Here is a 70,443-nt window from a genome sequence, read left to right as displayed (position 1 = left end):
CTGCAGGAGTTGCTTGTACATTTTTGAGATTAGTCCTTTGTCTGTTCCTTCGTTTGCTATTATTTTCTCACATTCTGAAGGCTGTCTTTTCACCTTGCTTATAGTTTCCTTTGTGTGCAAAAGCTTTTAAGTTTAGTTAGGTCCCATTTGTTTATTTTTGCTTTTATTTCCAATATCCTGTTAGGTGGGTCATAGAGGATCCTGCTGTGATTTATGTCAGAGAGTGTTTTGCCTATGTTCTTCTCTAGGACTTTTATAGTATCTGGTCTTACATTTAGATCTTTAATCCATTTTGAGTTTATTTTTGCGTATGGTGTTAGAAAGTGTTCTAGTTTCATTCTTTTACAAGTGGTTGACCAGTTTTCCCAGCACCACTTGTTAAAGAGTTTGTCTTTTTTCCATTGTATAGTCTTGCCTCCATTGTCGAAGGTAAGGTGTCCAGAGTTATGTGGATTTATCTCTGGGCTTTCTATTCTGTTCCATTGATCTATATTTCTGTCTTTGTCCCAGTACCATACTGTCCTGATGACTGTGTCTGAAGTCAAGCAGGTTGATTCTTCCAGTTCCATTCTTCTTTCTCATGATTGCTCTGACTACTTGAGGTTTTTTGTATTTCCATAGAAATTGTGAAATTATTTGTTCTAGTTCTGTGAAGAATACCGTTGGTAGCTTGAAAGGGATTGCATTGAATCTATAGATTGCTTTGGCTAGTATACTCATTTTCCCAATATTGATTCTGCCAATCCATGAACACGGTATATTTCTCCATCTATTTGTGTCCTCTTTGACTTCTTTCATCAGTGTTTTATAATTTTCTATGTATAGGTCTTTTGTTTCTTTAGGTAGATATACTCCTAAGCATTTTATTCTTTTTGTTGCAATAGTAAATGATATTGTTTCCTTAATTTCTCTTTCTGTTTTCTCATTTTTAGTGTATAGGAATGCAAGGGATTTCTCTGTGTTAATTTTATATCCTGCATCTTTACTATATTCATTGATTAGCCCTAGTAATTTTATGGTAGAGTCTTCAGGGTTTTCTATGTAGAGGATCATGTCATCTGCAAACAGTGAGAGTTTCACTTCTTCTTTTCCTATCTGGATTCCTTTTATTTCTTTTTCTGCTCTGATTGCTGTGGCCAAAACTTCCAAAACTATGTTGCATAGTAGTGGTGACAGTGGGCACCCTTGTCTTGTTTCTGATTTTAGGGAAAATGTTTTCAATTTTTCACCATTGAGGATAATGTTTGCCGTGGGTTTGTCATATATAGCTTTTATTATGTTGAGGTATGTTCCTTGTAGTCCTGCTTTCTGGAGAGTTTTTATCATTAATGGATGTTGAATTTTGTCAAAATCTTTTTCTGCATCTATTGAGATAATCATATGGTTTTTATCTTTCAATTTGTTAATGTGGTGTATTACATTGATTGATTTGCAGATATTAAAGAATCCTTGAACTCCTGGGATAAAGCCCACTTGGTCATGATGTATGATCTTTTTAATATGTTGTTGGATTCTGTTTGCTAGAATTTTGTTAAGGATTTTTGCATCTATGTTCATCAGTGATATTGGCCTGTAGTTTCCTTTTTTTGTGGCATCTTTGTATGGTCTTGGAATGAGGGTGATGGTGGCCTCAGAGAATGTGTTGGTAAGTTTACCTTCTTCTGCAATTTTCTGGAAGAGTTTGAGTAAGCTAGGTGTTATCTCTTCTCTAAATTTTTGGTCGAATTCAGCTGTGAAGCCGTCTGGTCCTGGGCTTTTGTTTGCTGGAAGATTTCTGATTACAGTTTCGATTTCCTTGCTTGTGATGGGTCTGTTAAGATCTTCTATTTCTTCCTGGTTCAGTTTTGGAAAGTTATACTTTTCTAAGAATTTGTCCATTTCATCCAAGTTGTCCATTTTATTGTCATAGAGCTGCTGGTAGTAGTCTCTTATGATCCTTTGTATTTCAGTGTTGTCTGTTATGATCTCTCCATTTTCATTTCTAATTTTATTGATTTGGTTCTTGTTCCTTTGTTTCTTTATGAGTCTTGCTAACGGTTTGTCAATTTTGTTTATCTTTTCAAAAAACCAGCTTTTAGCTTTGTTGATTTTTGCTATGGTCTCTTTTGTTTCCTTTGCATTTATTTCTGCCCTAATTTTTAAGATTTCTTTCCTTCTACTAACCCTGGGGTTCTTCATTTCTTCCTTCTCTAGTTGCTTTAGGTGTAGACTTAGGTTATTTATTTGACTTTTTTCTTGTTTCTTGAGGTAAGCCTGTAATGCTATGAACCTTCCCCTTAGCACTGCTTTTACAGTGTCCCATAGGTTTTGGGTTGTTGTGTTTTCACTTTCATTCGTTTCTATGCATATTTTGATTTATTTTTTTATTTCTTCTATGATTTGTTGGTTATTCAGAAGTGTGTTATTTAGCCTCCATATGTTGGAATTTTTCATAGTTTTTTTTCCTGTAATTGAGATCTAATCTTACTGCATTGTGGTCAGAAAAGATGACTGGAATGATTTCAATTTTTTGAATTTACCAAGGCTAGATTTATGGCCCAGGATGTGATCTATTCTGGAGAAGGTTCCGTGTGCACTTGAGAAAAAGGCAAAATGGATTGTTTGGGGGTGAAATGTCCTATAAACATCAATTAGGTCTAGCTGGCCCATTGTGTCATTTAAAGTTTATATTTCCTTGTTAATTTTCTGTTTAATTGATCTATCCATACGTGTGAGTAGGGTATTAAAGTCTCCCACTATTATTGTGTTATTGTTATTTTCCCCTTTCATACTCTTTATCATTTGCCTTACATATTGCGGTGCTCCTATGTTGGGTGCATATATATTTATAATTGTTATATATTCTTCTTGGATTGATCCTTTGATCATTATGTAGTGTCCTTCTTTGTCTCTTTTCACAGCATTTATTTTAAAGTCTATTTTATCTTATATGAGTATTACAACTCCTGCTTTCTTTTGGTCTCCGTTTGCGTGAAATATTTTTTTTCCATCCCTTCACTTTCAGTCTGTATGTGTCCCTTGTTTTGAGGTAGGTGTCTTGTAAACAGCATATATAGGGGTCTTGCTTTTGTATCCATTCAGCCAGTCTTTGCCTTTTCATTGGGACATTCAACCCATTTACATTTAAAGTAATTATTGATAGGTATGATCCCATTGCCATTTACTTTGTTGTTTTCGGTTCACGTTTATACAACCTTTCTGTGTTTCCTGTCTAGAGAAGATCCTTTAGCATTTGTTGAAGAGCTGGTTTGGTGGTGCTGAATTCTCTCAGCTATTGTTTATCTGTAAAGCTTTTGAATTCTCCTTATATCTGAATGGGATCCTTGCTGGGTACAGTAATCTAGGTTGTAGGTTATTCTCTTTCATTGCTTTAAGTATTTCCTGCCATTCCCTTCTGGCCTGAAGAGTTTCTATTGATAGATCGGCTGTTATCCTTATGGGAATCCCTTTGTATGTTATTTGTTGTTTCTCCCTTGCTGCTTTTAATATTTGTTTTTTGTGTTTGATCTTTATTAACTTGATTAATATGTGTCTTGGTGTGTTTTGCCTTGGGTTCATCCTGTTTGGGACTCTCTGAGTTTCTTGGACCTGTGTGACTATTTCCTTCCTCATTTTAGGGAAGTTTTCAGCTATTATCTCCTCGAGTATTTTCTCATGGCCTTTGTTTTTGTCTTCTTCTTCTGGGACCCCTATGATTCAAATGTTGGGGCGTTTCACATTGTTCCAGAGGTCCCTGAGGTTGTCCCCATTTCTTTTGATTCTTTTTTCCTCTCTGCTTCATTTATTTCCACCATTTTATCTTCTACCTCACTTATCCTATCTTCTGTCTCCGTTATTCTACTGTTGGCTCCCTCCAGAGCATTTTTGATCTCATTTGTTGCAATATTCCTTTTTAATTGACTCTTTTTTATTTCTTCTAAGTCCTTCTTAAACCTTCCTTGCATCTTCCCAATCCTTGTCTCCAGGCTATTTGTCTGTAACTCCATTTTGTTTTCAAGATTTTGGATCATTTTTATTATCATTATTCTAAATTCTTTTTCAGGTAGATTCCCTATGTCCTCCTCTTTTGTTTGGCTTGGTGGGCATTTTTCATGTTCCTTTACCTGCTGGGTATTTCTCTGCCTTTTCATCTTGTTTAGACTGCTGTGTTTGGAGTGGGCTTTCTGTATTCTGGTGGTCTGTGGTTCCTTTATATTGTGGAGGTTTCTCCCAGTGGGTGGGTTTGGACGATTGGCTTTTCAAGGTTTCCTGGTTAGGGAAGCTTGCATCAGTGTTCTGGTGCATGGAACTGGATTTCTTCTCTCTGGAGTGCAATGGAGTGTCCAGTAGTGAGTTTTGAGATGGGTCTATGTGTTAGGTGTGACCTTGGACAGCCTGTATGTTGACGCTCAGGGCTATGTTCCTGTGTTGCTGGAGAATTTGCATGGTATGTCTTGCTCTGGAACGTATTGGCTCTTGGGTGGTGGTTGGTTTCAGTGTAGGTATGGAGGCTTTTGGATGATCTCTTAGTACTTAATGTTCCCTGTAGTCAGGAGTTCTCTTGCGTTTTCAGGTTTTGGGCTTAAGTCTCCTTCCTCTGGATTTCAGTCTTATTTTTCCAGTAGCCTCAAGACTTCTCCAACTATACAGCACTGATAATAAAACTTCTAGGTTAATGGTGAAAAGATTCTCCACCGTGAGGGACACCCAGAGAGGTTCACAGAGTTACATGAAGAAGAGGAGAGGGAGGAAGGAGATAGAGATGAACACGAGGAGAAAAAGGGGGACTCAAGAGGAGAGAGACAGATCTACGCAGGACTCTGTTCCCTAAGTGTTCTCCATAGCCCAGACACCCACAGAGATTCACAGAATTGGATTGAGAAGAGAAGGGAGAGGGAGGAAATAGAGGTTATCTGGGGGAGGAAAAGGAGAGTCAAAAGGGGGACAGAGTAATCATCACACTCCTGAGTAAAAATGGGTACTGAATATTGGATTCTTAAATGTCCAAAATTAATATCAAATACTGAAAAACAAAGATTGAAAATCTAGAGTAGAGGTTAGACTCTTAAAAATACAATATTAAAAGCAAAACAATGAACATTGGGGTGCATGTGTCTCTTTCAGATCTGGTTTCCTCAGCGTGTATGCCCAGGAGTGGGATTGCTGGGTCATATAACAGTTCTATTTCCAGTTTTTTTCAGGAATATCCACACTGTCCTCCATAGTGGCTGTACTAGAGTGCATTCCCACCAACAGTGTAAGAGTGTTCCCTTTTCTCCACACTTTCTCCAGCATATATTGCTTGTAGACTTTTAGATAGCAGCCATTCCTCTCTTAGAGAATATTCTTTTTTCAAAAACAAAACAAAAAAAAATTAGAAATATATATGAAGTTCGCTTTAAAAATAGGGTCTTTTTTTTTTTTTTTTTTGCAAGGTTATAGTGAAATGAAAATGAAAATTAAGGAGTAATAGAGGAGTAATAGGGAATTTTAAAAGAAAATAAAAGAAAAAATTAAAGGAAAAAAGAAAAAAATTTTTCTTTAAATTTTAAATCTTAAAATTTTAAAACTTTAAATCTTTTTCTTTAAATTAAAATAAAAAAAGTAAAAATATATCTAGGAATTTCTCTGGACCTGTTGCGGGCAGTGTGGGTTCGGTTCAGTTTCAGATAGCTCCTTGTTCCAGCTTACACTTCTCGATATCTATAGGCCCCTTCCAGTGTAGTCAGTGTTAACTACAGGGATTTTAATCTGTTGCCCCTGTCACTTCTGAAGCGGTTCCCTTTGTTTATTTGGCTTCTGTTTGCAGGTCTCTTCAGTGTCTCATTTCCGCCCTGACGCAAGCAGGCGGAGGTGGTCTCTTGTTTATGTTCGCTTGTTCAGTCGTGCTGTGGGGAGGGAGGGGCACTGCAGACAAATGTCACTGGCGTGTTTGGGGAGCACTCGCAGTGTTCTGGCCACACTGGGTTTGCCCCCACTTGCAACATGCGTGCTTTCCCTGTCTACACTGCCCAGGATCCAGGCTGCTCTATAGGGGGCGGGCCCTGCGTGGCCTGCGGTTCCAGTTTTCCGGGGCTCCACAAAAGCGCAGACTCGGTTGGGCCTGCGTTTTGTGCCTTCCCCACCCGAGCACCTCAGACAGCCAGGAGCTTGACGGGCGCACTCTCCCCGGGTGTGGTGCGCCTTCTCCCCTCCACAGTCCCAGCGTCAGTTTCCGCGCGCTGGTTGGGTGCATCTTGTGTCTGTTCTGGGGAGCTGGTCTCTAGCTGCGACCCTCCCAGTGGATGTCAACCATCCAGGATCTCAGGAAGTCTTTGGTTAGAAACTGGGAGCCTGTTTGCAGTTTCGTAGGGGGTGCCCTCTCTGGGGCCAAGTTTGCCCCTTTCCCCTCCCCCCTGCCTCCTGCCTCCTGTGGGGGATGGGCCAGTCTGGAGCTGGCTAGCTCTTCTCTGGAATTGCTCAGTCCTTCCTTTGTTCTGTGAACGGGCCAGCAGTGTCTTCAGTTAGAGCTTTTTGCCAGTTAATTTTCTCTCTCTCTCTTGCTATCCCAAAGTTTAAGTTGCTATCTCACAGTTTAAGTTGCTATCTCACGTTAGCTCCCTCTGATTGCCCTCAGGGCATTCGGGCCCAGTCCTTACCCTAAGCAACGCCACCTGCTCCTCTCCGTTCCGCCCCCACTTGCTGGTGGCGGATGCGGGCATCTGGGGTACTATTCTGCTGGGAGTTCCTTTTAGGCATGTAATCTGTGGGTTTTATTTATTTTTCCTCCCAGTTAGGTTGCCCTCCGAGATTCAAAAACTTCCCCCAGACCCGCCAGTGAGAGGGTTTCCTGGTGTTTGGAAACTTCCTCTATTATGACTCCCTGCCCAGGATGGGTCTCCGTCCCTAACTATTTTGTCTCTCTTTTTGTCTTTTATATTTTGTCCTACCTCCTTTTGAAGACAATGGACTGCTTTTCTGGGCATCTGATGTCCTCTGCTAGTGATCAGAAGTTTTGTGCAGTTTGCTCAGTGTTCAAATGTTCTTTCAATGAATTTGTAGGGGAGAAAGTGGTCTTCCGTCCCATTCCTCCACCATCTTAGCTCCTCCCTTGTATTCCCATCTCTTGAAGAATTTTCCAGTTTGTTCTGATTCACACAGTCAAAGGCTTTAGTGTAGTCAATGAAGCAGGAGTATATGTTTTCTGGAATTCTCTTGCTTTTTCTATGATCTAATGAATGTTGTCAATTTGATATCTGGTTCCTCTGCCTTTTCTAAACCCAGGTTGAACATCTGGAATTTCTCTGTTCACATACTGTTGAAGCCTAGCTTGAACATTACCTTGCTAGTGTGTGAGATGAGTGTAATTGTGTTGTAGTTGGAACATTCTTTGACATTGCCTTTCTTTCTGATTGGAATGAAAACTGACCTTTTCCAGTCCTGTGGCCACTGGTGAACTTTCCAAATTTGCTGGCATATTGAGTGCAGGACTTTGACAGCATCATCTTTAAGGATTTGAAATAGCTCAGCTGGAATTCCATCACCTCCACTAGCTTTGTTTTTTAGTGATGTTTCCTCGACTTCACACTTGAAGTGTGAAGGCCCACTTGACTTCACACTCCAAGATGTCTGGCTGTAGGTGAGTGACCACACCATCGTGGTCATCTGGGTCATTAAGACCTTTTTTGGGTAGTTCTTCTGTGTGTTCTAGGCCAAAGGACTGGAGCCCCGCCCAAATCCCCTTCCTTCTCGGGTCTCCAGTCACATCTCAGGAGTCCACGCCCTGAGCTGAGCCCACTGGAATGGGTGCCGCCCTCCCTCTGCTCTGTTCAGGGGCCCAGGTGGCAGGAAGAAGCCCTCAGACACACCTGCCCCACATCCAGGCTCTGCCCCTGCTTCACCTGCTGCCGCGGCCATGACCTCACCTCTCTGAGCTTCCATTTCCTTCTTCAGTCAGTTAGTGACAACCATCCTTTTCTCAGACATTCATCCTGAGGACGGGGAGTTAGGCAGAGTCTTAAACCCCTGCTTACCCAGAAGTCTTCCTCTGCCCAAGTGTGAACAAGATCCAGTTGTTCTCAGCTCTACAGATTCAGCCACCAGCTGTGCATCTCTACAATAAACCACACACACCCTCTGGGCCCAGATATACACCAGAAAGGAAAAGGGTAAGTGAAAGCCTTCATGTCTGAGTTACTCAGGCCTGACCACCCACCGGGCCCCACCCTGGGCTCTTGCCCCCTCCCTGTTGACCCTTTAGAGAAACAAGCTCAGCTCTGACATTCCAGGGCCTTCTTGGCTCAGCACATCCTACCTGGGATCTGTGAAGGAAGACCTGCCGCCAACAGACTGTGAGGCCCTTGGCAAATCACTCTCCCACTGCATGGGCTTCTTCCCAGCCCCTCCTTCTCTCCCCCTTTCCCACTTGATACCCGCCTGCCTTGCTGATGTTGCTCTGGCCAATGGGGTAAAGGCTGCTGTCCAGGTCTTTGATCTAGAAGAGTAGAGCTGGATGCTTATCCCATACCACACCCCACTCCCCACACCAGCACCCACCACTGGGCTCTGGAGCAAGGCCAAGGCTGGGTGAGGAGCCTGAGTCATGGTCAGTCCTGCTGCCCTGTGAGCAGGCTGTTCCAGATACGGGGGAAGCAGGAGCTGGGGGTCTAGTGGAGAAGCGTTGGGAAGTGGACAAGTTGGGGTCAGCAAAGGGGAAGTCATGAGTTAGACTTGCAGACAAACACAGAACCTCAGCCCTGAAGGATTCTCACATCTGGGTGTCTCTGTCCATGAGTACTTCTACCAAAGGTCGCAGTGGACATCGGGGTTCGGGCAGCTTTACCTTAGGTAAATAGAGAAAAAGCTTTTTTTATTTTTTGTGGTTAACAGGTAATGTAAAGTCAAGAGTGGGTTTAGCAGCCTTAGGAGACAGAGGAGCTAAGCAACAGAGGCTGATCAGGGTGCAACCACAGGCAGGAGAGCTGGCTAGGACTACACGTGGTTTGGAAGCAGGGCTGTGACAGAACAAGTCTCTTATCACCGATTGTCATTGACAGGGAGACGGGGCCCAGGCCAGCTCATCACTCGTCGTGTGTAAACTCTTGGTAGATATTCTGTGCGAGCGACGCAACTTGCTGAAAAGAAGCAGTTTTAGTGTAAATACTGTCCTCTGCAGACTTAGCACAACACTGCTCAGTTAGGTTTAAGCCCCAGGAACAAATCAACAGGAGATTGTGTGCAGCTGGTGTGAATGCGCCTCTGTGAATTGCAAGGTACATTTGAGACATGGGAGCAGCAGCTTAAAACCACCCAGTGCCGGGGCCTGCAGAGAATCTAGAAACCAAACTAGTCCCAACCCTGCTGGGAGGGACTCAGGTCCTGGGTGGTGGGCATGTGCATGCAGCACAACCCCTGCCCGTCTCTCCCCACGTGGGACAGGACAGCAGGTGATGACAGACAGCCGCGTGACCTGGGCTTCAAGAAGGCACGTACACTGCCCTGAATCCAGGAGGGTTGTGCTACAGACACACCACATGCTTGCTTCACTTCCTCCTGGGACAGGACACCCTGTGTCCTCTCGAGGAGTCAGCTCAACCTGGATGCAGAAAAGAGGCTGGAAGCACACAGAGGCCCCATCCAGGACAATCCTTCCCAGGCAGGGGCCGGGGCCACATTCCTGGACCCTGGGCCCAGCTTCCTCCTGTTCTCCATGGGGGTGATACCACCTGCTCTCAGAGGAGCAGTGAGGATCCGATGAGGACCCAGGTGATGGTGCTGACACAGCGATGGCCCAGCCCAGGTTCCACAGGGTGAATTTCCCTGCAGGAAAGAGGAATAGGGAGTGAGATCCCAGTGAAGACTGGTCTCAGGGAAGCAATGTTCCTGGAGGTCAGGGCCCACTGCACCTCCCTGTTGCCTGTACCTATATAACATACATGCAGAACACAGAGTAAGGGGCTCAACAGAGCAGGAGAAGCACTGTCATTGCCCTGGGGCCCTTCACCCCTGACATCACTGCAAGATGCAGCAGGTGGAGGTGATGCGTGTTTCTCCCCAGCTGGGGAAGTGAGCGGTGCCCTTGCTGTCGTGTGTGGGATGCTTGGACCCAGAACAGGGTGAGGAGAGTCATTTCTGTTGGTCTGAGAAGAGGGCACATGTGCATCTAGGAAGCACTCAATCTGGAGCCTCTTGACCTGAGACTTTACCCCCAGGGTTCAGGGTCCCTGTTACCCATTCATCTTCCTCATCCTCAGCCTGACCTACTGGTCCAAAAATATAGTCCCCGGACCGCAGCTATTCTGTGTCCTGAGAATTTGACACTGGGATTCCTGGTGCCAGGACCTAAGCTCCCTGCTGGCAGGGGCCTCAGGGAACAGACTGTGAGCTCCTGCAGGGGGACCTGTCCTGTTTCCTGTCCTTCCTGAACTGCGCCAGTTTGTGTGTTTCTTTCCTTTCTCTGACCTGCCCCGCTTCCCCCAGCTCCTCTTCTGTGTCACTTAGTCAGACTCAGTCTCCTGCTCAGAATCACAGGGCTCTCACCTGATCCAGGGGTCACCGTGGAATTGCATCAACCACACACTGAGCTAAGTGGGGTCCACCTCTAAGGGTTCAGGGAGACATGGGGGTGGACACCGAATGGTTCTGTACCCAGCGCCTGAATCCCTGCCCAGAAGTCTGTGCAGGATGGGCATTCTCCAGGAACTGACGAAGAACTGATGAAGGAATGAACTCCTATTTCTGAAGGTCAGGCAGGCGACGGCCATGACTGCTGACGGTTTGGTCCCTGAGTTGATCCTTCTCCAGATCCCCTGGAGAAGGAACTGGCAACCCACTCCAGTATTCTTGACTGGAAAATCCCATGGATGGGAGAGGCCAGCAGGCTACAATCCATAGGGTCGCAAAGAATCAGACATGACTGAGTGACTTATCTTTGCTTTTTTTTCTCTCACATCTTCAGGAAGGAATGGAAGGGCCAGTTGAAGTCTCAGGGAACACTGGCTGAGAGGGAATCAGAGTCAGAGGCGCTGAGGAAAGTCTTCAAGGGAGGTTTGGACAAAAGTGTGGAGAAGGCTCTGCATCACGTGGGGAGGGATGTAGGAGACGTCCTGGGATCTTTTCCAGGTCCCAGGTCTCTGGCTTCCTGCCCTGGGCTCCAGGTGTGGGAGCCTGTTTGTTGCTCACATCCTCCACATGGAAACACAGAGAGTCGGTGCCCCATGAAACAGGCCCGGGGGGTGAGAGCAACACCCAGATGCTCCCCTCTCCTCCCTGGAGAGGAGGAGCCTGAGGCATCCCATGAAGAATCCTCAGAAGGTTCAGGCAGGTGCAATCCCAGATGGGTGACCAGTCAGAACATGGCCTTGGAAGGACTTTCCCTACATACCTGCTCCCACCCCCAGCCCCTCAGTCCTGCTCCTGGGGATCGAGTGAGCCCGGCCTTTAGCTCTGCCCTCAGGGGACCCCAGGCTCCTGAATGCTGCTTTAGTCTGAAATTAGGCTTTGGCATCTGTGCTCAGAGTCACAGATAACCGTGGGGAGGTGAAAGCAGTTGCCGCTAAGGTCGATATTCTTATGGGTCATTCTAGGCTGTGTTGGACATGGGTGGGGCAGGGCAGTGCCCCAAGGTAAACACAGGAAGACTGTTCTGGAAGCTCCTGCAGGAGTCCTTGTGTGAGACAGCCTGGGTGAGGTGTGTTCTGTCTCTCTCTGGCCCTCTGTTTATGACTGACCTTCTCTCACAGCTGCACACAAACCCTCTGCTCTCAGTCACCCTTGGGTGTCCACCCTGGTCCCCGGGTCTGGAGGAGGAGTATTCCCATGCTCTGCTGAAGTCAGATGACACGGGCTCCCCTGAGGATCTCACGGGGCCTGCAGGGCTCCAGGGTCTGAGGGAAATGATTGGATGGGAGGCCAGTGGGCATGCAGGAGGAGCCATGTAAGACGCACTCCCTGAGAACCTTGGAGACAGGCTCACGGGGAAGGAAGTCAGGCATCCAGAGCCCAGGTGAACCCATCAGTCAACGCAAGGAAGCCTCAGTGAATCAGCTCATATTTACTGAACCAGATTCTAGACAACACAAGGTGAAGAGAAGCAGAGCAACCTGAAATATCTTCTCCAGCCTCACCCGCAGCTGAAGAAGAAAGCGAGGGTCAGAGAGTCGTGTCTGTTGGCCCCAGGCTGTTTCATTTCCTCACACATCGCAAAGTTCCTTGGCCTGTTTCTGCCTCCTTGTTTCATCCTTCTTTCTTTCTTTCTTTCTTTTAATCAACCTCTGTTCCTACTCCACACTTGGACTTTCATGGAGACGTCCCCGGTCTCTCAGTCACTCTGGACCCAAAGAGCACCTGGTGACGTGTCACCTGTTCCCCCCACGGTGCTGTCACCAGTTCCCCCCACGGTGCTGTCACCTGTTCCCCCCACGGTGCTGTCACCAGTGCTGTCATCAGCGCCAGCACCATCCTTGTCATCAGAGTCACTGCCTGAGGATCCACACGGACAATGCTCCATGCAGACACACAGATGGCCACAGGGACATGAAAACATACTCAACACCACTAATCATTAGAGAAACGCAAGTCACACTACAGTAAGTTATCCCCCCTACAGCATCAGAGGGGCTGTCATCTACATCTACAATGCTCTGAGGCTGTGGAGAAAAGGGGACCCTCCTCCACTGTTGGTGGGAATGTAAATTGGTGCAGCCGCCATAGAAGACTACATGGAGTTTTCTTAACCAACTAAAAATAGAGCTACCATATGATTTAGCAATCCCACTTCTGGGCATATATCTAGAAAATATTAAAGCTCTAATTTGAAAAGATACATGTCCCCTGATGTTCATAGCAGTACTATTCATAACGGCCAAGACATTATATTAACCTAAATGTCTGTTGACAGATTAATGAATAAAGCAAATGTGGTACATGTATATATACCATGGAATACTACTCAGCCATAAAGAAGAAGGAAATAATATTATCTGCAACAATATGTGTGGATCTAGAGATTACTATACTGAGTGAAGTAAGTCAGACAAAGACAAATATGTGATATTAACTTATATGTAGAATCCATAAAATAATATAAATGAGCATATTTACAGAATAGAAAAAGACTCATACACATAGAAAATGAACATTTACCAAAGTTTGGGGGGGATAGATAAATTAGGAGATGGGGTTAACAGATACACACCAGATAAACAAAGGCCTGCTACTGTAGTAGCATAGGAACAGTATTCAATATCTTGTAATGAACTATAATAGAAACGGATAAAAAAGAATATAGATATACACATGCTGAGATGTTCTGTCGTGTCTGACTCTCTGCAACCCCATGGACTGTAGCATGCCAGGCTCCACTGTCTATGGATTTCCCAGACAAGAATGTTGGAGTGGGGTGTTATTTCCTCCTCCAGGGAATCTTCCCTAGCCAGGAATCAAACCTGTGTCTCTTGCTTAGCAGACACATTCTTTTTTTTTTTTTTTTTATAAAGAACAAGACTGTTTTATTAAAAGCTTTATTCAACTTGAATATGATCATTTGTGCCAATTTTGTTAACAACCCTCATCTGAGAAGTGCTTTGCTCTCTCCCACATTGGTCTTCATGTGCCTAGGAGGCAAGAACTTAAACTACAACCTCCCTCTCATCCTTAGGCTTCTTCCTTCTAGATGGTGGTCCAAGCTGGCTTGACCATCCCCCTGTGCTCCTCCCAGAGGTACCTGTGGCACCCACACCTGCAGGTTGCTGCTTGGCCATCAGCTCTAGGACGGGACGATTTTAGAGTGAGGACAGAATACAGCTCAGGGTTTTGGACAGTAAGGGTAGTGATGACTCCTATTTGTGACCTGGCAAGTGACAGGTTTCCACATCCATGCCCTGGCCTTTCACTTACTCCCAAGGCAAGGAGCAAAAAAAGTCAGCAGAGCGGAGGCCATGGTTATGTGGAGACGTGGTTCACTAACTGGACTAGGAGAGGATGAAAACAATTGCATGGCCAGGGCCTGGAGCTTACAGACAAGGGAAGAGATAAAGGAGAGGGGTCCACTTCCTTTTCAATGATCAAGATGTGAGTAGACTTCTTAGCAGACACATTCTTTACCACCTGGGAAGCCCAGATAAATACATAGATACCTGTATGATTGAATCACTTTGCTGTATACCTGAAATCAACAGAATATTGTAAATCAATTATCCTTCAATAAAGCAAACAAACCAAAGAAGTCACTGCCTTAGTAAGATACATCAGCTAGGGCCACAGGTGAGTTGATGTTGGAGGAGAGGCCTAGAGATCACCAGCAGAAGACTCTTCTTGCTGGGACATCACAGCCTCTGGAGGGCGATAGAGGAGATCCTTCGGTTGCTCCTTCTGGATCCCAACAATCCTAACTCTCTGACTTTCTCCCGTTGTCAACCCGTTCCTATACCTGGCCTCTCATTGCTAGTTCACCTGCCTCTCCCTTTATTCTGCCTCCAGGGTCATCTTTAGTCCAAAGGAAGTGGTTTCTGACGGGAGGGGAGTTTGGGGGAAAATGGATGCATGTGTGTGTATGGCTGAGTCGCTTTGCAGTTCACCTGAAACTATCACAACACTGTTAATCGGCTATACTCCAACACAAAATAAAATGTTCTTAGTATGAAAAAAAAGTGGTTTCTCCCCGCCTCTCATTCTCTCGTGCCCCCTCCTCCCTTAATGCAGGCTCCAAGCCCCTTCCTTCTCTCTCCTCATCCATCACCTACATCTATCCATGCACTGCTTTGCTCAACCACAGAAATGCCAAATTCCTAACACCCAGCTTCATTAATGTGGTCTCCCTGTCTTTCCCTCTAACAAGGTACCTCTGCACTTTAGCCCCTCACGTGTCCCTGGACCCTGCACTGCTCTGGGGGTGGCTAAATCAGGTCCTCCTGCAGATTCTCATAGATCTGGGTGAGCTCCTCCAACTTCCTCTCCAACTCCCATGTCCGCTGCCTAAGGCTTTCAGCTGCTACTGTCTTGGCACCATCGTGCAAGTGCTTTGACTCCTTCACCAGCAAGCCCACATCCACCAGAAGGAAAATCCCTGCAGTGGCCAAGCCCGCGATCTGGACTCCTTTGGTAATTGTTAAAGCTGTCGCTCTGAAACCTCCCTCTATCTGCTGAATGGCTGGGCCTGAGATCCTCCCAGGTCTCATGTAGATGTTTGCATTGGCTGCAGAGCCAGGGTTGGCTTTGCCTGTCTCCATGGCATAGATGTTCATTTCAATGCATTGCACAGCTTCTGTGACTTTCTCTGTTGTGTCAATAATGTGGGGGTTGCTCTTGAGTACCTCTAGGAGAACCTTCCATTTCTTGACGACACTTGACATCATGTGACTGGCTTCGGTTTCTGCTGATGACCTCTTCACATGTTTGATGATAGTGGTGGACACTTGGGTCACAGCCGCTGCTGCTCCCAGCCCTATCCCAGTGGCCAAGAGCGCCACACTGGCCCCCGCTGTCACGGGTGCCAGAGCCAGGCCAACAATGGTCAGAATACTAGACACAGCACCGGTGCTGTGGGCCATCAGGTTGGAGATGGTACATCCCTTATGCACCTTGTCAACCTCGTCTGCGAGCTTGTGGAACTTGCCTACGAACTCCTCCAGCTGCCGTTTCACCCGAGGAAACTTAATCAGAAACCTCCTCCTGTCCAGCTGCTCTTTGGGGACTCTTTCTTGGTCCTCCTCAACCAAGGCTCTTTTTAATTCGTCCACGTATTTGTGTAGTTCCTCTGCCTCTTCCCTGTAACAATGAAGGTCAAGGGATTAAAAATGCAGTTTGCTTGTCTGTAAAATTGGCTCCATAATATCTATTCTGCATAAATACAGATATGTTACTATCAATCAATTAGAGAAGAATTTTATAGGTGTAAACTTTTCTCTTCCAACCTCAAACACATTTCATACTTTATAGATGCTCCATCTTGACATAATTAAACTTGGAATAGGTAAACAAAAGTCAACTTAGGATACTGGCAACTTAAGAGAGATATTTGAGAGAAATCCCAGGTGGTCCAGAGATTACAACTCTGCACTCCCACTACCGGCCTTGACTCGATCCCTGGTTGGGGAATGAGGATCCCACAGGTCATATGGCTCAGCCAGAGAAAAGGTATGTGGTAAAGACGTCTCACAGGTGGGTCAACACCTTCACTTTGAAAGAGTTTTTGCAGTAGAAACTCCACAGATAAACAAAGACAAGTAGGACTGGTTGAGAAAACCTTCATTCAAGGGCCTCGGTGTGTAGTGAGAAGTCTCCCTGGTCTTTGCCCTTGGCTCCTGCAAAGTGATCCCTAAGCCCCTAGAATTCCGGCTGATAGGAGTGTCCTTGCCTGCCCAGGCCTTTGGCCACTGGTCAGTCTGACAAGGTGACGAGTGATCGTAGGTCTCTGGGTCTCTTGGTGTCAGTTCTGCCATCTGGGAGAGCTGGACGCTAGGGCACGAGTCTGACCTCCAGAAGGGGCTGGAGATGACAGGTCAGGGTAATCTGGCTTTTAAGCAAGGTGAGTGTTCCTGATGGGCAATACTCTGTGCATCTTGTCACACACTGAATGCAGGTCAGTACGTGTCCTGAGGACAATGGAAGCTTCGACTGTGAAACCTGCCCAGACTCTGCCCTGTGGCTTGTAGGAACTTTTCTCCTTCCCTGTAGTAAACTGTAGCTGGGATCATGAAGCCCTCAGTGAGTCCTGTCTATTCTATCGGGAATTCTTGAAGCTGAGAGTTGTTTTGGGGATCCCCTAAATTTGTGACTGAAGTCAAAGTAAGGCCTGTCCTGGGCACTGTGCCCTTACGCTTTGCAGACTGGCTGTCTCTATGACTTAGAATTTTTTAAACCCCAAAAGTCAGAGCTAGAAGCACCTTATAATCATTTGGTCTGCCATCTGCTGTCTTCTAAGCATTGTGGACCTTCTCAGCAGAAGGTCACTGGGTCCACCCACTGCCCCAGTTGACAAGGAAGCAGGAGATGTGCTATGAGCCCTGGTTTCCCTTTGACTCTCCAGCTCACCTCACTGACTCCTGACCCGTCACCCAGCACCCTCAACCACTCAGGGGTCACCAACATAACTCACAATTTACCTGGCGATAGCTTCACCTGCCTGCACCCCAGGCTGTGTGCAACTTTGAGGAATCTCTAAAGATTCAAGAGACTTGAGGAAACACCCATCTGAACGGCTGAGCCTGAAGAGACCGGAACTTGCACAGCTGGTGGAGGAAGTGTTTTCCTCTTGGGTGGGGATGCATGAGGCTCCTCAGAATCCCTCAAATGACACACAATTGGAGCCACTCATTGTGACCCTGGAGGGCTCACTGAGTCACAGGGCCTTCCCACTGACAGGGGGACTCCACGTAGACTAGGAGAGGGTCCCAGATGGAGGGAGAAGCCAGGTCCAAGGCAAGGTGTGCAGACAAAGTCACCCAGGGCCCTCTAGCCCAGCATGAGGGGATCCCATCAGGGAGGGAAGAAATGCTCCCCCACCCCGGCCCACTCAGGGGACCTCTGCTAGGGTCACAGCCCCTTCAATGCTGTGTCCTTAAGGCCCACTCTCCTCACTCTAGTCCTGGCCCTGCTGCCCAGCACTGCCTACTACTCCTCCAACCTGGACCCTCTGCTTCACCCTGACCCCTGGGTCTGACCCTGGTGCAGGCCTCCCTGGTCCTTTGGACAAGATGATTGCTCTTGGTTCCCCACCTCTGACCCTGCAGTTCACTCTGAGGCCATCACCATAATCCATCAGACTGAATTGTTCTTCCCATTGGACACAGGACAGATCTGAGATTCAAAGTCTTAAGCCCACAGGCCCAGGAGCTGGGCAGGGCTAGATCCAGGATCCCACCAGCTCCTCCAGTTCCTCTCTAGTCTCTCTGCCTTATGGGCCAACAGGATCCGGCAGGGTTGGTACAGCTCCTAACATGGGGAATAGAAAGACTGTAGGCAGAAGCCAGGACACAAATGGTGGTGTCAGGATTTTCTAACTTGTCCCAAAGGACATTCTGCTTGGTTCTCATCACCAGAAAGAAGACCCTTGAGCCCTGTCTCTTCACAACAAGTTTTTTAAATGTTTGTATTAACTGAGTACTTAATCTGTGTCAGTCATTACAGGAAGCACTTTACATGCATGATCTCAGTGTCCTCACAATAAAAATGAAAAGATGAAGAAACTAAAGCAGAGAGTAGTTCAGTAACTTGTCCAAGGTCACATAACCTGCCCCTTCCTTGCAGGTTTCAATTCTTCTCAACCTCAGATTATTCACTGTCAGCAAATGACATGGAAGAAACATTCCTGATGGGATCTTGAGAAGGAACACCCTTGACCCCAACCATAGGGTCCTGCCTGGAGGAGGTGTGCCTGCCAGGAGGAAGCTAGCCTGGTGCTGGGGGATGTGGGTGACCTTCCTGGTGCACATGGGCAGGTTACCTGGACAAACCGGCCTCAGTCTTAATTCTCTCCAGGAATATATTCAGCAGGAGGAGCAGTTCCTTTCTGCTCAGTATGTCCCAGAGACATTCAACAACCTCCTCAAAAAAAATCTCAATATCTAGATGAAAGAAAAGGGAATAAGATTAGAAGAATTTGTGGTAGAATATAAATGTTATTGAGTATAAAGTAGTTAAAATTCATCTTGCTGAGCAGCAGTCGCCTGGGGTGCTCTTGGTGAGGTCACCTATGGTTATAGATGGACTGTCCCCCCACCCCCAATTTGTGTTGAATGTTAACCTCCAGGTGACCTTTTTGAAGATAGGGCTTGTAAAGAGGTTAGGTGGAATGAGGTCCTACGTGGGATTCCCAGGTAAATAGAGGTCAAGGTGGGATTCCCAGGGAGTCCTAATGGTAAAGAACTTGCCCACCAATGGGGGAGATGTGATAGATGTGGGTTTGATCCCTGAATCAGGAAGATCCCTTGAAGGAGGGCATGGCAAGCCACTCCAATATTCTTGTTTGGAGAATCCCATGGATAGAGGAGGCTGCCAGGCTGCAGCCCATGAGATTGCAAATAGTTGGACATGACTGAGCAACTGAAAACACACACACAAAGAGAAGAAAGAGCAAGTGTGATCTGTTAGTTACCACTTCCAGAATAGACGGGCAGCACCCTACAAATGAATGCTTTCATGTTTGGGCAGTGAAACAATTGAATACTCACCTTAAATGTGGTAAAGAATGTAATGACTGTAAATATCCTGAGATCATTGCAGGGTAAGATTACTCCTCAATGAGTTATCAAAATCCCTGTGTGATTTCAGAGATCTGGAGGTTATTGAATTGCAGCTAAGATATTGGTGGCCAGGCTATATATATGTGTGTGGACTGGGACGTGATATAAAATGTGTTTCTTGGTAAATCCACACAAAGAGGCATTATTCTTATCTCACAGAAGAGGAAAGTGAAACTCAGGCAGGAGGAGGGACAGCCCAAGGCCACAGAGCCGAAAGCTCTGAGGTTGAATACAAGGTCAAGTGTCAGACATTTCTTGGACATGACTTTGAATCCTCCTTACATTTAAAACTCCTGTGGCTTGTTCCTTCTACTCTATAGGACACAATGGGGATTCTTTGTAACTCATTTTTGGTGATGAGCATGCAGTAGTGTATATAGAAGTAGAAATATAACGTTGTACACACGAAACTTAAGAGAACATTACAAACTCATGTTACCTAGCTTTAGAAAAGACTTTAGGATCACACGCCATTGAGTAAAACTACCATGTGAGAACATTCCTGCTTCTGACCACAGACTCTAGGATGGGCAGGGGAGGGGATCAACCATGTGGAGGAGGGGTGGAGCCAATATGATCCTCATCACTCCTCCCCTCCAGGTGGGAGGCGGCAAAGGCCAGAATGAGGTTCAGTGCAGAGTCCACTGACCCTTGCAGAGTGGCTGGGCAGGTGGCTGGGCAAGAGCTGGAGGAAACAGCTTCTGTGGTGATGCCCCAGGGTCTGGGAGCAGCAGGAGGCGAGGGTCAAGGGAGAGAGCAAGAGAAGCTCCAGTGATGCTGGAGAACCTTCTCTCCCAGGCCTGCCTGGCCTTGGGGACTTCCGTCTGCTGTCCATGCTCCGCGTGTGCTCTCCCGGCCTCTGTTCTGAGTCACTTGCTGGGTGGTGGGAGAGAAAGGAAGTCAGCACCTTGGTCATGGATCCTGAGCAGAGGGTCAGGAAGGAGGCTGCGGGCAGACCCCGGGATGAGGGGAATCTCCTGGTCTCTCTTGGAAGCTCAAGGATGCCTATCCATCCTCTTCATGGTTCTTGATTCCTCTGGAGTTTAACTCAGCCTGGAAACACCACCCTCAATTCTGGATCACAAGTAGGAACCTTCCAGAGAAGAGGCAGCTGACTACCTGAGCAGTTTCCGAAGTTTTCTGAGCTCATGGTGGAAGCAGGGGCTCTCAGAGGCCTCCCTCAGCTCCTTGTCTGTGTCAGGCTGGAAGGAGGTATGACCTCAACCCTGGAGAAGAGAAATAGACTGTGAGCTCCACTGCGAGGGCGCAGTGGCTGCAAGGAACAGCGAGGGCCAAGTTCTCAGCGGGTTCCCCTTGGACGGCCACCAGGTCCTCCACGGACTTAGCCCAGTGTGGTTCTCTGTCTCCTGGGCTCTGCTGGTTGTTAGTTCAGCAAAGTCACTCACCTCCTACAGCTCCTTCCAAGCCAAGTCAGAATCCTGCTCTCCTGTTGGGGCCAAGAAGAAGGTAATCAGACAGGAGACAGCCATCTGTGAAGTTATAGGAACAATCAAACCAGAGACTAGAACAGATAGGAGGTGATACTCTGGAAATGAAGTAAGGTTGGGACACCTGTGGTTTCCAATTGGTATTAACTAATATTAATAGTAATATTGATCCAATGTCATTGATATGCCGGCTCCTGAAACTCACTTAAACTTAGCTCAGTCCAAGTTTTCGCGCTGGTGCCAGAGTCTGGACTGGAACCCGAGTCTTTCTGATGCAAATCACACATTTTGGATGACTATGCTCTACTTCCTAAAATAAACAAAAATCTGTATTTGTGGATATATGTTAACTGGTAAATGACTGTTTTCATCGCAAAATGATGAGCTCCCTGTGCTCAAGTCTCTCCTTGACAAAGTTCCTGGTGATACAGCTCCCACAGCCCAGGTCCTCCTTGCTTCTGCAAGAGCCTTTTTTCCCACAAGGGCCTGGAGTCCCACCAGCCCTGCCCCAATTCCTGTCTCCCTGCTCTGAGTGGCAGAGAACCCCTGCAGGTGTTCTGTCCTCCTTGCTTTCTCCTCCTGATTATTGGACTAGTTTCTAATTCTTTATGTAAATAATACTGCAAAGTATATCGCCTTGTATAAAACTTCACCTACATCTGAGATTGTATCCTTAAGCTATATCTAGAAGTAGAATTAAGATCCGAAGGCATCAACACCTAAAAAATTTCCATACCTAGAGCCACAATGCTATGCAAAGAAACTGTATCAATTTATGTTCATACTTATAATATATGAGTGTGTCCATCCTTTCAGATATATGCATTCTCAGTGGTCTTTCTTTAAATAAAAGATCATATGTTTATCATTAAATAATTTATTTTGGTTCTGCATGTGATTAACTTGCTGTGGGAGATGAGAAAGGAAAGCAAGTGTTGATGATGTTTAGCTACTATTTTTGAGAAAGCAAAAGAGCATCTGTCAACTACTCTTCCTGAGACTTGACTGAAATGATGGTAAAGGTATATATTGGTATAGTACCATCTACTGATAAGAGTGCATGGTTTCTGTAGTGTTACCATCTTCACTTCTGAAGTGGTTACCATCTTCACCTAACACTCAAAAGGTCTCTGGTTCACAATCGAGTGGAAACAACTTCACCTGGGCTTCCCTTGTGGCTCAGTGGGTAAAGAATCCACCTGCAATTCAGGAGACGTGGGTTCGATCCCTGGGTTGGGAAGATCCCTTCTATAAGGGAACAGATACCCACTCCAGTATTCTGGACTGGAGAGTTCCATGGACTGTGTAATCCAAGAGATCACAAAGAGTCAGACATGACTGAGCAACTTTCACTTTCACTGATAAGAGCAACTTGTGTTTGTGATTGTTGCTCTGCATTGGTATCAGCTCTGAAACTTTACCAATGGTACCTCATAATTTATTCCATTAGCTTTGGAGATGTGTACCATTGTATCCTCATTCACAAATAAGGAAGCTGACACAGGGATGTTACCTGACTTACCTAAGATCAGAAGTCTTGCCCTTGGTACACTTCCACCCCACTCACTGGGTCAAGAACCCATAGCCTGCCTCTCCTCCCTCTGCTGCTAATAAAAACAAGCATGGGAGCAATAGGAGACCAGAGTCTTTAACAAATATTTGAAGACTCACTGGATGGAGAAGTGATAGCTGAATAAAGAGGAGTGCAGTAGAGGGAGAGAAACAGGGAGCATGTTCACAGGAGAGAAGAATGGTCTCCTGGGCAGAGCCCTAGAGAGGGAGCAAGATGAGAGGAAGGCCGAGGGGAGAGCAGGGGACAAGTTCACCAACCCCACATCCCATCCCATAGTCACAGCAGCCTTCACTCTTCACAAGACATTTAGAAGGTTACTTGACAATGAGATGCAGGAAAAAACATAGATTACATGTCTGTTTAACTATGGAGGAAGGTAAAGGATACCCATGAGGGAGATAGACGTGGGATCCAGGAATCAGGAACATCAACCCAGTGGGAAAGGAATCCAAGGATCCCAGCTGGGTGCACAGCAGACCTAGAGAGAAACCAGTACAGAATGTGATAAGAAGTCCAAAGTCTGTGGGGACAGAGCACTCGGTATCACATGATGCACAGTTGGAAAGAAATGGAGGAAATGTTGAAGAGAAACAGTGCAAGGGGTGAAGATGAAGACAGTGAGAAACATCAGGAAAAACTAAAGTGCAGGAGAAGGGGATGACAGAGGATGAGATGGTTGGATGACATCACCGACTCAATGGACATGAGTTTGGGTAGGCTCTGGGAGTTGGTGATGGACAGGGATTCCTTCTGTGCTCCAGTTCATGCGGTCACAAAGAGTCGGTCAAGACTGAGGCTGAACTGAATGGACCTGCTGAGAAGCATCGGCAGCTATATGGTACAAGTTAGCTCATAAAAAATGTATTAAAATATCACAAAAATGTAAACTCTTTTGTCTTATTTTTTTTAATCTAAAGTAAATATATCTATGTCCAAGTCCTTTGGAGACTGTTTTAAAACTGAATCAATATGAATATATATACTATGATATAACTCACAGATGTATAATATAGTGATTCAAAAATCTTAGTTTTCTTTCATTTATAGTCATTATAATACAATCTTTATCTTTTAAAATGAAACAGTATTTAAATATGTGAAGTAAATGTACTTGTTAATTTAAAAATCGAAATACACTTCTAGAACTTGGGAGGCAAAGCACTGAAAGGAGGAGGAGGATTAATATCTCAGTTTATAAAGCTGGGAATCAAGAAATAGTAGGTCTAGTCGAGAGCATAAGAAACAAGGATGTAAATAAAGTGCTTACAAGTACAAAGCTTCTTAACGGAGGATATACAATTAGTGAGATAATGATATAAGGAGAAGAAGGGGACAGGTACAATAGAAAGTAGAAAAATAACTGAAATCCTCATTTTTCCTAATAAGAAGTTAATAAATCCTATCAAATTTAAGTCAAGAAAAAGCAAAATGCAATACCTACTACTTATTAGCGATTGTGGTTGATGATTTCCCACTTTGCACCAGGCACCTTCCCAATTGCTTGGTATGAATTCACTTCCTTTTACTTCTCACAATGATCCTATAAGAAAGGAAACTGAAGCTCAGAGAGGTTAAGGAATATACTCAAGCCACGCAGCTAGTGCGAGAGCCAGAATCCAAATCCAGGTTCCTGTCTCCTGCGTACACATTCTCACACTATTCTACCTCCCAAAGTAGTAATATCATTTAAAGAGACTGATTAACTATCTAAAGAAGAAGCTTTTCCTTGGGAAGGAATGAGCAGAACCCTCTGTACAAATTGATCTGTTTTAATCATATGCTCTTAGGACTGGATTGTTTTAACTGTAAGACAACAGAAGTCACTTTATAGCAGACAATAACCCACAAGAATCGGGTGGTTTCTAGTGCCACCCCCTAAAGATCATGGAGGCAGTTGAATTAAATGCCAACAAGAAATGTGTGACTCCTGCTGTGACAATTGTCAGTGTAGGAGACATCTTTGTGCTGATGTAACTTAGTTCTCTAGAAAAGTAGGCATGAAAATAGAGCTAAACCAGAGTAACGAGAGTGAACATGCTTGGCTGAAAAACATGAGTGGACTGTAAACAGATATTGTCCAGCAGCATCTTGCCCACCCACGTGTGCACACATGGGCTTCCGTCCCCTCAAAGGAAGGAAGACCCCTTGCCGGGGAGGTGAATCCCAGAGACCATCATCTCCATTCCTGCAAAGACAGGATGGTCTTGAAGATGGTCAGAGTAGTGGTCATAAGGGGACATTCACATATAGTAATAAATAATAAAAGATAATGATTGCTATGAATACATTTCATTGAGACAGGTTGAGTCTGTGAAAGGTCATGAGTTCATAATAAAATTCAAATGAGAGGACTTTAGAAATGTATGGCCAAAACGAGAGACATAAAGTTTAAAAAGAATGCTAGTGGTTATGCAGGGGACGCAAGGCGAAAGAGATATGGGATCCCTGGGCAGGGAGGATCCCCTGGAGAAAGAAATGGTTGCCCACTCCAGGAGTCTTGCTGGGAAAACCATGGACAGAGGAGCTGGGAGGGCTGCATTCATGAGGCTGCAAAGGGCTGGACACACCTGAGCGGGTGCCTTTCTTTTGTCTCTATGGTGCAAAGAAGAGTGAATGTGATGGGAATATTCTGTGTTAATTGAATTTAATAATAAGAGGAGTCTTGATGTCTATGGGTATATTCCTTTCTGTTTATTTACATGAATCTTTACAAAGGATTGAGAAAGAAAGAACCCCTGACATCCCGAGGCTGGCCTGGTATTACAACAGGGCGATGCTCTTCTCCTGTTGGATGTAAAGGCTCTCACAGAACTCCAGCCTCACACAGGGTCACCCTGAGAGCAGGAGTGAAGAGGACAGCAAACACCCATCACTGCGCCCTCACCCACACCTCGCCCACTCCCTTGGCTGAAAAGCATGACTGCTCCTTCTTTACCCATTACAGCTTTATCCTCGCTCTGGTCTCCCCTCTCCACTGATGGAGTTACTGAGACCCCATGGTAGTGCTGCCCCCATTCTCAGCAGCACCCAATCTAGAGCAACACCATTTCCTTAGAGCTCCCCCCAAATCCCCTTACCTAAGCTCCACTCCTAGAATCTTTCCTTCTACACCCTCCACTGCGATGCCCACAGCTCTCCCTCAGGAAGAGTAACCATCAGCTTGTCTTAGGGGGTGTGCCTGGTGGCGAAGGCTGGCAGCATTATCATGTGGATGGGAGAGAATTCACAAAGGCAGGCCCTCCTCCAAGTAAATAGGAGAGGAGAGCTGGCTGGCCCCCTGCCTCCTTCTCTGCCCAGAAGCTGCAGGACCCCAGGAGACAGGTCACCTATTGAAATCATGAAACATGAGAACAGAGTCAAGTCAGAAAAAAGAGGAGGGCTCAGGCAGAAGGGCCGACTCCTGGATGATGACAAACAATTGTAAATGCGTTGAACACTTGACTCATCCTTCTGTCCTTCCCTCCCATTCTTGGCCTGGTCATGACCCTTGTCTGGGGCATCACATGGGTGTGGATGTGGCCAGGGCTTCCTCTTCTGGATTCCTATCCAGGGCATCCTCCTCTGTTAGCCTCTGAATGGTCCCTTTCTAGAAAGGCTGTTGATGGGAGAGGGGAGGAACCTGGAGAAGCCTGTCCCTGCCCAGCTGCATGGCCAGTCATGCATCCCTCCCCTCCTCATGGGCAGACAGATTCTCCCCAACCATCTCCCTCATGTGCCTGCAGCCATGCTCCCTGGGAAGGGAAAGGGGTGTTAAGAAAGTCCTTAGCCCAGCACCCAGACCCTCCCGACTGCCCCAGCTCCTGTCTTCCTCACACTCTCTGTCTCCACAGGGCCTGCTGCAGGACTCTGACTCCTCACTTGGCACAGGCTGCCCCTCCCCATGAAATGTGTTTCCCCACTGGCCTCACTATGTGACGGGTTACTTGTCCCTGGAGGCCCAGCTCCTAGCCTCCCTCTGCCACCTTCCGCCAGTTCCTCTCCAGCTCCTCTTAAAGGTCACACTTTTCTGGTCATGGTTCTCTTATTGCTCAGTTTCCCCAGGTCTGAGAACCCTACCCACATCACGAGGGGCCCTGTCTCTTCTCTGCTGCTCCTCCTGTCCAGGGTCTCTGGGCATCCTCCGCCCTCCTGGGCACAGCCTGGCCAAAATATGAGGGGTGGGACCCCTTCTGGGGACATGAAACAAGCATCTTCTCGATGACACAGCACAACCCCAGTTCCCCTGTGAAAGTTAGAGCGGGACGGAGAGTAGAAGGGGGAGAAAGAGGAAGAGAAAAAGGTGGAAAAGAAACTAAAGGTTGTAATCAGTCAATCATTCAAAAGGATCCAATGTAAACCAGAGAGAAAAAACTGAAGGGGCTGAAGGAAGCATTAACAGTAACATTGATTTGAGGAAACCTTTCTAAATACACACATTCCACAAGATATAAAGGAAATTCTGACCTGCTGGACTCTTGGAAATTAAAATTGCCACGGATCCCATAAATCAGGTCAGAAAAAACATCTGCACCCACAGGGAAAATGGAAATCAGCTTTTAAAACCTTAGTAAGAGAGTAGAACAACCAGTTCCCCAGGAGGTAGGTTGCCCAGGGTCACACAGCTCTCTGTGGGCAGAGAGGAGGCCAAGACCAGGCCTTTGAACATGGGTACGAGGGAGGGGTGGGAATACGGTTTTAACAACACTAAGTTTCTAGGGTTGGCTCTGCCAGTAAAAAACATAGAGTTAAGCTCATGTCCCTCCTGTTATTCTGATGTCTGTAGAGTTTGGCTTTTTATCTTGATATTGCCACACCGGGATTGCATGTGGACCTTGTGCAGTGAGCCTTTCTCACTTCTTCCAGCAGGGCCATCTTCCTCATACAAGACCTCCCATCACCCACATCCTGAGCAGAGGGCCCGGGGAACACAGGAAGCCCACCCCCTTTGTCTCTCCACATGGTGTCCTGTCCATCTCCAGGCCAAGGTCTCCCCCAGGGCCTGGCACTGAGCCTGGCACTCAGAGGCAGGGTTTTTCACAAACCCTGATTCCTTGTAACTGAAAAACCTCCCGTTTACCCCATCTCCCCAGCCTAGCACCCTGGGAGCAGCTTCAAGGTGGCCAGGCCATCGGAGGGGAGGCTCTGACTCCCCTGTCCTTCTCCACCCGCTCTGCTTCCTCCAGTTTCCCAAAGTACTGAGCACCCCCAACACCCACCTTCCTCCTGGGCTCACTGCTCATGTCTCAGGGGTCCACGTGCTGAGCTGAGCCCACCAGGACGGGTGCCGCCCTCCCTCTGCTCTGTTCAGGGGCCCTCGGCTGGGAGGAAGCCCTCAGACACACCTGCCTCCACATCCAGACTCTGCCCCTGCTTCACCTGCTGCCTCGGCCATGGCCTCACCTCTCTGAGCTTCCAGTTCCTTCTTCTGTCAACTAGTGACATCATGCTTTCTCAGACATTCATCCTGAGGACGGGGAGATGGGCAGGGTCCTTCTCCCCTGCTTACCCAGGCATCTTCCTCTGGCTGAGTGTCAACAAGATCCAGAATGTCTCAGTTGTGCAGATGCAGCCACCAGCTGTGCATCTCTGCAATGACCACACACACCCTCTGTGCCCAGATATACTCTGGGAAGCAGAAATGAAAACAAAGCTGTCACTTCTGAGTGGTTCAAGTCAAACAAACACCCGGCCCAGCAGGCCACACCCTGAGACTATTTCCACCTCCAGCTGACCCCCTTAGAGAAAGAAGCCCAGTCCTGACATTCCTCAACCTTCTTGACACAGTCCACTCCATCTCAGGCTCCATGAAGGAAGACCTGTCACCCCACACACTGTGAGTCCTTTGGCAAATCACTGCCCCCCCCCCCCATTTCCATCTTCTCACCCCTCCAACCCTACACTCGCCAGCCTGCCTGCCTCATTCACCCTCGTGCCTCCAGCATGCGGTGCAGTCCTAGAGCAGACCAGTTCCTCAGTGCATAGTGGTCATACTCTGCTGCTGAGCATCATGTCCAGGTGGCTTCCAGGATTCGCTCACACTTCTAGGTTCTTCTGTCAGGGACACCTGCTGCATCCAGCCAGGTGAAATGTTTTCTGCAAAGCCCAAATCTGGAATCACCTCCTCTGAGAAGCCCTCCGTGACCTCTCCTGTAGAGTCCACTGTTTCCTGTTCTGCTCCCATGGTGTCTGGAAGAGTGGCCTAAGGTCACTGATCAGCCATTCTTCCCATGCCCTTCCCCTTCACCTTTTGATCAGATCCCTCTAGACTTAGCCCTGCTGGCTGGGACGGAACTAGTGCCTTTAGTCCACATGAGGAGGGCCGGCCTTGGTGGTCACTGCCATTAAGTGGATGCAGAAGTTCATGGGAAGGGCTGAGAGCACGCTGCCCTTTTCTACCTCGGCTTACCTCCACCTGAAAACAGATTTTTTTCTCTCCAAATGAAGGACTTTAATCAGAAAACCAGTGTCCTGGCAACTCAGAGAAGTCTACAACGGAGAGCTGGCCCTGCCCCCTGTTTGGTTCCTGAGCAAAGAGCCTCTGTGGACGGGGGGCTGAGCGTGTGCCAGGCACTGTGCTCACAAGGTCCACGCCTTTCCTGCTGAAATCTCTCATCAGCTCTAGGAGTGAGGGCTCCGTTTCACGGATGAAGAAATGGAGAATCAAGTTCCCACAGTCTGAGAGTCCTGCAGCTGGACTGCTGGTGAACTTCTCGGGTTGCCTCAGGCAGAAGTGACTGCAGGGGACCTGGATGCCCCATGGAGGCCCGCCTGCCCTTCCCTCAGGGCTGCTTCACCCCAGTTAATGTCCCTGGGCCATTATGGACCCCACCATCCAGGATTGAGGGAGGGACAGAAGGTTATTCCATGAGGAGAGCCAACCATAGTTTGGGCTTAAAGCCAACTGTTATGTATCTCTTGTGTTTTGCAGGTAAGGGCTCTGAGAGGAGGGGACAGGTGGGCGCTTTGTTCCAGCAACTCAGGGACGTGTGTTTGGTGGGAGAGTGTCAGCAGCTCACGTCCTGCAAACATTCACTTGACACCCTCTTCCCAGGGCTCAGGGCTCAGGCCAGGACAGACGCCCCAGAGCGCAGACACAGAGGAGTCAGGGGCTCACGGGCAGCCGCCCCGCCCAGTGACCTGCGCAAGTCCGCCCCTCCCGCACAGGAGCCGCCGGGACACCAGGGCGCCTCCGCCCCGGGCCCGGGGTCCTTGGGGACAGCCGGCTCTGGGTGTCACCCCTACAGAAGGGACACAGGGAGGGACAGCGGGAGGCAGGGGTTTTTCCTGCAGGGAAAATCTGAGCACAGTCACCCCTCCCGCCTGCTCACTTTAAGCCTCAGGCAGAAACCCAGGAAGCAGGGGGGCGGGAAAGTCACGTGGCCTCCCCGGGGGACACCTGTCTGCGTGAGGGCGCCCAGGCCCCGCTTCCTCAGTGCCTCCACCACAGGACCGCTGGGGGCCCTGAGCCGGTGGTGGGCGTCCCGGGACTCACTTCCCAGCCAGGTAGCCCCCGCATCAGGCCTGGAAGCCGATGATGGCGTCTGTGATCTTCAGGTCCCGCTCCTCACCCAGGTGGCCCAGCATGACTGCCCAAAGAAGACCTTGCTCTGGCCCATGCGGTACAGATTGCTCTCAAGCTCCAGGGCCTTGATCTAGAAGAGGAGAGCTGGCCGCTGACCACATGCCACCCCAGCCAGCACGGAGTCCTGGAGAAAGGCCAAGGCCCTGGATCGGGCTTATGCTCTGCGGACGGACTTCTCCTGGTGCAGGGAAAGTGGGGTGGAGGGACACCAGGAAGGGGGCAGGAGGGGGCCAGCACGGGCCAGGTAAGGAGTCAGACTTGCAAAGAAACACAGAACCTGGGCCTTGAAGGGATCTTACCTGCTGGCATCTCTGTCCCCATGCATTTCTAACAAAGGTGGCGGTGGACCTGGGGATTCCGGTACATTACTGTAGGTAATTAGAGAAAGTGTGTTTTTTTAAACAGGTAGTTTAAAATCAAGAGGGGCTTCGACATAGTTTAAAATCAAGAGGGGCTTCAACATACTTGGGAACGTAACGAGCGAAGCAGGGGAAGTCAAGAAAGTGGGGCCAGGTGCAGGATGGCACACAAGGGCCACTAGTGGCTTGGGAGCAGTGCTGTGACAGGATGAATCTCTCATCAACAACTGTCATTGATGAGGAGGCTGGGCCCAGACTGGGTGTAACCCAGCATCCGAGTGTAACCAGTTGTTAGACACTCTGTGCAAGCAACACAGTTTGCCGAGAAGAATCAGCTTTAGTCTAAGCCAGGACCTTCACAGGCTCAGGACACCCCTGTTCAATTAGGTCCAAGCCCTGGGATCCAGTCACTGGAGGCTGTGTGCCAGATCATATGCAGTCAGCTCTGCCACTTGCTGCCCATAACTTTGGCAGTAACAAAGCCAACAATGCCTACAGCTGTGGCCCTCACCCAGGGGGCTGTGCCACACTCCCTACAATTCCCCAACCCTCACCCGCAGATATCCAGGGATGTCTGGAAAAGGCAGCCCCAGAGGCTTGGGAGGAGGGAAGGGGCTCGAGAGAGAGAAGCTCATATCAAAGATCTTGAAGCCAGTGATGTCCAGGATCCCGATGAACAAGACGCCCTGCCTCTTGGTCTTGACCAGAGCCTTGTTGATGCGCAGGACCAGCCAGTGGAACATGCGCTGATAGGTGGCCTTGGCCAAGGCCTTGGTGGCAAAATCAGCCTGCAGGGACACCCAGGGTGGGTGGCGGTGGGAGGCGGATGTGTCAAACACAGGGAGCCTTGAAGTGCTCATTCCCTTTACCCCAACAATGTCATGTGCAGGGCCCAGCCCCAGAAAAACAGCCTCAAAGATGAGGAGAAAACTTCATACACAAATATGTTCACTGCAGTGTTATTTAAAATGAAGGAAGTTGCAAGAGCCTAAATTCCAATAATATAGGCAGAGCGAACTTACACATTTTCAAAGTTTTAGTCATTCAGTTGTGTTCAGGTCTTTGTGAAGCCACGGACTATAGCTGGCCAGACTCCTCTGTCCATGAAGTTCTCCAGGCAAGAATACTGGAGTGTGTTGCCATTCCCTTCTCCAGGAAGTCTTCCCGACCGAGGGATATGAACTTGGGTCTCCTGCATTGCGGGCAGATTCTTTAGGGTCTGGCCACCAGGCAAAGACCTTTTTAAAATATAGGGATAAACTAAAGTATGTACAGAAGAAATGACAAGATGTTTGAGGTTTGCTTCTAAAACCATAGCTGTACTGTAGGGAGATGTCCAGTAATCTTACTGGGGAATTATTTTACTTCTCTAGGTTTTACCCCATTTCCTGAATCTGAACTGTTAGTTGTAGTGCTTTCATAATGAAATATACAGCTTCTTTAAGTATCAGGTTAAAGAATGGTTTGTCATAACACGTCTGCTGTCTTTCAAAAACACTGTCACTGTCTTTGGAGGGAGGGCTCTGCCCAAACTCAGCTGTCATCACCAGTGTGAGGTCCAGAACAGCACCCTTTGCAAAAGAACAAGTTAATGTGAACTTCAAGGCATTTTTGAGAGATTGGCGCAGGATCTTAAAGATGCCCAGACCAAGGCATGAGAGAAACATGAAACTGTCAGCAGAGGCTCTGCCCGGAGGCACGCAGGTCCTGGGTGGCGGGCACATGTGTGCAGCACACCTCCCTACCCGTCTCACCCACGTGGGACAGGACAGCAGGTGGGGACAGACAGCTGCAAGGTCTGGGCTCCCAGGGGAGTGGGTACACTTCCCTGGGCCCAGGATGAGCTGTGCTGCAGAAACACCACATGCTTGATTCACTTCCTCCTGGAACAGAACACCCTGCATTCTCCTGACCAATCAACCCAACATGGATCAGGGAGGAGGCTCAAGGCACCCAGAGGGCTCCCCTAGAATGGCCCTTCCCAGGCAGGGGCCTCAGCCACTCTCCTGGTCTCTGGGCCCGGCTTCCTCCTGTTCTCCATGGGGGTGGTACCACCTGCTCTCAGAGGGGCAGTGAGGTTCTGATAGGGACCCAGGTGACTGTGCTGACAGCGATGGCCCAGCCCAGGATCGCGGGTGTGAATTTCCCTGCAGCAAAGAGGAACAGGGAGTGGGATCCCAGTGAAGACTGATGTCAGGGGAGCAATGTTCCCGGAGGCCAGGGTCTCTATTGCACCTCCTTGTTGCCTGCACAATATAACATACATGCAGAATACTGAGAAAGGGGCCCAATGGAGCAGGAGAAGCACTAGCATCACGCTGGGACCCTTCCCCCCTGACATCACTGCAAGATGCAGCAGGTGGCTATGATTCATGTTTGTCTCCAACCGCGGAAGGGGGCGGGGCACTTACTGTCGTGTGTGGGGTGGGTGGACCCAGAACAGTGTGAGGAGAGTCATATCCATTAGTCTGAGAAGAGGGCATGTGTGGATCCAGGAAGCACTAAATCTGGAGCCTCTCTACCTGAGACTTTCCCCCAGGGTTCAGGTCCCCGTTACTCATTCATCTTTCTCATTTTTCAGCCTGACTATTAGTCCAAGGATACTGTCCCAAGTCCCAAGTTATTCTGTCTCCTGGGAACTTGACACTGAGATTCCAGGTGTTTGGACCTAAGCCCCCTGCTCACGGGACCTCAGGGGCCAGACTGTGGGATCCTGGAGGGGGACATGTCCTGCTTCCTGTCCTCCCTGAACTGTGCACATTGGGGACGTCTTTCTGTTCTCTGACCTGGGCTTCTTCCCTCCCAGTGCACGCTCTTCTGTGCTCACTCAGCCAGACTCAGTCTCTGTGCTCAGAACCACAGGGCTCTCACCCGACACGCATCACCGTGGAGTTGCACGTGAGTGAGCTCAATGGGGTCCAGCTCTAAGGGCTCAGGGGGAAATGGGGGGAACACTGATGGTTCTGTACCCAGTGCCTGAAACCTGCCCAGAGAAGTCTGTGCAGGATGGGAATTCTCCAGGAACTGAGGAAGAACTGATGAAGGAATGAACTCACATGTCTGAGGGTCAGGCAGGCGATGGCGATGACTGCTGACGTCTTAAAGAAGGAATGAGAGGACCGGTAGGAGCCTCAGGAAAACCTGGGCTGAGAGGGAGTGAGAGGCACTGAGGAAAGTCTTCTGAGGGAGGTTTGGACAAAAGTGGGGAGAAGGCTCTGCAGCACGTGGGGAGGGACTTAGGAGACATCCTGGGATCATTTCCAGGTCCCGGGTCTCTGGCTTCCTGTCCTGGGCTCCAGGTATGTGAACCTGTTAAGTGTTCACATGCTCGACACATGGAAACACAGAGAGTCAGTGCCTCATGGAGCAGACCCGTGCGGTGAGAGCAACACACGATGCTACTCTCTTCTTCCTGGAGAGGAAGAGCCTGAGGCATTCCATGAAGTCTCCTCAGAAGGTCCTGGCAGGTGCAACCCCCGATGGGTGACCAGGTCAGAACATGGCCTTGGATGGACTTTCTCTCCTTCCTGTCCATTTCCCCCAGCCCCTCAGTCCTGCTCCTGGGGATGGAGTGAGCCTTGCAGCCAGCTCTGACCTTGGGGGACCACAGGGTCCAGCAGGCTAGGCTGCAGGGAGGCTTTGAGCATCTGTGCTCAGAGTCATGGGCCGCCATGGAGGAGGGGAAGCAGGTGGGGCTAAGATCAATATTCTTAAGACTCATTCTCGCCCTGTGTGGAGAATAGACAGGTGAGGCAGGACAGTGCCCCCAGGTAAACACAGGAAGACAGTTCTGGAAGGTCCTGCAGGAGTCCTGCGGAAACGTGAAGGCAGCCTGGGTGAGGCATGTGCTGTCTCTCTGCTCCTCTGATTACGGCCGACCCCCCCTCACACCTGCACACAGGCCGTCTGCTCTCAATCATCCTTGGGGGCCCTGTATCCATCCTGGTCCCTGGGGCTGGAGGAGGAGCATCCCCGCGCTCAGCCCAAGTCAGACGACATGGGCTTCCCCCGGGGCATCCCACAGGGCCTGTGGGGCTCCAGGGTCTGAGGTAAACAACTGAATGGGAGCCCAGTGGGCAGGCAGGAGGAGCCATGGAGGACATGCTCCCTGAGACCCTTGGAGACAGACTCATGGGAAAGGAGCTCAGGCATCGGAGCCCAGCTGAGCTCATCAATCAATGCAAGGAAGCCTCAGTGAATCAGCTCATATTTATTGAACTAAAGTCTGTAGAACACAATGTGGAGAGAGGCAGATGGTCCTAGAATACCTTGTTTAACTTCATCCCCAACTGAGGAGGAAATTGAGGGTCAGAGAGGCCTTGTCTGTTGGCCCCAGGCTGGTTGATCTCCTTGACACACCACTTAGTTCCTTGATCTGTTGGTGCATTCTGCTTTCCTCTTACTATTTTTCCCAAATCAATCTCTGTTCCTACACAACACTGGGAATTTCATGGGAACTTCACTGGTCTCAGTGCACTCTGAACTCAAAGGGCACCTGGATGGATACTTGTCAGATGTTTCATCCACTGTGTTGTCATCACTGTCGCTGCCACCACCACCATCACCACCATTGTCATCAAGAAATCACTGCCTGAAGTGAGATGTAGACCATTCTTCAAAGAAGATATATAGATGGCTAGCCAGCATATGTAAAGAGGCTGAACACTGCTAATTATTCAGTTCAGTTCAGTCACTGGGTCATGTCCGACACTTCGCAACCCCATGGACCACAGCACACCAGGCCTCCCTGTCCATCATCAACTCCTGGAGTCTACTCAAAGTCATCTCCACTGAGTCAGTGATGCCATCCAACCATCTCATCCTGTGTGTATGCTAATCAAAACTACCATAAGGGATCACCCCCTTACCAATCAGATGGGCCATCAAGTAAAAGTCTACAGACAATCAATATTGGAGATGATGTGGAGAAAAGGCAAGCCTCCTACACAGTTGCTGGGAATGTAAATTGGTGTGGCTGTTATGGAAAACGGTAAAGAAGTTCCTTAAAAACTAAAATTAGAGGTATCATGTGATCAAGCAATCCCACTTCAGAGCATATGTTTGGAAAAGAAAAAGTTCCCATTTGAAAAGATACATGCACCCCATGTTCATAAAAGTACTATTTACAATAGCCAAAACTTGGAAGTAACCTAAATGTCTGTCACCAGATGAAGGGATAAAGACAATGTGGTACATACAAACAATGGAATATTACTCAGCCCTAAAAAGCATGAAATAATGCCTTTTGTAGTAACATGTATGGATCTAGAGGTGATCATACTAAGTGAAGTAAGTCAGGCAGAAAAGACAGACATATAATATCACTCATATGGAGAATCTAAGAAATAGTCTAGGTGGTTCCCTGGCGGTCTAGTGGTTAGAATTTGGTGGTTTTGCTGCTATGGCCACGTTTATCCAACATTGGGGATCTCAGATCCCACAAACTGCTTGGCATGGCCAAAAGAAAGAGTACAAATGAACTTATGAACAAACCAAAACAGACTCATAGTCATAGAAAACATAACTTGTTGTTACTAAAGAGAGAGAGGGGTAAACTAGGAGTATGGGATTAGCAGATGTACACTACCATACATAAAATAGATTTAAAAAACAAGGACTTTATGTATAGCACAGGGAATAATATTCAGTATCTTATAATAATCTGTAATGAAAAAATTAAAAAGAATGTAGATATATACAGAGATTATGTATAACTGAATCACTTCAATGTACACCTGAACTAACAGAATATTGTAAATCAACTCTACTTCAATTAAAGAAACAAGCAGACAAAAGAAGTCACAGCCTAATTAAGATAAAATGCTGGAATCAAAGGTGAGTGATTGGAGCAGTAGCGCTCGAGGCCACCGCCAGGAGGAGACTCTTCTTGCTGGGGCGTCAAACCCTGGGAAGGGCAATAGAGCAGCCCCTGCTGCTTCTCCTGGATCCCAACAATCCTGCCTCTCTATCTCCCACTTTCAACCCTTTTGTATTTCTGGTCTCTTGTTGCTAGTTCCCATGCCTCTCCTTTTATTCTGCCCCCAGTGAATTCTTTAGTTCAAAGTAAGTGGTTTCTGATGGGAAGGGAGTTGGGGGAGAACGGATACATGTGTGTGCATGGCTGAGTCCCTTCACTGTCCACCTGAAACTATCTCACCACTGTTAATCGCCTGTTCCTCAATACAAAGTAAAAGGTTCATAATATGAAAAAAATAAGAGGATTCTCCCTCGGCCCCCACCCATTCTCTAGTCGCCCTTCCTCCCTTAATCCGGGCTCCTCCTCTCTCCCCATCTATCACCTACATTCACCCCTCCCCTCCTGAGCTCAGCTGCAGAAATTCCAGTTTCCTAACCCTCAGCTCCAACAATTTTGTCTCACTCTCCTTTTTCCCCTAACAAGGTGCCTCCGCACCTTGACCCTGAATGTGTCCCTGGACCCTCAGTGCTCTGGGGGTGGTGGAGTTGGGTCCTCTTGCAGACGCTTATAGATCTGGGTGAGCTCCTCCAACTTCCTCTCCAGCTCCCTGGCCCGCTGCCGCAGGTTTTCAGCTGATGCTGTCTTTGCACCATCATGCAGGTGCATTGACTCCTTCACCAGGAAGCCCACATCCATCAGGAGGAAGACACCTGCAGTGGCCGCACCCACGATTTGGGCTCCTTTGGTAACTGTTGAAGCCGTGCCTTTGAAAGCTGCCTGTACCTGCTGGATGGCTGGGGCTGAGATTCTCCCAGGGCTCACGAGGATGTTTGCATTAGCTGCAGAGTCAGGGTTGGCTTCGCCTGTCTCCATGGCATGGATATTTCTTTCCAGGTGTTTCTCGGCTTTTGCCAATTTCTCTGTTGTGACAACAATGTGGGGGTTGCTCTTGAGTACCTCTAGGAGCACCTCCCATTTCTTGACAGCAATTGACATCAATTGACGAGCTTTCTTTTCTGCTGATGACCTATTTACATGTTCCACGATGCTGGTGGACACAGCGGTCACAGCAGTTGCTGTTCCCAGCCCTATCCCAGTGGCTGAGAGCGCCATACTGGCCCCGGCTGTCACAGGTGCCAGAGCCAGGCCAAGGATGGTCAGGGCGCCAGATAAAGCGCCGGTGCTGTGGGTCACCACATTGGAGATGGTACAGTCCCTGTGGACTTTGTCTACATTGTCTGCAAGCTCCCAGAGCTTGCTTATGAGCTCCACCAGCTGCTGCGTCACCCGAGGAAACTTCCTCAGAAACCTCCTCCTGTCCAGCTGCTCTTTCGGGAGCGTTTCCTGGTCCTTCCCAGCCAAGTCTCCTTTCAATTCATTCAGATATTCATGTAATGCATTCATGTCTTCCCTGTAACAGTGAAGGTCAAGGGCTTAGAAAGGCAGTTTGCTTGTCTGTAAAATAGGTTCAGAAATTTCTATTCTGCATAAATACAGAGATAGTACTATAAATCGATTAGAAGAGAAATTTACAAAAGTAAAATTTCCTCTTTCAACATTAAACACAGATTTTATACCTTTTAGATGCTCCATAAACTTCTTCAATCCTCTAACAGATAAACAAAAGTCACCTTAGGATACTTGTAACTTAAGAGAGATATTGGATGGAATTCCCTGGTGGTCCGGAGGTTATGACTCTGCACTCTCACTGCCTCGGGCATGACTCAGTCCCTGGTCAGGGAACAAGGATCCAACAAGCCATGTGGCCCAGCCAAAAAAAAAAAAACCAAAAGGTATTTGGTAAATACCTCTCAGAGGCAGGGCAACACCAGCACTCTGAAAGAGTTGGTGAGTGGGAACTCCACAGAGAAACGAAGAGAAGTGGTGTTAAAGCAGAAAACCTGCATTCAAGGGCCTCAGTGTGTGGTGAGGAGTCAACCTGATCTTTGCTCTTGGCTACTGGGAAGTGGTCCCTAAGCCCCTAGAATATTCTGGCTGGTACCAGTGTCCTTGTCTGCCTGGGACTTTTGGCCACTGTTCAGTAGGACAAGGAGACATGTGATGGGGCCTCTGGAGGAGCTGGACTCTAGGACATTCATATGACCTCTGGGGGGGGCTGGAGACCACAATTCAGGGTAATTTGTCTTTAAACGGGTGAGTGTACCCGGCAGGCAGTGTTCCCTGTGCCCTGCCACTCACCGAGCTCCAGAACGGTAATGAATCCTGGGGACAATCGAAGCTTCGGGTGTGAAATCCGCCCAGACTCTGCCCTGTGGCTGATGGAAACCCACAGGCTTCCTGTAATACACTGGGATCATGATGGCTCTCAGTGAGTCTTGTCTGTTCTCTAGGGAATTCTCAAACCTGAGGGGGGTTTTGAGGATCCCCTAAATATGTCATTGGTTCAAATGAAAGCATGGTACTGGGCACTGTGCCCTCACCCTTTGCAGATTGGCTGTCTCTATGACTTAGAATTTGTAGAAGAAAAAAAAAAGCCCAAGGTCAGAACTAGGAGGCACCTTAATAGTCCTTAAGTCTGCCATCTGCTGTCTTCTAAGGCTTGTGTCCTTGGCCTTCCCGGCAGAAGATCCCTGAGTCCATCCACTGCCCCAGCTGCCTGGAGATCAGGAGATGTGGTGCTGGTTCCTCTTGGACTCTTCAGCCCACCTCACTGACTCCTGACCCAGCACTCAGCACCCCTGACCTCAGGTGTCACATGTTACTTTGTGACAGCTTCATGACCTTTCACCCCAAGGTCATGTGCAACTTTATGGAACCTCTAAAGGTTCAAGAGGCTTGAGGAAATACCCATCTGAACGGCTGAGCCTGAGGAGACCGGCACTTGCACAGCTGGTGGAGGAAGTGTTTTCCTCTTGGGTAGGGATGCACGAGGCTCCTCAGAATCCCTCAAATGACACACAATCACAGCCACTCATTGTGACCCTGGAGGGCCCCCTGAGCCACATGGCCTTCCCACTGTCAGGGTAGCTCCACGTAGATTAAAAGAGGGTCCCAGATGGAGGGAGAAGCCAGGTTCCAGGCAGGGTGTGCAGACACAGTCACCCACGGCCCTCTAGCCCAGCATGAGGGGATCCCATTAGGGAGGGAAGAAATGTTCCCCCTCCCACTCAGGAGACCTCTGCTAGGGTCACAGCCTCTTCAGTTTTGTGTCCTTGGGGCCCACTCTCCTCACTCTAGTCCTGGTCCTGCTGCCCAAGGCTGCCTATTAGTCCTCCAACCTGGACCCTCTGCTCCACTGTGACCCCTGGGTCTGACTCTGGTCCAGGCCTTCCTGAGCCCTTTGGATGAGATGATTGCACTTGCTTCCCCACCTCTGACCCTGCAGTTCACTCTGAGGCCATCACCATAGCCCATCAGATTGAATTACTATTCCCACTGGACACATGAAATCTGAAACTGTAACACATAAGCCCAGAACCCAGGAGCTGGACAAGGCAAGATCCAGGATCCCATCAGCTCCACCCAGTTCCTCTCCAGCCTCTCTGCTTTGTGGGCCAGCAGGATCCTGCAAGGTTGGTACCGTTTTTAAGGGGACTAGAAAGGCTTTATCTAGGTAGAAGCCCGAGTAATACACATGATGGCGTCAGGATTTTCTGACTTGCCCCAAAGGAAATTCTGCTTGGTTCTCATCACCAGAAAGAAAATTCTTTCCCAAATGCTTTTTAAATGTTAATATTGATTGAATACCTACTCTGTATCAGTCATTATGGGAAGATCGTTGCATGCAAGATCTCAGTATCCTCACAGTAAAACTAAACAGATGATGATGCGAAGGCAGAGAATAGCTCAATAATTTGTCCAAGGTCACATAACCTGCCCCTTCCTTACAGGTTTCATCTTCTCTCAACCTGAGGTTGTTCACTGCCAGCAAATGACATGGAGGAAACATTCCTCATGAGATACTGAGAAGGAACATCCTACCTCTACCATAGGGTCCTGCTTGGAGGAGGTGTGCCTGCTAGAAGAAACCTATTCTGGTGCCGCGGGGTGTGGGTGACCTTCCTGATACACCAATACACCTGTAGAGGTTACCTGGACAAACCAGCCTTTGCCTCAATTTTCCTCAGGAATTCAGTCAGCAGGAGAAGCAGTTCCTCCCTGCTCAGTATGTCCCAGAGACACTCAGCGACTTCCTCAAAGAAGATCTCAATATCTAGATGAAAGGAAAGGGAATAAGGTTAGAAGAATTTGTGAAGAGAAAAAGGGAAAGTGTTAGTTGCTCAGTCCTATTTGACTCTTTGTGACCCTGTGGACCGAAGCTCGCCTGGCTCCTCTGCCCATGGGGTTCTCCAGGCAAGAATACTGGAGTGAGTAGCCATTCCCTCCTCCAGGGAATCTTCCCAACCTAAGGATAAAATCCAGATCTCCCACATTGCTGGCAGATTCTTTACTGTCTGAGTCACTGGGAAAGCGCAGAAGATTTTGTGGTGGATCATAAATGCTATTGGGTAGCTTTTTTTTTTTTTTTTTTTTTAACCCTGTGTAACCTGGGGGAGGGCTCAGAGATTTTGACAGTCCACTCTAGAACAGGTATCAGAAGTTGATACCTGTTCTGTCACCACATGGTGACAGAAGTTGAAGAAAGCTATTTGAGTTTTTTAATTTCATGGATCCAAAGTGCTGAAGCTCCAGTTGAATGTTGCTGTAGCAATTCTGAAAGACCACCAGGTTCTAACAAAGTCCAAGCATGTGGTGTAAACCCAGTGGACGTATATATTCTCTCTGGCACTCACAATATAAAACCACTTCTACCTTTTACTCTTAGCTGAGATGTGGCTGGGATAGTAGAAGCTGCTGGAGAGAATGTATCTGCTTTCAAGAAAGGTGACATTCACTACAAGGATGATCTCTGGGGGTTACGCCGAGTACGCTCTGGGAGCCCATCACACTGTTCACATGCTTCCCAAAAAAACTGGACTTCAAACAAGGAGCTGCCATCAGCATCTCATGTTTTACTGCTTATCAAGTCTGCTCCACAGTGCCCATGTGAAAGCTGGAGAAAGTGTTCTGGGGCTAGTGGAGGAGCTGGAAGAGCAGCAGGCCAAATGGTTAGAGCTTATGGCTTAAAGATTCTGGGCACAGCTACTACTGAGGAAGGACAAAAGATTTTTTTGCAAAATGGAGCTGACGAAGTGTTTAATCACAAAGATGCTAATTATATTGATAAAACTAAGAAATCTGTTGGTGAAAAAAGAGTTGATGTGATTATTGAAATGTTTGCTAATGTCAAACTTAGCAAAGATTTAAATTTTTTGTCACATGGAGGACGAGTAATAGTTGTTGGCCGCAGAGGTGCTATTGAAATAAACCCACAGGATCCATGACAAAGGAATCTAGCATAAAAGGAGTAGCTCTCCCTTCATCCTCCAAGGACGAATTTCAGCAATTTGCAGCAGCCCTCCAAGCTGGAATGAATTCTTTAGTTGAGACCAGTAATACGTGCCCGGTATTCACTGGAGAAGGTGGCCCAAGCTCATGAAGATATCATTCATAGCTGTGGGGCTACAGGAAAAATGATTCTTCTCTTAAAATCATAAATCCTTCCATTGATTTCCTGTGTAATTAAGAGGTTTCTTACCTTAGTTTTATGTAGACTGCATTTGCTCTGCTTAGCAATCATTTGATTCAGTGAGTTTCTTCTATTTAAGAAAATATTTATCTTAGGATTCATAGGCGTTGGAGTGCAGTTTATTTTATAGCTGGGAATATTCTTTATGCCTTCTACCTACCTCTCATCAAGGAATACTGTGAAATAGGATGTTAGTGGTCACTTGTCATTGGAGGACATTACAGAAATTCCTAACCAATGCTCATCATTAATTCCATACCTTTGACTAAAACATGCTAATTCAAAATAGGACTGCTTGATTCCTAAGGCTAGTTCTCTTTACAAAGGTTCTTTAGTCTCTGATTAACCCAGAACTATACTGGACTCTGACGATTCTCTGAACTAAATGAGACCCCTTTTCTAAACTAATCTCATCTACATCTACCAGTCTCTCAGAAGGGCAAGATAAACCATGTCCAGAGAAATCTGTTAGTTTTCCAATATTCCCCAATGTTATGCTATTCACTAGGTTAATCATTGGCTACCAAGGATCCATGTACTCTCTGAGGACATCAGCCTTATCTCTGGTATCATATGATACTAGGTGCATAGTTGGGCTTCCCAGGAGGCACTAGTGGTACAGAATCTGCCTGCCAGTGCAGGAGATGTAGGAGATGTGGGTTTGATCCCTGGGTCAGGAAGATCCCCTAGAGAAGGGCATGGCAACCCACTCCAGTATTCATGGCTGGAGAATCCCATGGACAGAGGAGCTTGGCGGGCTACATACAGTACCTAGGGTTGCAAAGAGTCGTACATGATGAAGTGACTTAGCACATCAGGTGCATAGTTTCCAAATATATATGTTTTGATTGATTCAACTTGTTTCTGGCTGCATGAAGGTTTTTAAGTTACAAATGGTTGTTCAAGCTCCTCCAAGTGCCACAGCCTTCTCCAACTATTGCTTGGGGCCTCCTGGATCCAAGATCCTCAATATGAGGGTAAGCAGAACATGCTGCCTCAACAATTTAGGGTGTGTGTCCTTGGCCATCTCGAAGCAGTCTGAACAGAATTGCCACCCCTTTCCCTAGTAGCCATATTCTCCTAAATGAAAAGGGGGGAAATAAAGGATAACAGTCAGGGAGGCAGGACAGGGGTCCCCAAGTGGGAGGAGGAAGTAAACTGCTAGTGGCAGACCTTTTTCCCCCTTATCTCCATGAGATTAACAGGTTCCGTGTAATCCTGTGTTGCCATGACGACACCTGGTGCCCCCTGAACTTAACTTTTTCTCAAACCTTGAGCTAACCAACGTGTATTTCTCATGGAAATGTTTTTCTTAAGCTGTGTTAATGAAACTATTCATTTGCTTGGAAATCTGCCTTTCTTCAAGATTCATGTCAATTGTTTTATGGCCAGAGGTGAGTCCCCTTGTGCCATTCTATCTCAAAATGCATGTTGTGGGAGAGGAGCCTGGTGCAACACTCTCTGTCTGAGGCATTTCTTTTATCCGATTAGAAGCTTGCTATCGGCTATATAACGCCTTGCTAAAAACTAGCAAGGGGGCACTCTTTCTGTTCCCTTCTGAAGTCTATCTTGGAAGCTTTCTCTACCCCATTTACACTTTAATAAAACTCTACTACAAAAAAGCTCTGAGTGATCCAGCCTTGTCTCTGGCTCCAGATTGAAGTCTTCTCCTTGGAGGCCAAGGATACCGGATTCGCTCACAGCTCATGGAAGTAACCTTTCAGAATTGTATCTATGTGTGACGGGGATCATATATTTTTATTTAAATTAATAAACAAAGTTTATGCCTTAAGAATGATCTGCTTTTGTTATCATAATATGATAACTGTAACAAATAGAGCAAAAAAAATTTTTTAAATGCTCTTTAGTATAAATTGTTAAAATTCATCTTCCTGAGGAGTGATCACCTGGGCACTGTTGGTAGAGTCACCTGGGTCATGGATGGACCTGCTTTTCCCACCCTCACCCTCCAATTCATATGTTGAAGTTTTAACCTCCAGTGACTGTATTTGAAGACTGGCCTTTAAAGAGACAATTGAGGTAAAATGAAGTCATAGGTGTGAGGCCCTAATGCAATAAGATTGTTGTCTTTATTACAAACGAAGATACCAGATTCTCTCTCTTCCTGCCCTCTCCTCCAGAGGAAAGGTCATGTGAGGACACAGTTAGAGGGCAGTTAGAAATTGCAAGCCAGGTGGAGAGGTCTCACCAGAAACCACCACTACCTTGATGATCTTGGACTTCCAAACCTCCAGAATCATGATCTAATCCCAAGATTTAGATGTCTCCAGGAATCTACACTTTTAATTTTTAGAAAGAGAATGAGGGCTTTCTAGGTGGTACAGTGGTAAAGAATTGCCCTGCCAATGCAGGAGACACAGGAGTTGTGGGTTCAACCCCTGGGTTGGGAAGATCCCCTGGAATAAAAGATGACAACCCACTCCCAGAATTCTTGCCTGGAAAATCCCAAGAACAGAGGAGCCTGGCGGGCTACAATCCATGAGGTCACACAGAATTGAACACAAATTAACAGATGAGCACATGCACACACACAAAGAGAGAGAATACAGGGCTTGTGTGTTTGTGAGTTACCACTTCTAGCAGAGACTGGCAGCACCCTGCAAATGAATGCTTTCGTGTTTTGGCAGTGAAACAAAAGAATATTCACATTAAATGGGATAAAGAATGTGATGAAAATAATTAACCTCGGATCAGTACAGGGCAAGATCACTGATCAAATGAGTTACCAAAATCCCTGTGTGATTTCAGGGATCTAGAGGTTACGGAACTGAAGGTAAGACGTAGGCAACTAGGATATATATGTATATATAGGGGGGAGCTGGGACACGATGTAAGATGTGTTTCCTGGTACATGAACACACACAGGCATTATTCTTATTTCACAGAAGAAGAAAGTGAGACAGGAGAAGGGACAAGCCAAGGCCAGTGAGCAGGAAGCTCAGAGGTGGAACCCAAGGTCAAGTGTCAGACACTTCATGGACATGACTTTGAATTCTCCTTATTTTAAACTCCTGTGATTTCTTCATTCTGCGACTAGGGAGTTTTCCAACTAAGTTTTGGTGGTGAGTATGCTGCAGCTGGAGGAGAGCTTGGCAACCCACTCCAATATCCTTCCCTGGAGAATCCCATGGACAGAGGGGCCTGGTGGGCTGCAGTCCTGGGGGTCGCAAAGCGTCGAGAACGACTGTGCGGCTAAGCAGAGGCTGCAGCAGCACACCGCAGCACACACAGAAGGAGAAGTCCAGTGCTGATCGCGTGAACTTATAGAACATTGTAAACCAATGTGACCTCATCCTAAAAAAGGGTTTAGGACCACCCACCGCTGAGTAAGACTGCTATGTGAGAGGATCCTAATCAGAGACACTCAGGATGGCCAGGGGAGGGGATCAGCCAGGTGGAGGAGGGGTGGAGCCAGATGTGATCCTGTGAACAACCCGGTCACCCTTCCCCTCCAGGGGGGAGGTGGCACAGGCAGACTGGGGTTCAGTTCACTGTCCGCGGACTCTTGCAGAGCGGCTGGGTGGGTGGCAGGGTGAGAGCTGAAGGAATGGTGTCTGCGGTGATGCCCCAGGGTCTGGGAGCAGGAGGAGGCTGGGCCAGGGAGAGGGCAGGAGGAGCTCCAGGGACCCTGGGGAACCTCCCTTGCTGCCCCATTTGGCCTTGGGGACACTCTCTGCTGTCCCCCTCCCCATGGGCTGTCCTGGCCTCACTTCTGAGTCACTTGCTAGAGGGCAGTGGGGGAGGAAGAGAGCACCTAGCAAGTGGCTCCCCAAGGAGAGGGCTGGGGAAGAGGCTCTGTGGACACACCCCCACTGGGGGAACTCCACGTGGCCCCTCTGGGGGTCGCCAGGGTGCTTATCCATCCTCTTCTTGGTTCTTGATTCCTCTGTAGGTTAACTCTGCTTGGACGAACCACCCTCAATTCTGGGTCACATGTAGGAACTGGCCAGAAAAGAGGCAGCTGCCTACCTAAGCGGTCTCCGAGGTTTTCTGAGCTCATGATGGCAGCAGCAGGGTCTCAGAGATCTCCCGCCAGCTCCTTGTTTCCGTCAGGCTGGAAGGAGGTGTGACCTCACCCTTGGGGAAGAGAAAACAGAATGTGGACCCGATCACGAGTGAGCAGTGGCTTCAAGGAGCAGTGAGGGTTGAGGTCTCTGGTGAGTTCCCCTGGGACGGCCACCAGTGCCAGCGGGGACTTAACCCAGCGTGGCTCTCTGTCTCCTGGGCTCTGTAGGTCACTAGTTAAGGAAAGTTACTCATCTCCGTCCAACTTCCTCCGAGTCATAGTCCTGTTATCCTGTTGGGGTACAAGGAGAAGACAGTCCTCTTCACAGTCCTCTGTGAAGTTATAGAAGTAATAAAGCCAGAGACAGAAGAATAGATAGGAAGGAATACTCTGGAAATTACATGAGGTTGGAGCAACTCTGTTACTAACTGGTAACAGGTGATGTTGATCCAGTGTCTATGATGTGCAGGCTCCTGAAACTAATCTAACTTTAGGTCAGCCCAGTTTTTCACACTGGTGCCAGAGCCTGGACTTGAACCCAAGTCTTTCTCATCCAGATCCCAGGTTTGTGATGATTATACTCTACTCCATTTAATATATGAAAATAATTACTTGTGGATATATGTTTATTGGTAAATGACTCTCTCATTCTAAAACGATGTCTTGCTCCCCAGGCTCGAGTCAGCCTTGACAAAGTTCCTGGTGGTGCAACTCCGACAGCCCAGGTCTTCCTTGCTTCTGCAAGAGCCTTTATCTCACAAGGGCCTAGAGTCCCACCAGCCCCACCCCACTTTCTGTATCCCTGCCCTTCCTGGCTGAGGACTCTGAATGGTGCCCTGTCCTCTCTGCTTTCTTCCCTTGACTATTGGACTTTAGGTTGTCTCTAATACCTTGTGTAAATAATAAAGAACATTCTCCTTGTATTAAACTTCACTCACATTTGAGACTGTTTCCTTAAGCTATTTCTAGAAGTACAATTACTAAATCACAAGGCATCAATACCTAAAACATTTTCATACCTAGAGCCACACTGTTATGCAAACACACTGTCATAATTTATGTTTGCACTCATAATATATGAGGGTGTCCATCCTTTCAGACTTTCCCATTCTCAGTGGTCTTTAAAAAAAAAAAAGCTCAGGTCTTTATATATAAGAAATTTATTTTGGTTCTGCATGTGATTATCTTGCCATGGGAGAAGAAGAAGGAAAGCAGGTGTTGATTACATTTAGCTACAGTTTTAAGAAAGCAAAAGAGCCTTTGTCAACTCTTCCTTCTGAGACCTGACTGAAATGATAGTAAAGGTATTTACAGGTATAATAACAGCCGCAGATAAGAGTGACTTGTGTTTGTGGTCATCGCTCTGCACTGGTATTGGCTCTGAAACTTTACATATGATAACTTGTATGTTACTCCATTTGATATGTGTACATTGTATCCCCATCTACAGAGGAGGAAGCTGAAGTACAGAAGTTATATGATTTGGCCAAGGTCAGAAGTCTTGCCCCTGGTAGACTGGATTCCTCCCCACTCACTGGGCTCAAGAACCATAGCCTGCCTCTCATCCCTCTGCTGCTAATAAAGACAAGCATGGGGGCAACAGGAGACCAGAGAGTTCAACAAATGTTTGAAGACTCACTGGATGGAGAAGTGATAGCTGAATAAAGAGGAGTGCAGGAGAGGGAGAGAAATAGGGAGCGTGTTCACAGGAGAGAAGACTGGTCTGCTAGGCAGAGCCCCAGAGAGGGAGCAAGATGAGAGGGAGGCCGAGGGGAGAGCAGGGGACAAGCTCACCAACCCCACATCCCATCCCATATTCACAGCAGCCTTCACTCTTTGCCAGCCTTTTCAGAAAGTTACTTGAAGTTGAGGTGCAGGGAAAAACCATAGGTGGTGTGTTTGTGTAATTATGGAGGAAGATAAAGGATACACACAAGAGAGATAGACGTGGGATCCAGGAGTCAGGAACACCAAGCCAGCCAGAAGGCAATGCAAAGATTGCAACTGGACACATATCAGACTGAGAGAGAAACCAGTCCACAATGGGATAAAAAGTCCAGAGTCTGTGGGGCAGAGGACGCGGTATCATATGAGGCACAGTTGGAAAGAAATGGAGGAAATGTTGAAGATAAACAGAGCAAGGGGTGAAAATGAAGCCAATTAGAAACATCAGGAAAAACTAAAGTTCTGCCCAGAAGCACGAGCAGCTATTTGGTACAATTTAGCTCTAAAAAGAAGGCAATGGCAACCCATTCCAGTACTCTTGCCTGGAAAATCCCATGGACAGAGGAGCCTGGTAGGCTAAGGTCCATGGGGGTCTCGAAAATTCAGACACGACTGAGCGACTTCACTTTCACTTTTCACTTTCATGCATTGGAGAAGGAAATGGCAACCCACTCCAGTGTTCTTGTCTGGAGAATCCCAGGGATGAGGGAGCCTGGTGGGCTGCTGTCTATGGGGTTGCACAGAGTCGGACATGACTGAAGTGACTTAGCAGCAGCAGCAGCTCTAAAAAAAATGTATTAAAATGTCACAAATATATAAACTTTGATTTTTTTTTTTAATCTAAGGTAAATTAATGTATGTCCAAGTCATGGTTTTCCCATTTTGATTATTTTGGATGCTGTTTTAAAACTGAAGTATTGTTGAGATATATATATATATATAATATTTAACAATTCAGTTAATGAATATAAAAATTAAAATACGTTTCTAGAACTTGGGAGCCAAAGCTCTGAAGGGAAAAGTTGTTTACAAAGCTAGGAGCAAAGAAATAGTAGCTCCAGTTGAGAGTGTAACAAATAAATATGTAAATAAAATGTTTACAAGTGCAAAGCTTCCTAATAGAGCATATAAAACTAGAGAAATAATGATATAAGCAGAAGATGGGGAAAGGTATAAGAAAAGTGTAAAAATAAATGAAATCTTTATTTTTCCTAGTAAGAAATAAATAAATAATATACAAAATTTTAAGTTAACAAAATGAAAAAAGCAATACCTAATACTGATTAACTATTGTCGTTGATGACACCCCACTATGCACCAGGCACTTTTCCAATTGCTTCGTATGAATTCACTTACTTTTAGTTCTCACAACAATCCTATAAGAAAGGAAACTGAAGGTCAGAGAGGTTAAGTAATTTACTCAAACCACTCAGCTAGTGCTGAGTCAGAGTCCAAATCCAGATTCCTGTCTCCTGAGCCCATTGTCACACGATTCCACCTCCCAATGTAGTAATATCATTTGTGTGTGTTAGCCACTCACTGTGTCTGACTCTTTGTGACCCCTTAGACTGTAGCCCACCTGGCTCCTCTGTCTATGGAATTCACTAGGCAAGAATACTGGAGTGCGTTTCCATTTCCTTCTCCAAATATAGTTTAAAGACATTGATTAACTATCTAAAGAAATAGCTGGATTTAGAAATGGCAGAAGAACCAGAAAAGAGATCAAATTGCCAACATCCATTAGATCATTGAAAAAGCCAGAGAGTTCCAGAAAAACATCTACTCCTGCTGTATTGACTATACCAAAGCTGTTGACTGTATGGATCACAACAAACTGAGAAAAATTCTTAAAAGATGGGAATACCAGACCACCTGGCCTGCCTCCTGAGAAATCTGTATGCAGGTCAGGAAGCAACAGTTAGAACTGGACATGGAACAATAGACTGTTTCCAAATTGGAAAGAGTGCATCAAGGCTGTATATTGTCATCCTGCTTATTTAACTTATATGCAGAGTACATCATGAGAAACGCTGGGCTGGATGAAGCACAAGCTGGAATCAAGATTGCCAGGAGAAATATCAAGAACCTTAGGTATGCAGATGACACCACCCTTATGGCAGAAAGTGAAGAAGAACTCAAGACCCTCTTGATGAAAGTGAAAGAGGAGAGTGAAAAAGTTGGCTTAAAACTCAACATTCAGAAAACTAAGATCATGGCATCTGGTCCCATCACTTCATGGCAAATTGATGGGCAATTAATTGATGGGAAACAGTGACAGACTTTATTTTGTTGGGCTCCAAAATCACTGCAGATGGTGATTGCAGCCATGAACTTAAAAGATGCTTGCCCATTGGAAGAAAAGTTATGACCAACCTAGACAGCATATTTAAAAGCAAAGACATTTCTTTGCCAACAAAGCTATGATTTTTCCATTAGTCATGTATGGATGTGAGAGTTGGACTATAAAGAAAGGTGAGCTTTGAAGAATTGATGCTTTTGAACTGTGGTGTTCGAGAAGACGCTTGAGAGTCCTTTGGACTGCAAGGAGATCCAACCAGTCCATCCTAAAGGAAATCAGCCCTGGGTGTTCATTGGAAGGACTGATGTTGAAGCTGAACCTCCAATACTTTGGCCGCCTGATGAAAAGAACTGACTCTTTGGAAAAGACCCTGATGCTGGAAAAGATTGAAGTCAGGAGGAGAAGGGGACGACAGAGGATGGGATGGTTGGATGGCATCACCAACTCAATGGACGTGAGTTTGAGTAAACTCTGGGAGTTGGTGATGGACAGGGAGGCCTGGCGTGCTGCAGTCCATAGGGTCGCAAAGAGTTGGACATGACTGAGCAACTGAACTGAACTGAAAGAAATAGCTTTCCCTTGGGAAGGAATGAGTAGACCTCTCTGTACAGATTGATTTTTTTAAACCATATGCATATAGGATTTTTGGTTGTTTTAACTCTAAGACAGCTACTAGTGAAGTTGCTCAGCTGTGTCCGACTCTTTGTGATCCCATGGACTATAACTTACCAGGTTCCTCCATCCATGGAATTTTCCAGCCAAGAGTACTGGAGTGGGTTGCCATTTCCTTCTTCAGGGAATCTTCCCCACCCAGGGATTGAACCCACGTCTCCCACATTACTTGCAGATGCTTTCCTGTCTGAGCGACCAGGGAAGCCCTAAGACAGCAGAAGTCACTTTATAGTATTCAGTAACCGATAAGAATGGAGTGGTTTCTAGCACCACCACCTTAAAGATGATGGAAGCAGTTGAATTAAGTGCCAATAAGAAATAAGTGGAAAAAAAAAAGTGAAAAAAAAAAGAAAAAAAAAAGAAATAAGTGTGACTCTTGCTGTGACAACTGTCAGTGTAGGAGGCATGTTCATGTTGATGAAACCAAGTTCTCTAAAAATTAGGCATGAAAACAGGGTCAAACCAGAATAATGAGAGTGAACTGTGACCTTAAACAGATATTGTCCAGCAGCATCTTGCCCACCCACATATGCACCCATGGGCTTCTGTCCATCAAAGGAAGGAAGACCCCTTGCAGGGGAGGTGAATCCTGCAGGCTGGCTTCTCTACTCCTGTAGAAGCAAGGATGCTCTTGAAGATGTTCAGAGAAGTGGTCAGAAGGGGCACCCACATATAACAGTAAAAATAATAATAATAATAAAAGGTAATGTTACTATAAATATATTTCATCGGGTCTTGATGTGTCTGTGAAAGGCCATGAGTTCATAATATCATAAAATGAGGGGACTTTAGATAAAGTGTGGCCAAAAAGGAAGACATAAAGTTTAAAAACTGCACTAGTGGTAATGCAGGAGATGAAAAATGCAAGAGATGTGGGTTCAGTGCCTGAGTCGGGAAGATTCCCTGGAGAAGAAAATGGCAACCCACTCAAGTATTCTTGCCTAGGAAATCCTATGGAGAGGAGCCTGGTGGGCTACAGTTCATGGGGATACAGAGTTGGACAGGACTGAGCTGGTATCTTTCTTTCTTTTCTTTTCATGATGTAAAGAAGAGTAAGTATAATAGGAAATATTTTGTTATGAAACAAATTTAATAAGAAGAGCAGTCTTGAAGTCTGAGGGGATATTCCATTCTGTTTATTCACATGAATGTTTATAAAGGATTGAGAAAGAAAGAACCCCTGACATCCCAAAGCTGGCCTGGTGTCACAACAGGGTGATGTTCTTTTCCTCTTGGATGTAAAGGCTCTCAGAGAACTTCAGCCTCACACAGGGCCACCCCGAGAGCAGGAGTGAAGGAGACAGCAAACACCCATCACTGCACCCTCACCAAGGAAACACCCCTCCCTTGGCTGAAAAGCATGACTGCTCCTTCTCTACCAATTGCACCTTTCTCCTCACTCTGGTCCCCAACTCCACAGATGGAGTTACTGAGACTCACACTGGTAGACCTGACCCCTGTTCTCGGCAGCACCCAATCTAGAGTTGCCCTGTATCTTTAGACCCTCCCCCAAATCCCCTCCCCTAAGCCCCATCCTAGAATCTATCTTTCTATCACCTTCTCTCTGTGATGCCCAGGGTTGTCCCTCAGGAAGAGTAACCATCAGCTTGTCCACTAATGAGTGTGCCTGGTGGCAGAGGCTAGAGGCACCGACCTTGTGGATGGGAGAGTATTCACAGAGGAGGCCTTCCTCCAAGCAGGTGGGAGAGGAGAGCTGGTTGCTCCCCTGCCTCCTTCTCTGCCTCAAAGCTGCAGGACCCCAGGAAGCAGGGTAGCCAATTGAAATCATGAAACATGAGAAGGAAAATTCAAGCCAGAAAGAAGAGGAGGGCTCCAGCAGAAGGGCCAGCTCTTGGATGAGGCCAAAGAATTGCAAATACATCATGACCCTTGACTTATCCTTCTGTCCTTCCCTCCCATTCTTGTCCTGGTTCTGACCTTTGTCTTGGGACACAGCTGGGTGTGGATGTTGGGTGGTGCTCCCTTCTGCTGGGTTTCTATTGCAAGTGTCTTCCTCTTTTAGCCTCCAGGTCACTTCCTGGAAAGGCTGTTTCTGGGAAAAGGGAGGACTGTGGGGAAGCCTGTCCCTGCCCAACCACATGGCCAGACACAGAGCCCTCCCCTCCATGTGGGCAGACAGAGATTCTACCAAACATCCCCCTCCATGTGGTACAGCGCATACTCTATGGGCAGGGATAGGAGGGGTAAAGGCAGGGTCAGATTCAGAGTCCTTAGCCCATCACCAGGCCCTCCTGATGCTCCTACTCCTGTCTTCCTCACCCTCATCCTGACTCCACAGGGCCTGGTCCAGGGGCCTGGAGGACTCCCAGCTCCCTGGACTCTGATTCCCCCCCAGCCTCCAGGCCTTCATTCAAGTTGCTCCTCCCCCTGCAATGCCTTCCCCATCTGCCTCACCAGGTGAAATGTTACCTGTAATTAGAGTTCCCACTCCAAAGCCTCCTCCCCTTGCTGCCTCCCCCAGTTCCTCTCCAGACCCCTCTGGAATCTTGCACTTTCCTGGTTGCAGGTCTATTTGTGTGGAGTTTCTTCAGCTCCCAGCACTGGGCAGGTGCCCTGTCTCTTCTCTGCTGCTCCTCCTGCTCCAGGGCCTCCAGGGCTCCCTCCACCCTCCCAGACACAGCCTGGCTAGAATACGAGGTGTGGGACCCGTTACTGGGACATGAAGCAACCAGCTTCGTGAAAACACAGCACCACACTTCTTTAACCTGTGGTGGAGTACTTAGGTTTGTTTTCCTTGTCTGTCTTGATAAAAGTTCTTTCTTATTGACGGTGTCATCACATTCCTGAGTGTTTCCATCTATGGGAAGCCCGCACTTTCCAGATCACCCTCTGCCAGTAAACTGCAATGTGAGACCTACATTGTCTATGCTCTGTGTCATCTTGGTTTAGGAAAGCTTTTGTAGGAACACAGACACACCTGTCTCCACATCCAGGCTCTGCCCCTGCTTAACCTGTGCCTTGGGCCATGACCTCACCTCCCTGAGGTTCCATTTCCCTTCTGTACTGACAATCACCTTTTGCTCAGACAGTCGTCCTGAGGATGGGGAGATGGGTGGGGGTCCTGCCCACCCCTGCTTACCTAGGAGTCTTCCTCTGGGTGAGTGTGAACAAGATCCAGTTGTTCTCAGCTCTGCAGATGTAACTGCCTTCTGTGTGTCTCTGCAATAAACCACACACACTTTCTGGTCCCAGGTATATTCCGAAAACCTAAAGGGAAAGCGAAACCCTCACTTCTGAGTGGCTCAAGTTAACAACACCCTGCCCCCACCAGGCCCCATCCAGAACTATTCCCACCCTCCTCCTGCCCCCTTAGAGAAACAAGCCAAGCCCTGACATCCCACGTCCTTCTGACACAGCCCACCCTGCCTTGGCTCCTTGAAGGTGACCTGCCACCAACACACCATGAGTCCCTTGGCCAACCACTCCCCCACCCCATGGCCATCCTTCCAACCCCTCAGCCCTCCCCACCACTCGCTCACCAGCCTGTCTGCTTTATTCACCCTCATGCCACCAGCACGTGGCACAGTTCCAGTTCACACCAGCTCCTCACCGCATACTGGTCATACTGCTGCTGCTGCTGAGGGTCACATCACCGTGCCTTCTAGGGCTTGTTCATGTAGGTCCTTCTGCCGGGGACACCTGCTGCATCGAACCTGGAAAAATCATACTCACCCTGTAAAGCCAAAGTCTGGCATCACCTCCTCTGAGAAGCCCTCCAGGACCTCCCCTGCAGAGTCCCCTGTCCTTGCTCTGCTCCCTTGGTACCTGGGAGAGGGGCCTAAGGCCACCCCTCAGCCACTCTCTTCATGCCTGCTCCCACTCTTTCGATCAAGTCCCTCAGACTGAGCCCTGCTGAGAAGGGCAACACTAGTGCCTTCAAGTCTAGCAACTTGCCTAAGGAGGCCAGCCTTGGTGGTCAAGGCCATTTGGATGGATGCCAAGTTTGTGGGAAGGGCTGAGAGCATGCTACTCTTCTCTACCCTGGCTTATTTCTACTTGACCATAGATCTATTTCTCTCCAAATGGAGGACTTTGACAGGAAGGCTAGTGACCTTGCAACTCAGAAAAGTTGCAACCGAAAACCAGTGTTATTTCCTGTTTGGTTCCTGATCAAAAAGCCGAAGTGTATGGAGGGCTGAGAGAGCACAGACCGTATGCAGGCTCCATTTCTCAGATAAAGAAGCAAGGAAAGTTCTCACAACCTGAGAGTCATGCAGCTAGACTCCTGGGGGACCTAAGTGGTGCTACCATAAGTCCTGGTGGACTGCCGGTGCCCAAACAGAAGGGACAGCAGAGGGCCTGGACCTTCCCTGGAGGCCCCCCTGCTCTTCCATCAGGGCTGTTTCATCCCAGAAAATGCCCCAGTCATCATGGTCACCTCCTCTCAGCTTTTGAGGGAGAGACAGAGGAGTGATGGGTGTTATCTCATGAGGACCACACACTACAGTTCGGTCTTAAAATCACCCTGGAAATTAGGCCAGGAATCTGATTTGATTTTGCTGATTAGGCAGCCAAGGGGAGGGGTGAGGTGTGGGCTTTCTTCCCGCAACTCAGGGAAAGAGCCAAGATTCAAACCAAGGTTGTCATTTGCCTATTGTAAACTCCACTCCTTGTTTAAAGTTACTTTTTGTTTTTCATCCTTTTTCTTTCCAGTAAACTCTCTCTTACTGATTCTTCTCTCTTACACTATCACGAGTTTATCTTTTTTACTTCCCTATCTAGGGAAGTTTTACTTTCCATAAAACCACTGTCAGATGCAGAATTCAGCTAATCTACATGCTGTGTCCAGTTGTCATGAAGTTCCTCTGTGAGAATGCAGAATGGATGCTGGACATTCGTGGGCTCAGTAAAACAAGCTCATGGGAGCGCAACCATGGGAGCTGCAGACTCACATCAAAGTGAGGATTCAGCAAGACTTCAATCCAGGGACATGAGCTGAGACCACAACTTTTGGAGACCCTAAAGATTCAGTGACTATGAAATTGGGCTCTGCTTGACCGCAGCATCCCATGAGAAATCCCCCAGGATGGCTACAGAAACCCGCTTGCCTGTCATTGTCCCCTTTTATAGGATCAGTGGGAGTGGGTAGGGAGCTTCAGGCTGAGCATGTGACTAGAGAGGCTTCAGAGTCATCCAAGCAGAGGGGATACCTGAGGTCACACTGACAGCACAGATGACTGGTCTCGGCCACTCGCTGCCAGGCTGCCTTTGTCACCATAGCCAGAATGTGGAAGCAAGAAAAATAATATAAGAATAATGTGGTTTATATGTACAATGGAATATCATTCACCTTAAAAAGGAAGAAGCTTTTTTCTTTTATTTTAAAAGGAAGAACATTCTGACACATGCTACAGCCTGGATGTGCCTTGATGACATTATGCTCAGGGAAATAAACCAGTCACAAATGACTTATTGTATTTTCTGTTTAATTAGGTGTGCAAAGTAGTCCAATGGATAAATACAGAAAGTAGGGTGGTTGCTGGGGTGGTGGGAGCGGGGAGTGGGGCATTATGGTCTAATGGAGTTTCAGGTTTTTAGAATGAAAGAATGTGGAGATGGATGGTGGTGATGGCTGTACAACATTTGAATGTATTTGATACCACTCACCTGTACACTTGAAAATGGTTAAGTCGTAAATTTTATGTGGTATATATTTTACCACAGGAAGTAAACAAGAAAGAAAGAAAATCTCATCACAAGGGACAAATACTGTATGACTCCACTCACATGAGGTCCTGAGAGGAGCAAGTTCATGAAGACCAGGGATACAGTGGTGCTTGCCAGGGATGGAGGGGAGGGAGGATGGGGTGTTAGTGTATAATTGGGACAGGGTTTCATTTTTTATGTAAAACATTCTGTGGATGGTGATGATAGTTGTACAGCTAAGTGGGTGTCCTTAATACCACTGAACTGGACACTTAAAAACGGCTCAAATGGTAAATCTGGTGACTTCTAAAATTAATAAAAAATTGTTAAAAAGCTGAAACTTTGTGGAAAAACAAAGCAGCACCTGAACACTTTCTAGTCTGCAAAACACTTTCACACACATTGTTAGGGGAAGCACACTGATTGAAACCTTCCACCCTGGCCAGGCACCATAGTAACCATTTGCATAAGTTGTTTTACAACAGGAGGTCCTGGTAAGGAACACGGAATTAATAAGCCTCCACCAACCGGAAGAGTTTGGGAAAGGCCAAAAGGAGACACCACAGGTCCAACCACCTCCCAGAATCCTCTCTGGCATCCATCCTGGCTGAACAAGGCATGCACCACCAGGAAGGACTCTGAGTCAGAATGATTGGCTGAAGACAATCTGGAAATTAATCCCATCACCATAAACCCCAAGACTGAGAGCCATGTGGCAGAGCAGTTCTCCTGGGTTCCCTTACCCTCCTGCTTTCCACCCGGGTGCCCTTTCCCAATAAAATCTCTTGCTTTGTCAGCACACGTGTCTCCTCGGACAATTCATTTCTGAGTGGTAGACAAGAGCCCAGTTTCAGGCCATGGAAGGGGTCCCCCTTCCTGCAACAAATGGCGACTCTGGTGGGACTCTTCTTTGCTAAGACTGACATCCTGACCACTTGGGGTACTCAGGGGCCAGCTTGCCTGCCAATGGACCAGACCCAGCAGCCACAACTGGGACCCTTTTGTCCCTGGTCTCCTCCTGATGCGGACAACTGGCCAGAGGGGCCCGACCAGAAAGGAACAAGAGACTTTATTAACCTCTCTCCCCTTCCCTCTCACTTTCCTCTCCTTAACCCTTCCTATCCTTCCCCGTTTTTCTAGTCCTCCGGTCCTCGATGCAGGAATCTGGTTGAAGGGCCTCAGCCTGAGCTGAGGATTGGAGAATGACCACCTCCTCTTGGCAGAGAACTCGAATTCTGGTTCTGTTCTGGTCTGATTTCTGGTAGGGCTGAGTTCCAGTCCTCCCTCCTCTGGAGGCCCAGGGTAAAGTCCCGTATGCCTGGGTATCTGCAGGTGGCCTGAGATGTCTGTAAGGCCACCCCTTTTGCCCCCCTTTCTTGCCTCCTCCCCCTTCTTCTTTCAACCTGGCTTCCTTTCCTCCCTTTTAAATCTTGAAGACCTGAGGTCTGTTAGTACTTGGATCGTGAGTTCTGTGTCTCCATAGGAGGTTTTCTGAGAGACTGTATTCTTGTATTTAAGGGACTGTCTGATGAGGACTGCTAGGTTTATATGTGTGTGTTTTAACTCTGTGTTCTGTGTTGTGATTTTTGATGGCCATTTTGCTTTGTCTGGCCACAGTTTGGTTTAGACCTGCTGCCATTTTGTTAGAACTTGATTTTCTTTCCCTGTGCCTTGAGACCAGGGCTCTCAGGAACACTTATCTATATCATCTCTAACTCCTGAGACTGAGGGAAAAGGGGGGAAAGTCTTTAAAAATTTTATTTATTTCAATTGTTTTTTTTTTTTTATAAACGAGAAAATTTTCTATTGTAATATCTAATTCATGACTAAACTTAGACAATGAAGCTAGACCTTGCACTGTGTCTGTCTAAATATGTCTTGGTATGTCTTTGTCTCTGGGTAATATTTTTGAGGTTAATTTGTAAATGAGCTCTATTTAATTGGCTTAAAGAAAGATAAGCGCTTACAAATCAAATAACTAAATTAAACAGTAAATTCCAGGTTCATGCGAACTGGGAAATATTCAGTATTAAATACCTGATATTAATGTTTGTTTGTTGATCTATCTAATAGACATGTCTTAGAGTAATTAACATTAAGTAGAATATTTTCTTTGTACCTAGGTTAAATATAAGTTAAATATTATATCTTTTACAAGTTTGTCAACAAGGAAATTACCTCGAGTGCAGAAACTTCTAAAAAAAAGTAAATGAGATATGAGCTTTTAGATAAGCTCTATTATGAATAATTATGCTTTAGGAATATCTGTCTAAAACAGTTTCTCCAGATTGGCATAACTTGAATTTCTAAGGGTTGTGTTAAACTAAGTATTGAAGTCTTTTGAATAATTAGGTCATTTCCAAATAAAATAAGATTTTGAAACATTTACTGCTAAACACTGATTTCCTTTTCCAGAAAAACTAAAGAGATTTGGGACTATAAATGAATAATGTTTGGTGCCACCCTAAAATGTTTTAAGAAAATAGGGTTTTAGAAATTATCACTGGTATTTATGCTGACCTATCCATAAAATGCTAATATAAAAGTTAGTTCTTGGTTGCTAAAGGAAAGTAGGAAGTGTGTTTTCAGTTTAAAAAAAAAAAAGATATGAAAAAATACTAAAAACAGTTATGTGGTCAGGATTTTCTAAAATTGTGTTACAATTAGTTAGATAAATGGATTTTGTTAGGAATGACACAGCAATAAGAAAAATGGTTAGAGCTGACTTTCACTAGACCTTGAGCCTTGGTATTTACACCCATTGTGACACATCAACAAGCTAAATGATACACCAATCAACATCAACTAAATCTAACCAAATGTTCTAAACCCTTTCAATTGATCTTTTTGATAAAACTCCCTAAATCGAATTCTTTTGACGTTTTTTTGACCTCTAGCTAACTTTGGGGTGCTTCAGAGGGCCCCTGAAACATCCTAAAGAGAGATATTAAACTGTGTTTATTTGGTTGGTTAAATTACATAAAAAATTATCAAATGAGTAATAAATCCGCTCAGGTTATAATGTATGGTAAAATTTCTAATACAGATATCCTAGAAGTTATATGGAGTTCTTAACATTCTGATATGTCCTGATATTCTAATGGAAAACCTGATGGCTTCACAAAAGTTAACAAAAGGACTGAATGGACCAGCACATATGCTTGTAATTTTTATGGTTTCTATCTGAAAAATTACAGATTTGAATCTTATGTTTTCCAGGAGTAGGGAAAATCTTCCTTTCAAACTAATTATGATAATACTTTGGTAAAATTATATGTTATAAACAAAACAATTTTATTTTCTCTCGATCTGACTCCTCCAAAAATTGGAAATTCTTAGGTTTTCAGTAAGTTTATCAAATGAATTAAGAAGGTTATCTCACTAACAGGTACAAAAATCTCAAGGAATTTTTGAGACCTTAAAAAGGGAAGAATTCATCTAGATTTGTTAGGAAAAATCTGTGACACGCCTTTGGTGTGAGTTTCCCAGCCCTGTTTTATTTTAAAAGTTCAGCCTGAGACTCTAAATGTTTCAGAAAAATAAAAAGTTTATAATCAATTATGGTTATATAAATCATCAGACCAAAATTAGTGAGAACAGACCTATTTTGCAAACAAACTAGCCTTAATTTGGTTGTATTTGATAAAAATGAGGGTAACTTTAGGGAGAAAAAGATATTTCAAAAAGTGTCAAATCCCAGTTTATTAATGGAGGTCTGCATCTAGTAAGACTAATTTCTTGGATAGTTCTTTGCTGTTACATAATATGAATGCAAAATTTAATTGAATTCTTAAAGAATACCCTAAGTTTGTTTCTGAAGCTTATCACAGTAATCTATCTTTGGATGAAGATCAGATGCCTCATGACCTGCAACCAGAACTGGAAAAAGACATAATTTAAGGGACTGTCTCCAACCTGGATGGAAGGACATTTTTTTTATCAGGTACTCTTAACTAGCTCATGCACGGAACTGAAGGGAAATTAACTTTTAGATTAATTCCCATTTCCAAAGGCCCCTACACTGGATTGGTCTATAGAGAAGACAACTGGCCTGATCTTACCTTAAAATGATGCTCAAACAGGAGAAACTACGCTACACCAGGATGAGAAGACGACGACATCAGAGGTAGACATCTTGCCCAAGATGCCGGACCTGATTCGTATGATCATTTATAATGTTTTCTTGACTTCTTAGACCTTTGCATCTAAATCAAATGCTTTTCTATCACAGGCCTGATCCTACACTAGTTTTAGAAATCAATCCAATTGTTGGGTTTGTGGCCAATTACCTGTGTCTAGTTCTGGATTATCTTGGTAAATTTCTCTACTACAAGACTCTAACTGGTTGGCCCTGAGAAATTTACTTAAAAAATATTATAGTCATATTCAGGTCACTGTGATATTACTAGATGGGATCCTCTCACTGGGCCAATTAATAATGTCTGCTCTGACTCTGGCCATAAATTTGAGCTTTTTTCTATTACTTAAGCTCAATCAGAGCAACAATAAAAGTTTCAACAAAGGAGGAAAAAAATCTCCCAGTTATGGGATGGATTTGGTAATTTAGGTTTAAAGTCTCCTCTGTGTTGGAAACAATTAAATCATGCTAAGGATAATCAGTCTAGTAACACTAGAAAACTGAGCTATGTGCCTTATAGACGGTGGTGCCAATATACAATTTCCCTGGAAGATAAAGATTCTACAGAGTACACTAAGTCAGATGACCTGGGATATACTGGGCTACATCTAATGGAAGCTCTTAACTTAAGTCTTACTTGTGATTTTACTAATACTGCTGGCTATGTTATTTATATTTCACCTGTTTTACAAAATTGCTGTTTGTTACACTGCCAAATGTGTGTCTGAGGCCTGTGATAGGATAATATATAGTTCCATATGAGATCGATGATGGTAACAGTGTAACTCTAGATATGGGAAGAAGCAAAAAGAGGGAATATTTTCCTGGACCAAGAAGCTAGTAAGTCAGGTGGTCCAGAGAATTTTGGATACTGTTTTATGGCCTAGTCCAGTAACAGCACACTGAGTGGCCTGTCAACAAAATCTTTGCCAAACCTGAGAATGGACATTCTCAACACTATGGGGTAAATGGTCATGAAATGCCCTCCTCAAAATCATGGTCAAGTTTATGAGCAAAAAGGGGGCTCTGCCAAATGAAAACTGACACTTGCCATCTACGTCTACAAAGACCAAATCATGGCCACTACAACTGCTGACTTTCAACGCCCCTGAAAGGAGTTCAGGGTGAAAATCGGAATGAGGCACTCTGTGCTCTGGGAAAAACTGGCAGAACCGGCCTTCCAATAGTTAGATCTTTTCAGGAGAAGATTTTGTGAGTTCCAGTTCTTGCATCCTCTCATACCTAGAGACATCTGCTTTGGCTATTAAGGAAAATTTTACAATTAAAAGTCAAAACAGAGTAGCTATGGTTCAGACATCCTGGGAAATAACTAGGTGATACTATGGGTGTAATTTCAGATTAGATGTTGTATTGCTAAACACTTGAGTTTTCTGAGTAGTGTCAGGCTTAGATGCCACTTTCTCAGAACAATGTCTGCTGGAAGCTAGTAACTGCAACCTTACTTTTTATAAAACGAGGCAACTGGCTACCTGGCTGCAAGTCTCCCCAAAGTGCCAGGTCCAGACTGGGCTTCAGGCCTATTCTTCTAAACACAAATGAGATTTATTTTTTCTATTAAAGGTCAAGTTATCCCTCCTCCGGCTACTTCTAATTGGGTCTGTTACAACAAAATGGCAGACCAAGGATTGATATTTTAATCATACAAGGCTCAGATCTAGGACTTGGAACTCAGGAATACTTCCAATTCAGTGTCTATTCTCCAAACTGAGGCAGTCCTATGCCCCATTTTAATAGGAAGTTATCACAGTCATAGTTGCCCAGTTCCCTAAATAAAAACTGAGCAGGACTCTGTGGGGCTCTGGAGTACAGATCTGTTCTGTGTTCTCCATTTCTTATCTGTAGGATATAGGCTTCATGAATCAAGGCAAATTGGAAGTGGTCAAACAGGAGATGGCAAGAGTGAACGTTGACATTCTAGGAATCAGCGAACTAAAGTGGACTGGAATGGGTGAATTTAACTCAGATGATCATTATATCTACTATTGTGGGCAGGAATCCCTTAGAAGAAATGGAGTAGCCATCATGGTCAACAAAAGAGTCCGAAATGCAGTACTTGGGTGCAATCTCACAAACGACAGAATGATCTCTGTTCATTTCCAAGGCAAACCATTCAATATCATGGTAATCCAAGCCTATGCCCCAACCAGTAATTCTGAAGAGGCTGAAGTTGAACAGTTCTATGAAGACCTACAAGACCTTTTAGAACTAACACCCCCAAAAGGGTGTCCTTTTCATATTAGGGGACTGTAATGCAAAACTAGGAAGTCAAGAAGCACCTGGAGTAACAGGCAAATTTGGCCTTGGAGTACAGAATGAAGCTGGGCAAAGGCTAATAGGGTTTTGCCAAGAGAACGCACTGGCCATGGCAAACACCTTCTTCCAACAACACAAGAGAAGACGCTACACATGGACATCACCAGATGGTCTACACTGAAATCAGATTGATTATATTCTTTGCAGCCAAAGATGGAGAAGCTCTATACAGCCAGCAAAAACAAGACTGGGAGCTGACTGTGGCTCAGATCATGAACTCCTTATTGCCAAATTCAGACTTAAACTGAAGAAAGTAAGGAAAACCACTAAGCCATTCAGGTATGACCTAAATCAAATCCCTTATGATTATACAGTGGAAGTGAGAAATAGATTTAAAGGACTAGATCTGATAGAGTGCCTGATGAACTATGGACGGAGGTTCATGACGTTGTACAGGAGACAGGGATTAAAACCATCCCCACAGGAAAGAAATGCAAAAAAACAAAATGACTGTCTGAAGAGGCTTTACAAATAGCTGTGAAAAGAAGAGAAGTGAAAAGCAAAGGAGAAAAGGAAAGATATTCCCATTTGAATGCAGAGTTCCAAAGAACAGCAAGAAGAGATAAGAAAGCCTTCCTCAAAGATCAATGCAAAGAAATAGAGGAAAACAACAGAATGGGAAAGACTAGAGATCTCTTCAAGAAATTTAGAGATACTAAGGGAACATTTCATGCAAAGATGGGTTCGATAAAGGACAGAAATGGTATGGACCTAACAGAAGCAGACGATATTAAGAAGAGCTGGCAAGAATACACAGAAGAACTGCACAAAAAAGATCTTCACGACCCAGATAATCACGATGGTGTAATCACTCACCTAGAGCCAGATATCCTGGAATGTGAAGTCAAGCGGGCCTTAGGAAGTATCATCATGAACAAAGCTAGTGGAGGTGATGGAATTCCAGTTGAGCTCTTTCAAATCCGGAAAGATGATGCTGTGAAAGTCCTGCACTCAATACGCCAGCAAATTAGGAAAACTTAGCAGTGGCCACAGGACTGGAAAAGGTCAGTTTTCATTCCAATCCCAAAGAAAGGCAATGCCAAAGAATGCTCAAACTACCACACAATTGCACTCATCTCACACACTAGTAAAATAACACTCAAAATTCTCCAAGCCAGGCTTCAGCAGTATGTGAACCGTGAACTTCCAGATGTTGAAGTTGGTTTTAGAAAAGGCAGAGGAACCAGAGATCAAATTGCCAACATCCACTGGATCATCACAAAAGCAAGAGAGTTCCAGAAAAACATCTATTTCTGCTTTATTGACTATGCCAAAGCCTTTGACTGTGTGGATCACAATAAACTGTGAAAATTCTGAAAGAGATGGGAATATCAGACCACCTGATCTGCCTCTTGAGAAACCTCTATGCAGGTCAGGAAGCAACAGTTAGAACTGGACATGGAAAGACAGATTGGTTCCAGATAGGAAAAGGAGTACGTCAAGGCTGTATATTGTTACCCTGCTTATTTAACTTATATGCAGAGTACATTGCCGGGAGCCAGCAAACGAGATCCCACTCATGACAAGGTCATGAGGAGAAGACCTGACAAGCAAGGCAGATCAGGACTTCAGGGATTTCGAAAAGGCTGCCCCAGCACTCACCTTAAAGATAATATCTGTCTTTCTATGCTTGTTATATTAGACTACTCTCTAATTTCTGTGACACAGGTAGAAGGCCTTCCCCGATCTCTTTCCAAACAGAATCAACTTAGAACTTTAATCAGTATGTCCCCCGGATGGTGGTATCCTATAAGATTATCCAGGATGAAAGGAGTGTTTCAACTTAGACCCCTTTGCTGGCATTCTAGCCTGCTTGGCAAATGCGTACTAATGCACATGACTGCTCACAACACCTTAATCATAAACAGCATAAAGAACCTGATCACACAAAAGGCCCTAATAGGCACAGAGCCCTTCGGGGGTGAGGAAGCCCTACTAAAGAACACAAAAATGTTATTCTAAAAGTGGTTATATTAAAGATTTAGAAAAATAAGAGTTTAGCCCTAGTATGGAAACAACAAGATAATTGTTCATTTAAACCAAGAGTGCTAAACAGGGGCTGCCTCTCTGGAGCCACAGAGTCTTTGTGTGGTCAACTTTTTAGATAAATTTAGCTGAGAACTTCTGCAAAAAGACTGACCTTTGTGTTAACAGGATTGTATTTCTACTATGTTGCAACCTGCTGTACCATGAGACTGCCACTTTTCTGTTTTCTGCTAAGCTCAAGGCAAAATAGAACAATAAAGAATAGACTATGGAAAACAGCTTTGCATTCACCTAGGTCATAAAATGGCAATGGGACCCAAGGCCAGAAGATAATGTACAAAAATCTACTATGGAAAAAGACTCTCACAAGCAAAGAAGTATGCAGAAAACATCCTGGTTTTGTGAAGGGCAAACTGACGTAATGTTAAACTAACTCTGTGTGCTTATCTTTCACCTCCCATTAAAAATGTACTAAGTTAGGGGCTGAAAGAAGCACAAGCTAGAATCAAGATTGCCGGGAGAAATATCAATAACCTCAGATATGCAGATGACACCTCCCTTATGACAGAGAGTGAAGAGGAACTGAAAAGCCTCTTGATGAAAGTGAAAGAGGAGAGTGAAAAAGTTGGTTTAAAACTTAACATTCAGAAAACTAAGATCATGGCATCTGGTCCCATCACCTCATGGGAAATAGATGGGGAAACAGTGGAAACAGAGGCTGACTTTATTTTTGGGGGCTCCAAAATCACTGCGGATGGTGACTGCAGCCATGAAATTAATAAATGCTTACTCCTTGGAAGGAAAGTTATGAACAACTTAGGCAGCATATTAAAAAGCAGAGACATTACTTTGCCAACAAATGTCCATCTGGTCAAGGCTATGGTTTTTCCAGTGGTCATGTATGGATGCGAGAGTTGGACTGTGAAGAAAGCTGAGTGCCGAAAAATTGATGCTTTTGAACTATGGTGTTGGAGAAGACTCTTGAGAGTCCCTTGGACTGCAAGGAGATCCAACCAGTCCATCCTAAAGGAGATCAGTCCTGGGTGTCCATTGGACGGACAGATGCTGAAGCTGAAACTCCAATACTTTGGTCACCTGATGCGAAGAAGTGACTCATTGGAAAAGACCCTGATGCTGGGGGGGGGGATTGGGGGCAGGAGGAGAAGGGGACGACAGAGGATGAGATGGCTGGATGGCATCACCGATTCAATGGGCAATGAGTTTGAGTAAACTCCGGGAGCTGGTGATGGACAGGGAGGCCTGGCGTGCTGCGATTCATGGGGGTCGCAAAGAGTCGGCACACGACTGAGAGACTGAACTGAACTGAACGGCCTTCTTAACCTTCCCTGAGTTCCAAAGGGTGGATTCAAAAAACAACTGCTAATAAGGGAAGGGAGGGGATATAGAAACAGGAGAAACAATCAAAGGTTGGTACAGCCTTGAGACAGGGTCCTGGTTCCTATTCGAAGAAATATGCATAACAATGTCTTTGAGTTCTTCTACAGAACTGGAGTCCTTATCCAGGTGGAACATGGTAACTTCAGACTAAACACAAGATTCCTGGAGCACAGCTCTGTTGCCTCACCACGAACCAATCAAAAAAGGTCACAAACCCCGCAGCCCACACCCCAAATGTTACCTCCTGTTGCTGGGGACCAGTGATGACCATTTTGTTAGGTTTCCTGTTTGGCCCCTGTCTATTTCATCTCTGAGAGGAGCCAACAGTTTCAAACTAAATTGCTGTTATTACAAGGGTGAATGCTGGTTTAGGACAAAAAATACATTGACTTAGTTCAGGTAGAGAGAGACTTCTGCTCTGCTAGACCGGCCTACACCCATGCACAGCAGGAAGAAGTTACAGAAGAAAGAGACCTGTGCCTCATCCCAAGTAGTATCTTGAGTATGAAGTCTCTCAGGGGGGAGTTGCTAGGGGAAGCACATGGATTGAAACCTTCCACCCTGGCCAGGCACCATAGTAACCATTTGCATAAGTTGTTTTACGACAGGAGGTCCTGGTAAGGAACATGGAACTAATAAGCTTCCACCAGACAGAAGAGTTCAAGAAAGGCCAAAAGGAGACACCACAGGTCCAAACACCTCCCAGAATCCTCTCTGACATCCATCTTGGCTGAACAAGGCGTGCACCACCAGGAAGGACTCTGAGTCAGAATGATTGGCTGAAGACAATCTGGAAATTAATCCCATCACCATAAACCCCAAGACTGAGAGCCATGTGGCAGAGCAGTTCTCCTGGGTTTCCTTACCCTCCTGCTCTCCACCCAGGTGCCCTTTCCCAATAAAATCTCTTGCTTTGTCAGCACACGTGTCTCCTCAGACAATTCATTTCCAAGTGGTAGACAAGAGCCCAGTTCGGGCCCTGGAAGGGGTCTCCCTTCCTGTAACAACATCATTGTGGAAGCTACCACAACCTTGTGATGAAAACATTTATTATCCCCGCATCACCCAGGAAAACTAAGGTTGAGACTTGCCATCCAAATGGAGAAACTGGGCTGGTCTTTCTGCCTCTTGTTTGGTCTATTTTCTGGACTATGTCAATTCCTTAGAGGAAGAGAAATCCTTAAACCCTCCAGTAGTCTAAAAATGTAATTTTCTTCCATAAATGATCCCTGTTAGCTTGAAATGAGTCATAAACATCAAATACTGCTTGGTCTAAGAAGTGAGTCCAGAGACCCTAGTCCCTAGTGAGCATAGGGTGTCTGGCTGGCCCCACAGGGACTCACTGAGACTGGTTCCAAGTGTGACCTTACTCCTGGTACACTCCACCTCAGGGAGGAAGCTGCCTGAACTCCCGTCACAGAGGCTCTGAGCCCCATTCTGCTGTGTGCGTGTCTCCCCGTCTTCTGTGAGTGACGAGAGGATTTGCCATCACTCAGTCCTCCTGGAATTCACCTCCTCTACCTTTTTGCTGTGACTTGGTTTCCTTGCTCATAGAAAGAGTGTGTAGACTGCAGAGTCACTGAGAGGATGAGTGAGACAAGGCAGGGACTGGGCTTGTTGAGCAGTATGTGCTCAGTCAACAAGAACAGCTGTTTTCTGGGCTTACTGTGGCTTACTGTTACTGGGCTTACAGTCTGGGAACTGAGTCTTGGAAGCCTGAAGAGGCAACTGATTCACAGGCCACAGTGTTGGGATCCCCAGGAGAGGGCAGGGCTCAGACGTGGGACCTCGAAGAAGTCAATGTCACAGTCACAGACGATCCAAGCAAAGGTCAACTCACAGGGTCTGAACAGAGAGACAGAGTTCTGAAAGGATGAGAAGACTCTAAGCCTAGAGGAGGGGTGAAGCCTAGGCAAGGTCTTATATTGGTTGGGATGGGGATGCTGAGCTTCTGTAATGAAGGACTCACAAAATCTATTGGTATTATCAACAAACAAGGTAGATTTTTTCATTTCAGATATGAAAATCCAAGTTGCTAGGTATTTGGGAGGTAGGTGGTAGGTAGGTTGACTGTTACTGCTCTGCCATCATTCCCAGGGGGTTGTACATGGAAGTTGGTTCTCATCCCACATTCCAGCCCAAAAGAAGGACAAAAGAGGACATGGAGCACAGGAATTTCCCTTCAGTGACATCTTCTAGAAGATCCACACATCATTTCCCTCACCTTTGATTAGTCAGAATTTAGCAATAAGGTTACATGGAGATACAAGGGAGTCTGGACTGCCACAAACACACCAAAAATTCAGTCTCTTCTCTATAAAAAATAAGGACACTAAAAATGATTAAAGTGGCCAATTTTATGTTATGTATATTTTACTACATTAAGAAAAAAGTTTTAAGCTTTTTAATTTTTTTAAAAAGGAGGGAAGGATGAAAATTTGGGGACAATTATTAGTCTCTTCTATAGCCACCATTGCAGAAAAAGCATGGCATTTTTGTGGGAAAAAAACTACAAGATATTACCTGGTCACTGTTCAAAAATTACTCAAAAAGCACAGAATAAGTGTCACCTTTTTTGTTGATCTCTCTAGATTAATCTCTAATCAATATTTTGAAAACCTGAAAGGAAACTAAAGCTTTTTTATTTGCCCAACAGTCAGATAGTAAAGTTAAGTGACCTGCTGCCACCTCGTCCCCTGTCTCTAAATGCCCATTGTTGCCATGTAGTGGGGAAATGCTGTGACACAGCGTCAGATGTGACCTTTCTCAATCTCTTACAGTTCTTTAATCTCGATGGAGCCCCTCTGAGCATCTCACCATCACCTCAAGGGGACCACAGCCAGAAAATGATCATAGGCATTTCTGGGTTTTGTATTCACAACCACAATCTGAAAGTAAGATTTGGAATTACTTGGAAGAATAAGCAACGGGGCAGAATTAGGAATGAGGAGGTCTCTAATACCAGCAGTCAGAGACCAGTGGGAAAGTTGACAACTTAGTGGAGACAAGAGAAGAGGTGAGCACTTGCTGGGACCAGGGTGGACAGTCCACCTCAGGGGCCAGCAGAGGAGGGATAAGCATGGGGAACAAGAGAGGCTAGACGAGGAGGGGTATTACATGCTCTAGGCTCCAAAGACACACGTAGATGGCTGCAGAGGGAGCAAGGACCCCTCCTTTCACAAGGGACTCTGGGATCAGTGGCCCCTGGGCTCTTCTGCTCACGTGTGGTGGGCGGTCAGGCAGCCCTGGGGACTGCTCCCTTCCACTTGGTAGGCAGACATGGGCACCCTCCAGCATTTCTCCTGCACAAGGTGAAGTCAGTCCACAGGACCTTTTGTTTTGTTTTGTTTCATTTATTTTATTAGTTGGAGGCTAATTACTTTACAATATTGTAGTGGTTTTTCCCATACATTGACATGAATCAGCCATGGATTTACATGTGTTCCCCATCCCGATCCCCCCTCCCACCTCCCTCTCCATCCCATCCCTCTGGGTCTTCCCAGTGCACCAGCCCTGAGCACTTGTCTCATGCATCCAACCTGGGCTGGCGATCTCTTTCACCCTTGAGAGTATACTTGTTTCAATGCTATTCTCTCAGAACATCCCACCCTCGACTTCTCCCACAGAGTCCCAAAGTCTGTTCTGTACATCTGTGTCTCTTTTTCTGTTTTGCATATAGGGTTATTGTTACCATCTTTCTAAATTCCACATATATGTGTTAGTATACTGTATTGGTGTTTATCTTTCTGGCTTACTTCACTCTGTATAATGGGCTCCAGTTTCATCCATCTCATTAGAACTGATTCAAATGAATTCTTTTTAATGGCTGAGTAATATTCCATTGTGTATAGGTACCACAGCTTCCTTATCCATTCATCTGCTGATGGGCATCTAGGTTGCTTCCATGTCCTGGCTATTATAAACAGTGCTGCAATGAACATTGGGGTGCACTTGTCTCTTTCAGATCTGATTTCCTCGGTATATATGCCCAGGAGTGGGATTGCTGGGTCATATGGCAGTTCTATTTCCAGTTTTTTAAGGAATCTCCACACTGTTCTCCATAGTGGCTGTACTAGTTTGCATTCCCACCCACGGTGTAAGAGGGTTGCCTTTTCTCCACACCCTCTCCAGCATTTATTGCTTGTAGATTTTTGGATAGCAGCCATCCTGACTAGCGTGAAATGGTTCCTCATTGTGGTTTTGATTTTCATTTCTCTGATAGTGAGTGATGTTGAGCATCTTTTCATGTGTTTGTTAGTCATCTGTATGTCTTCTTTGGAGAAATGTCTGTTTAGTTCTTTGGCCCATTTTTTGATTGAGTCAATTATTTTTCTGGAATTGAGCTGCAGGAGTTGCTTGTATATTTTTGAGATTAATCCTTTGTCTGTTGCTTCGTTTGCTATTATGTTCTCCCATTCTGAAGGTTGTCTTTTCACCTTGCTTATAGTTTCCTTCGTTGTGCAAAAGCTTTTAAGTTTCATTAGGTCCCATTTGTTTATTTTTGCTTTTATTTCCAATATTCTGGGAGGTGGGTCATAGAGGATCTTGCT

At 46.2% G+C, this 70,443-nt stretch overlaps 2 protein-coding genes and 1 pseudogene across 10 annotated transcripts; 1 reads left to right on the top strand and 2 right to left on the bottom strand.

Moving 5' to 3' along the window:
* Positions 1 to 12,947: 12,947 nt before the first annotated feature.
* Positions 12,948 to 31,198, bottom strand: LOC133043922 (apolipoprotein L3-like). 3 transcript variants are annotated; one of them, XM_061125349.1, is made up of 10 exons: positions 31,163 to 31,198; positions 30,081 to 30,149; positions 27,600 to 27,824; positions 23,662 to 23,760; positions 22,608 to 22,698; positions 20,853 to 20,957; positions 20,606 to 20,689; positions 20,319 to 20,425; positions 18,401 to 18,521; positions 12,948 to 15,723 (listed from the first exon to the last, which is right to left on the bottom strand). In XM_061125349.1, the coding sequence occupies exons 8-10, from the start codon at positions 20,347 to 20,349 to the stop codon at positions 14,853 to 14,855; spliced, it is 1,023 nt and encodes a 340-aa protein (XP_060981332.1). In that variant the 5' UTR covers positions 20,350 to 20,425; positions 20,606 to 20,689; positions 20,853 to 20,957; positions 22,608 to 22,698; positions 23,662 to 23,760; positions 27,600 to 27,824; positions 30,081 to 30,149; positions 31,163 to 31,198; the 3' UTR covers positions 12,948 to 14,852. The 3 variants fall into 3 exon arrangements, 2 of the variants coding, with proteins under 2 accessions (XP_060981332.1, XP_060981333.1); XR_009689789.1 differs by lacking the exons at positions 18,401 to 18,521; positions 20,853 to 20,957; positions 31,163 to 31,198 and having other exon boundaries at positions 15,590 to 15,723; positions 30,081 to 30,108; XM_061125350.1 differs by lacking the exons at positions 20,853 to 20,957; positions 22,608 to 22,698; positions 27,600 to 27,824; positions 30,081 to 30,149; positions 31,163 to 31,198 and adding an exon at positions 25,298 to 25,536 and having other exon boundaries at positions 20,606 to 20,646.
* A 3,137-nt stretch (positions 31,199 to 34,335) lies between these two features.
* Positions 34,336 to 54,397, bottom strand: LOC133043918 (apolipoprotein L3-like). 7 transcript variants are annotated; one of them, XM_061125345.1, is made up of 7 exons: positions 54,157 to 54,397; positions 53,871 to 54,044; positions 53,471 to 53,598; positions 48,673 to 48,775; positions 45,638 to 45,745; positions 40,111 to 40,231; positions 34,336 to 37,468 (listed from the first exon to the last, which is right to left on the bottom strand). In XM_061125345.1, the coding sequence occupies exons 5-7, from the start codon at positions 45,666 to 45,668 to the stop codon at positions 36,580 to 36,582; spliced, it is 1,041 nt and encodes a 346-aa protein (XP_060981328.1). In that variant the 5' UTR covers positions 45,669 to 45,745; positions 48,673 to 48,775; positions 53,471 to 53,598; positions 53,871 to 54,044; positions 54,157 to 54,397; the 3' UTR covers positions 34,336 to 36,579. The 7 variants fall into 7 exon arrangements, with proteins under 7 accessions (XP_060981328.1, XP_060981324.1, XP_060981325.1 ...); XM_061125341.1 differs by lacking the exon at positions 48,673 to 48,775; XM_061125342.1 differs by lacking the exon at positions 48,673 to 48,775 and having other exon boundaries at positions 53,471 to 53,550.
* Positions 40,787 to 41,759, top strand: LOC133043921 (zeta-crystallin-like; annotated as a pseudogene).
* Positions 54,398 to 70,443: the final 16,046 nt, after the last annotated feature.

The sequence above is a fragment of the Dama dama genome, chromosome 22 (genome assembly GCF_033118175.1).
Source record: "Dama dama isolate Ldn47 chromosome 22, ASM3311817v1, whole genome shotgun sequence".
Classification (NCBI taxonomy): Eukaryota; Metazoa; Chordata; class Mammalia; order Artiodactyla; family Cervidae; genus Dama; species Dama dama.
This window is presented reverse-complemented; position numbering and strand designations above follow the sequence as displayed.

Bases quoted from the DNA above. Each gene is read 5' to 3' on its own strand.
- LOC133043922 (XM_061125349.1), bottom strand. From the start codon at position 20,349: ATGAGCTCAGAAAACTTCGGAAACTGCTCAG. The intron at 18,522-20,318 runs GTAGTCAGCTGC...TCTTTCATCTAG, and splicing joins AAACTTCGGAAACTGCTCAG to ATATTGAGATTTTTTTTGAG. The intron at 15,724-18,400 runs GTAACCTGCCCA...TCATTGTTACAG, and splicing joins ACTGAGGCCGGTTTGTCCAG to GGAAGAGGCAGAGGAACTAC.
- LOC133043918 (XM_061125338.1), bottom strand. From the start codon at position 54,086: ATGCCAGACTTTGGCTTTACAGG. The intron at 53,599-54,063 runs GTGAGTATGATT...CTTTCCCTTTAG, and splicing joins CCAGACTTTGGCTTTACAGG to GTTTTCGGAATATACCTGGG. The intron at 40,232-53,470 runs GTAAGCAGGGGT...CCTTTCATCTAG, and splicing joins ACCCAGAGGAAGACTCCTAG to ATATTGAGATCTTCTTTGAG.